Source organism: Ylistrum balloti, unplaced genomic scaffold (genome assembly GCF_031769215.1).
Source record: "Ylistrum balloti isolate Yb309-2 unplaced genomic scaffold, AGI_CSIRO_Ybal_v1 Utg370918, whole genome shotgun sequence".
NCBI lineage: Eukaryota > Metazoa > Mollusca > Bivalvia > Pectinida > Pectinidae > Ylistrum > Ylistrum balloti.
Window position 1 is genome coordinate 37,221 of NW_026782520.1, and position 60,948 is coordinate 98,168.

The 60,948-nt window shown below is 35.3% G+C and overlaps 2 protein-coding genes across 3 annotated transcripts; one reads left to right on the plus strand and one right to left on the minus strand.

Moving 5' to 3' along the window:
* Nucleotides 1–31,458: 31,458 nt before the first annotated feature.
* Nucleotides 31,459–32,337, minus strand: LOC132559467 (homeobox-like protein HDP1). Its single transcript, XM_060224086.1, has one exon. The coding sequence runs from the start codon at nucleotides 32,335–32,337 to the stop codon at nucleotides 31,459–31,461; it is 879 nt and encodes a 292-aa protein (XP_060080069.1).
* Nucleotides 32,338–35,751: 3,414 nt separating this feature from the next.
* LOC132559465 (cystathionine beta-synthase-like) lies at nucleotides 35,752–60,376 on the plus strand. 2 transcript variants are annotated; one of them, XM_060224083.1, is made up of 15 exons: nucleotides 35,752–35,935; nucleotides 36,171–36,277; nucleotides 37,008–37,142; nucleotides 37,313–37,392; nucleotides 38,186–38,320; nucleotides 38,784–38,853; nucleotides 39,774–39,865; nucleotides 43,063–43,188; nucleotides 43,588–43,672; nucleotides 44,032–44,143; nucleotides 44,870–44,950; nucleotides 51,512–51,646; nucleotides 53,238–53,346; nucleotides 55,104–55,209; nucleotides 57,097–60,376. In XM_060224083.1, exons 1-15 carry the CDS (start codon nucleotides 35,811–35,813, stop codon nucleotides 57,204–57,206), a joined length of 1,608 nt encoding a protein of 535 aa, XP_060080066.1. In that variant the 5' UTR covers nucleotides 35,752–35,810; the 3' UTR covers nucleotides 57,207–60,376. The 2 variants fall into 2 exon arrangements, with proteins under 2 accessions (XP_060080066.1, XP_060080067.1); XM_060224084.1 differs by having other exon boundaries at nucleotides 55,104–55,188.
* The last annotated feature ends 572 nt before the right edge of the window (nucleotides 60,377–60,948 follow it).

The window sequence follows — 60,948 nt, forward strand, 5'->3', positions numbered from 1 at the left end:
AAAATATTATCAGCACATCATGATCTGTTCACAAAGTCAAGACCACACACCAAAAATATTATCAGCACATCATGATCTATTCACAAAGCCAAGACCACACACCAAAAAATATCATAAGCACATCATGATCTGTTCACAAAGCCAAGACCACACACCAAAAAATATTATCAGCACATCATGATCTGTTCACAAAGCCAAGACAACACACCAAAAAATATCATAAGCACATCATGATCTGTTCACAAAGCCAAGACAACACACCAAAAAATATCATAAGCACATCATGATCTGTTCACAAAGCCAAGACCACACACCAAAAAATATTATCAGCACATCATGATCTGTTCACAAAGCCAAGACAACACACCAAAAAATATCATAAGCACATCATGATCTGTTCACAAAGCCAAGACAACACACCAAAAAATATTATCAGCACATCATGATCTGTTCACAAAGCCAAGACCACACACCAAAAAATATCATCAGCACATCATGATCTGTTCACAAAGTCAAGACCACACACCAAAAAATATTATCAGCACATCATGATCTGTTCACAAAGCCAAGACCACCCACCAAAAAATATCATCAGCACATCATGATCTGTTCACAAAGTCAAGACCACACACCAAAAATATTATCAGCACATCATGATCTATTCACAAAGACAAGACCACACACCAAAAAATATCATAAGCACATCATGATCTGTTCACAAAGCCAAGACCACACACCAAAAAATATTATCAGCACATCATGATCTGTTCACAAAGCCAAGACAACACACCAAAAAATATCATAAGCACATCATGATCTGTTCACAAAGCCAAGACCACACACCAAAAAATATTATCAGCACATCATGATCTGTTCACAAAGCCAAGACAACACACCAAAAAATATCATAAGCACATCATGATCTGTTCACAAAGCCAAGACAACACACCAAAAAATATTATCAGCACATCATGATCTGTTCACAAAGCCAAGACCACACACCAAAAAATATCATCAGCACATCATGATCTGTTCACAAAGTCAAGACCACACACCAAAAATATTATCAGCACATCATGATCTGTTCACAAAGCCAAGACAACACACCAAAAAATATCATAAGCACATCATGATCTGTTCACAAAGTCAAGACCACACACCAAAAAATATTATCAGCACATCATGATCTGTTCACAAAGCCAAGACAACACACCAAAAAATATTATCAGCACATCATGATCTGTTCACAAAGCCAAGACAACACACCAAAAATATTATCAGCACATCATGATCTGTTCACAAAGTCAAGACCACACACCAAAAAAATTATCAGCACATCATGAACTGTTCACAAAGTCAAGACAACACACCAAAAATATTATCAGCACATCATGAACTGTTCACAAAGCCAAGACCACACACCAAAAAGATTATCAGCACATCATGATCTGTTCACAAAGCCAAGACAACACACCAAAAATATTATCAGCACATCATGATCTGTTCACAAAGCCAAGACAACACACCAAAAAATATCATCAGCACATCATGAACTGTTCACAAAGTCAAGACCACACACCAAAAAAATTATCAGCACATCATGAACTGTTCACAAAGTCAAGACAACACACCAAAAATATTATCAGCACATCATGATCTGTTCACAAAGCCAAGACCACACACCAAAAATATTATCAGCACATCATGAACTGTTCACAAAGTCAAGACAACACACCAAAAATATAATCAGCACATCATGAACTGTTCACAAAGCCAAGACAACACAACAAAAAATTCCATCAGCACATCATGATCTGTTCACAAAGCCAAGACAACACACCCAAAATATGGTAATATTTGTTATTTGTTGGACTAAATACATTGATATTTGTTATTTGCTGTGGTTAAATATGGTAATATTTGTTATTTGCTGTGGTTAAATATGGTAATATTTGTTATTTGCTGTGGTAAAAAATATGGTAATATTTGTTATTTGTTGGACTAAATACATTGATATTTGTTATTTGCTGTGGTTAAATATGGTAATATTTGTTATTTGCTGTGTTAAAAAATATGGTAATATTTGTTATTTACTGAAGTAAATATTGTAATATTTGTTATTTACTGAAGTAAGTATGGTAATATTTGTTATTTACTGAAGTAAGTATGGTAATATTTGTTATTTACTGAAGTAAGTATGGTAATATTTGTTATTTGTTGTTGTAAATATGGTAATATTTGTTATTTACTGAAGTAAGTATGGTAGTATTTGTTATTTACTGAAGTAAGTATGGTAATATTTGTTATTTGTTTCTCTGGTAAATCTATCGCAGTTTGTACAAACATGACTGCATCTACACATTCTAACAATGTAGCTAGCATCCTGATGCCTGATAAAAACAGTTTCTACTTCAAATATAATTAATTTAAGGTACACATGACTGAAGCAAACTCAGAATAGCATCAGTACCGCTGTAATTCCAATCAAATTATCCTGAATTGCTGCGATAAAAAGCAGACGCTAAACTTCTGTATTATTGAATTATCTGAAGAAAAATAGCATTCTGCTGTCTCCTCTGACAGCCAGCTGGTATAGTGTAATATTGTGTTAAGGAATGTTATGTAACCAAATCAACTTGTTGACTTCAATAATAATGATAATACTGTAACAGAGAACCAGACAGCTTAAGAGATCAATGTTTTATTGACTGTGTTATTGATCAGTTACTTACATACATTTTCTGATAATTATATTTCGAGCCAATAAAATTACAAGCAGCCAAAAAGATAAAACGACTTGCCATCCATCAGGGTGAGGTATAATGATAAAGAATATTTTACTACGTGTTCACTGTTACATAATGAAGACAAATGTACATATCAGTAATGTGATTTGTCTCTGAGATGAATTTGTACTCAGCATTTCTTTGCAGGACATGTTCCCCCTGAAAATGTCAAATGTTTATGATAATGATGAGGCACAGTAGCTAGCAGTGAGCCAGGGGTATATGGCTTCCATTAGCCACTGCATCACTCACCATAGGAAAAATCTCAACTCTTGTATAAATAAATTGACATAACAGCAAATGATAAGAACAGAATGATACTTTTCCAGACACTCAAACCCTCATTCTCATTTATAAGCAACCACTCCCTGAGTGACAACATCAAATTATATACTATAAACCTACTTTCCCTCACTGTGAAATTCCTAAAGCTACAAAAATATATGTACATATTTAACACAAATGACTCCATATATACCATCTTTTATATACAAAATTACTTTGTCTCTGTAAAATCCATGTGTCACCTCTGGTCTGCCCCCAGTGAATGACGTATGTTCTACCTAACATCATAGACTGTGTAGCTACCACCACGCCACCTATGAGAAAAATTACAACCTAAGGGAAAGTAATTTCCGTCTAATTCGCACGGCTCAAACCACACAAATTTTATTAGTTAGTAGGTACATATGTATATGTAAGGTAGGCATAACTCTTAAGTTTGACAGGATGTGTAATCTTATCAAAATGCTTTTTGATCGATGAACCAGCATGACCTTATGTATGATGCTGTACTTCACACATATAGGACTAATGCTTCAACTGGCCATCCCATGTTGTAGTGCTTGAGCACCAGATTTGCTGGTGAAATAGTAGATCATATAAATCTAAACCATTTAACCAATCAGGCACAGGTATAGGTGAAATGCATTATTATCATGTTTGAAATGACAACTGCAAAATCAAACTCTGAATACTTCTAAAACTCCAAATTCTAGGGACAGGAACACAGTACATTATGCACTAGGTTCCTTGTGTACTAAAATGTAAATATAGAAATGAAAGGTAAGGTTTTAGTATGTGGTGTATACATATTGTCCATCACGCATTTTCCAGCCTGTATGTTGCTAGACGATAGCTATTCATTATTAATACAGGTAACAAGTTCGCTGGCCACAGATATAGACACATACTGGAATTCAGTTCTCTCAGTCTCACAACTTGATGAAATGAGCCAAAATTGGTATGGACATCAGTGAAAGGGTCAGAATAATTGGATGTACATGTGTGGGTACCTTCGGAACTAATCAATTTTTGTGCGGACTTCATACACAAGAAATCTAATAACTTGATGTTATCAATTCAATTGCAGTACTGTGTATACTATAATTGTTTGAAAAGGACATGCAATGGTTGTACAAACATTTGTATGAATAAGAAAATTTTAAAAGTTATGTTACTTACGTTACATATACTTATTATACTGCACCATGCCTGAAAAACATAATTTTTTTTCTTCATCAGGCTAAGGATCATATTTGAAACATCAAAGTTAGAACTTCTTCCAAGGTATAAATTAAGAGTAATTTCTCCTATTCCTTGATTATAAAAAGTTACTTTTCCTTTTCCTTTGTGCAAAGTTCTATCTTTCCTTATCCTTGGAATGAAGATTTATCTTTCTTTGTCCTTGGGATAAATACTTATCTTTCCTTTTCCTCAACATCAAGAGTTATCTTTCCTTTTTCTTGATATAAAGAGTTATCTATCCAAAGAGTTATCTTTCCTTTTCCATGGTGTAAAGAGTTATCTTTCCTTTTCCATGGTGTAAAGAGTTAGCTTTCCTATTCCTTGGTGTAACTAGACCAATGTCGAGGAAGGGCCCCGCATAATACCTACCCCTTATGATTGAGTTTCTTAATATTAAGAAATATATGGACAGGTGTCAAGTATTGAAAGCAACTTTCATCAAAATCCAATGAAAATGGACAGATGGACAGATATATGGATCGACAGACAGGGAAACGGACAGACAGACAGACAGGGTGAACATTGAACTCGAATGAGGGGCTTATGTACCAAGTATCACAAAGCAAGTTTTAAAGAAATCCCAAATCATTCCTTCAGAAGATATTCTCTGTAAAACATTCAGCCAATCAGATTGCAGCAGCCTCATTAAATATGCGCGGAATTCGGCAAACATCGAACTTGAGCGAGGGATTTATGTACCAAGTATCATAAGCAAGTTTCATCGAAATCCCATCATTCCTTCTCAAGATATCGCGTGGAAAGCGAAACCGACAGACATGTAAAACATTCAGCCAATCAGATTGCAGCAGCCTCATTAAATATGCGCGGAATTCGGCGAACATCTAACTTGAGCAAGGGACTTATGTACCAAGTATCATAAGCATGTTTCATCGAAATCCCATCGTTCCTTCTCAAGATATCACGCGGAAAGCGAAACCGACAGACATGTAAAACATTCAGCCAATCAGATTGCAGCAGCCTCATTAAATATGCGCGGAATTTGGTGAGTGAGGGACTTATGTACCAAGTATCATAAGCAAGTTTCATCGAAATCTCATCATTCCTTCTCAAGATATCGTGCGGAAAGTGAAACGGACAGACAGACGGGCAGACAGACGGACAGACAGACGGACAGACGGACAAGGTGATTACTATAGGGCACCCGCATCGCGATGCGGGGCCCTGACGAGTCATCTTTCCTTTTCCATGGTGTAAAGAGTTATCTTTCCTTTCCCTTGGTATAAAGAGTTATCTTTCCTTTTCCATGGTGTAAAGAGTTAGCTTTCCTATTCCTTGGTGTAAAGAGTTATTTTTCATTTTCCTTGGTGTAAAGAGTTAACTTTCCTTTTCCTTGGCATAAATAGTTATCTTTCCATTTCCTTAACATCAAGAGTTATCTTTCCTTTTTCTTGATATATAGGGTTATCTATCCAAAGAGTTATCTTTCCTTTTCCTTGGTACAAAGAGTTATTTTTCCTTTTCCTTGATATAAAGAATCAAAGCAACATAAAGATTTTGACATAAGGTCAGTGGTGGGCTTAAAGGTGGGTAACAAAATGGTACTGATTTATAATTCTTTTAAAAAACAATGTTTATTGGCTGGGATATTATCAGATATGGGCTTATTGCCAATCCAATATGCTGCTTAAAAGGCACAAATTACATTATCTCAGAGCTCATGAATAGTAACACATATAATTTGTGATTTTTATTAATAAGTACATTGACAGTTTTTGTATAGAAATAGCAAGTTAAAATTTTGCAAAAATTTCAAAAGTTTAAAATTACAAAACCTATACATTTTCATCGAGGATAAAAAAAACACCTTCATTTGGATTTTTGGATTTTTTTTTTTTTTTTTTTTGGAGGGGGGGGGGGGGGGGGGGGGGGGGGGGGGAGGAAGGGGGAAATAAACACTGCTTGTCACAAATACTAAGGACTTTACAAATAATTCCCAATGAATCAAACTAAACAAAGACTGCAATCAGAAACATCTAGATCTGTTTATTGTAGAATAGCTTGTCTAAACCAGAAAGCAAACTGTTCCCCAGTATCTCTCAGATAGTGCTTTGTAACACTATTTTCAAAAAATCAATGCATGGTGAAGATAAAGAAACTTTCCAAAAACAAATATCTCTCTAAGGACGCGGGAATCATGACATTCCGATATATTATTTTTATAGAAATTGTGGTTATGATGTATATTTCTTTTTCACATTTTTGTTATAATCCATATGTTTCCAGTCTACAAGCGCTAAGAGCCCGTATTGGAATCTGTAAGATTCATTGATAGCAAAAATATTCTGACAATGTCTTTTCAAATATAAGATTAAAGAGACAATAAAAGTGTAGCCATTCAGTACAAATTTTCTAACCAATGCAATGAGTGGAAATATAAAAATATATCATTTTGGTTCCAGACTGAACAAATTTTCTTTATAAAAAAAAAAAAAAAAAAGTTTTGTTATATTTCGGTCTTAACATCCAGATACAAAATAAACCAATAGTGATATTATTGTTTGTATGCCCACATCAACAAAAATACAGTCTTATTTCACCAGGTTCAGTTCTCTGGAGAAAAATTCTACAGGCTAAATGTAGTTTGTGATTATCTATCATTTCATTTCTACTTTCCTTTCTATTTTCATTTTTTCTCCTTTAATTCTAATAACTTTCATTGTCAACAAAAAAAAAAAAACATTTTCCTTTAGTTCCACCTGTAGGTAAACTATAAGATTTAGCTGTGAAGTTCATACATTTAACATTTAATCAACTATATCTGAAAAGTAATTTACAGCTGTCAAATTAGAAAAAAAAATGAAATAAAACTATTGAAGTTATAGTTTTCAGAATGCTTCTAAACTAATCCCGGAGTAAACTGAAATGAAGACATTTTATTGTCTTACTTGAGATGTATCAGTATCTCTGTGTTTAAAAAGACAAACAAACCTTTCCATTATCGTTTGTTTGCCATCCACACATTTCACCACTGTCAGGGTCAAAACCAGAGAACCTTATATTTCTTACAACTGTCCAGTATAGAATGATTCCTTACTCGGAGACTTGACCAATTAAATTTTGATTCTCAAGCAAACTTTTGGTAAAAATAGAAAATATAGACACTAGGAAAAAATAAGAAGTTTGAACATAGTACAATTTTTATAATTTTCTTAACAACTGGTGAAGATTGTGGATCCACAAACAGTAATATGTGTCAAGATTGTTTTTTTTCACAAACTTTGTAGGGCTTCATCAAAGGTACCTTCCAGCCATGTATAATGATTCTAGGCCTTTCTGTATTTTGGAAGAAGTCGTTTAAAGGTTTTTAACACATTTGACCTCTGTGACCTTGAATATGGGTCAAGGTCATTTTTTTTGCAAACTTTGTTGGGCTTCATCAAAGGAACCTTCCAGGCAAAAATGATAACTCTATGCCTTTCGGTATTTCAGAAGAAGTTTTTTTAATGAAAAGTTGACGGATGCAGGACGGACGATGGACGACGAATGGACAGACGGATAACAGACAGACAGAGGGACGACAGATGCCGCGCTATGGCATAAACTCACTTGGCCCTTTGTGCCTAATGAGCTAAGAACGGATCATTAGTTAAGAACATTAGTACTGTCAATGTTATGTTGGGCCAAAATGTAGATAGTAAGTGATAGGCCTTCAGCATGCTGTTCAGTGATGTAACCATACCTGGTAGCCTATTATAAGGAAACAACATCAGAAAATGGCTGGCTGTTTCCAGACTGATAACCAAGCAATCAAACAAACAGTTTTAATCATTTGCAGTCAACATATTGATTACCATTGATAACAGTAATGCACGTTCAATGACTGCCTTTGGAGCAAAACATTGAGTTGGTTTCATGATTTGTCTCCACCTTCAGAAATTTGATAGTCTAAGCAACATCCGGTCTTCGGCAAACATGTGTTCAATCAATAAACCTGGCTTATTTTATTACAGTGATATCACATCTCAAACATCTATTCTGCTTATTCTATATATAGCCATCTTGAAATAATTTGTATTGAAAGCATATGTCGAAAAGTTTGTTAACAAGATTTTGACTGGATGAACGACCAAGGTGATAGTCTTGACTGCAACATTATACATGTAGCTGAACCAGTTTTTATTTTTAGCCTTTGGTTATACATGCAGTTTGAGAAGAAACAGAAATTTGATGTGTGATATTATCTTTTCTCTTTATTTTCATTAATGCAGCATATTTACAGCAGAATAATGCATTGACACTTGAAATTCTGTCACTTCTAATGTTGATTTTTGATCTAGTTTAAAAGGCAGATATGGCTGATCATAAAAACAAGATAATGAAAAGAGCAACATTATTCCCCATACCAAACTGTTTAAAAGAAATATTTGTTGATATCAAAGTTTTAGGAAGTTCTTGCCATGCTTTAGGAACCATAAAATTTGTAAAAAATTAACCTACTAGGCTTCATCCTAGGAACATACCTGCCAAATATCAAATCATATGGTCCATTGGTTATTGAGAAGAAGTTGTTTAAAGAAATAGTTGACACCAGACGGAAGGACGGAGGGCCAAAGACAATGAATGCCACACCATGGCATAAGCTCACTTGGCCCTTCAGGCCAGGCGAGCTAAAAATGAGAACCTCTCCATAGCTTAGTAGTTATACGAAGTTTCAGGTAGTTATCTTGAACGATTCCAGAGCTCTGGTCAAAACTAAATTGTAATTTGGCCTGTCTGTTTCCATGGTAAAAGTATTTAAATGGAGAACTTCTCCATAGCAAAAGGCATTAGCTTTATAACTTTTTTGTACAAAGTTTTGGGAATTATCTTGAATGGTTTCAGATCTAGAGCTCTGGTCCAGAAAATGCGAATTCATGCAGCCCAATTAAATATCTACAGCAAAAAAAAAAGTTTACATTGTGTTAACATACAGGACCAGCTGGACTACAGAGGTTTTACAAATCTAAAATATACTTCTATCACTATAACAAACATGTAGATACACATTCTGCATGTTAAGATATTCAACAAAAATTTGAACAAAATAGTTGTTGGGAATTCTGAATTTTGGGAATATATTAAATCCAAACAAAGGAAAACAACATGTAGATGACTCAATATCATTGATCAATATACAATTTATTTTCATGGGTTCTTTTCAACTTTATTGTTAAAAATCATTGGTTCCACATTGCAAAATTTAAATATTTCCAGAAATTCTACCTTCAAAGTACAGGACTCAGGACTTGCATGTACATCTATCACTGCAATATACAAACATACACATTGCAGGGATACATCTGTTATTATGTAAAGTCCCATTGCTGTAAATAATCTTATGATAAACATTCTTGCATTCATTTGATTTTAACAAAATTTTATTACAGAAGATAATGTAATTCATATGAATTTGGTCAGAATCAATCCATTGATAAGCATGTATTTCTATAAAACTTAATGGAATTCAATGTAAGTAATAATTTGATGCATGAGGCAGACATTCATATTGCTCATGTTGTTTTGCTTCAAACTGAAAGAGCTGAGCTGATCTTCCAATATTATTGCATTTGGTGTGCATCATGTTGTAATTTGCTTTAAATGTACATATATGTCCGATAAAATTAAATCTGTTTGTCAGTAAAATAGGTCTGGTATACTACCCCAGTGTTTGATTTCTACCTGTTACTGTGTTTGTCTGTAGAATAGGTCTGGTATACTACCACTGTTTGATTTCTACCTGTTACTGTGTTTGTCTGTAGAATTAGTCAGGTTTACTACCACTGTTTGTCTGTAGAACTGGTCAGGTTTACTACCACTGTTTGATTTCTACCTGTTACTGTGTTTGTCTGTAGAATTAGTCAGGTTTACTACCACTGTGTTTGATTTCTACCTGTTACTGTGTTTGTCTGTAGAACTGGTCAGGTTTACTACCACTGTGTTTGATTTCTACCTGTTACTGTGTTTGTCAGTAGAATAGGTATGGTATACTACCACTGTTTGATTTCTACCTGTGACTGTGTTTGTCTGTAGAACTGGTCAGGTTTACTACCACTGTGTTTGATTTCTACCTGTTACTGTGTTTGTCTGTAGAATAGGTCTGGTATACTACCACTGTTTGATTTTTACCTGTTACTGTGTTTGTCTGTAGAACTGGTCAGGTTTACTACCACTGTGTTTGATTTCTACCTGTTACTGTGTTTGTCTGTAGAATTAGTCAGGTTTACTACCACTGTTTGTCTGTAGAACTGGTCAGGTTTACTACCACTGTTTGATTTCTACCTGTGACTGTGTTTGTCTGTAGAACTGGTCAGGTTTACTACCACTGTGTTTGATTTCTACCTGTTACTGTGTTTGTCAGTAGAATAGGTCTGGTATACTACCACTGTTTGATTTCTACCTGTTACTGTGTTTGTCTGTAAAACTGGTCAGGTTTACTACCACTGTTTGATTTCTACCTGTTACTGTGTTTGTCTGTAGAACTGGTCAGGTTTACTACCATTCTGTTTGATTTCTACCTGTTACTGTGTTTGTCTGTAGAATTAGTCAGGTTTACTACCACTGTTTGTCTGTAGAACTGGTCAGGTTTACTACCACTGTGTTTGATTTCTACCTGTTTCTGTGTTTGTCTGTAGAATTAGTCAGGTTTACTACCACTGTTTGATTTCTACCTGTTTCTGTGTTTGTCTGTAGAACTGGTCAGGTTTACTACCAATCTGTTTGATTTCTACCTGTTACTGTGTTTGTCTGTAAAACTGGTCAGGTTTACTACCAATCTGTTTGATTTCTACCTGTTACTGTGTTTGTCTGTAGAAATGGTCAGGTTTACTACCAATCTGTTTGATTTCTACCTGTTTCTGTGTTTGTCTGTAGAATTAGTCAGGTTTACTACCACTGTTTGATTTCTACCTGTTACTGTGTTTGTCAGTAGAATAGGTCTGGTATACTACCACTGTGTTTGATTTCTACCTGTTACTGTGTTTGTCTGTAGAATAGGTCTGGTATACTACCACTGTTTGATTTTTACCTGTTACTGTGTTTGTCTGTAGAACTGGTCAGGTTTACTACCACTGTGTTTGATTTCTACCTGTTACTGTGTTTGTCTGTAGAATTAGTCAGGTTTACTACCACTGTTTGTCTGTAGAACTGGTCAGGTTTACTACCACTGTTTGATTTCTACCTGTTACTGTGTTTGTCTGTAGAACTGGTCAGGTTTACTACCACTGTGTTTGATTTCTACCTGTTACTGTGTTTGTCTGTAGAACTGGTCAGGTTTACTACCACTGTGTTTGATTTCTACCTGTTACTGTGTTTGTCAGTAGAATAGGTCTGGTATACTACCACTGTTTGATTTCTACCTGTGACTGTGTTTGTCTGTAGAACTGGTCAGGTTTACTACCACTGTGTTTGATTTCTACCTGTTACTGTGTTTGTCAGTAGAATAGGTCTGGTATACTACCACTGTGTTTGATTTCTACCTGTTACTGTGTTTGTCTGTAGAATAGGTCTGGTATACTACCACTGTTTGATTTTTACCTGTTACTGTGTTTGTCTGTAGAACTGGTCAGGTTTACTACCACTGTGTTTGATTTCTACCTGTTACTGTGTTTGTCTGTAGAATTAGTCAGGTTTACTACCACTGTTTGTCTGTAGAACTGGTCAGGTTTACTACCACTGTGTTTGATTTCTACCTGTTTCTGTGTTTGTCTGTAGAATTAGTCAGGTTTACTACCACTGTTTGATTTCTACCTGTTTCTGTGTTTGTCTGTAGAACTGGTCAGGTTTACTACCAATCTGTTTGATTTCTACCTGTTACTGTGTTTGTCTGTAAAACTGGTCAGGTTTACTACCAATCTGTTTGATTTCTACCTGTTACTGTGTTTGTCTGTAGAAATGGTCAGGTTTACTACCAATCTGTTTGATTTCTACCTGTTTCTGTGTTTGTCTGTAGAATTAGTCAGGTTTACTACCACTGTTTGATTTCTACCTGTTTCTGTGTTTGTCTGTAGAACTGGTCAGGTTTACTACCAATCTGTTTGATTTCTACCTGTTACTGTGTTTGTCTGTAAAACGGGTCAGGTTTACTACCAATCTGTTTGATTTCTACCTGTTTCTGTGTTTGTCTGTAGAATTAGTCAGGTTTACTACCACTGTGTTTGATTTCTACCTGTTACTGTGTTTGTCTGTAGAAATGGTCAGGTTTACTACCACTCTGTTTGATTTCTACCTGTTACTGTGTTTGTCTGTAGAATTAGTCAGGTTTATTACCACTGTGTTTGATTTCTACCTGTTTCTCTGTCTGTCACTGTGTTGATTTCTACCTGTTTCTCTGTCTGTCACTGTGTTGATTTCTACCTGTTACTGTGTTTGTCTGTAGAACTGGTCAGGTTTACTACCACTGTTTGATTTCTACCTGTTACTGTGTTTGTCTGTAAAACTGGTCAGGTTTACTACCACTCTGTTTGATTTCTACCTGTTACTGTGTTTGTCTGTAGAATTAGTCAGGTTTATTACCACTGTGTTTGATTTCTACCTGTTTCTCTGTCTGTCACTGTGTTGATTTCTGCCTGTTTCTCTGTCTGTCACTGTGTTGATTTCTACCTGTTACTGTGTTTGTCTGTAGAATTAGTCAGGTTTACTACCACTGTGTTTGATTTCTACCTGTTGCTGTGTTTGTCTGTAAAACTGGTCAGGTTTACTACCACTCTGTTTGATTTCTAGCTGTTACTGTGTTTGTCTGTAGAATTAGTCAGGTTTACTACCACTGTATTTGATTTCTACCTGTTACTGTGTTTGTCTGTAGAAATGGCCAGGTTTACTACCACTCTGTTTGATTTCTACCTGTTACTGTGTTTGTCTGTAGAAATGGCCAGGTTTACTACCACTCTGTTTGATTTCTACCTGTTACTGTGTTTGTCAGTAGAATAGGTCTGGTATACTACCACTGTTTGATTTCTACCTGTTACTGTGTTTGTCTGTAGAATTAGTCAGGTTTACTACCACTGTGTTTGATTTCTACCTGTTACTGTGTTTGTCTGTAGAACTGGTCAGGTTTACTACCACTCTGTTTGATTTCTACCTGTTACTGTGTTTGTCTGTAGAACTGGTCAGGTTTACTACCACTGTGTTTGATTTCTACCTGTTTCTCTGTCTGTCACTGTGTTGATTTCTACTCATTCTATATCGATTATATATGTATAAGTCATATGATGATATTGCTATGATCAATTTAATGTTCCATTATACCACAGCACACTGAATGTCAAGTTGTGACATTTGCTGACTGCGGTACGTGGACCATGTTGTCATAAATCTACTGCTAAAACTGCAACAAAATCGAAATTGTCCTTTTCAGGGTAACAAACTAAAGTGAGGCAAGTAATTATATATATATATGGTTCTTCTGTGTAGGAGGTACAATAATGAGCCTTGGGATACTACCTTAAAGGACTCAGTTTCGTGATCTGCCCTGGATGTTTTGTCCTACTTAACACATCAAATTATGTCACCTCTGCTAAATATTCAGCAGTAAGTTTTGTACAACTTTTTCAGGCGAATCCTAAGCCCCTTTTCAAAACTTCTGATGTGACACACTAGTAAGAAATATAGCGGAATTCAAAAAATTTAGCAAGTCTTGCAGAAAAGCATGAGTCATGGACTCAAAATATATCCGAGTCCAAAAAACCACCGGCACTGTCTTTCACATGCGCTATAAGTTAGCTCGCATTTTTTAATGACAGGTACATATGCACTCTCAAGTATGTACAATGTACATTGGAACTTTGGTCAAGATTAACAAATAGTTTCAACCCATCAAAATCTCGCTAAGTTATCTGCTCAAATTTGACATGACACAGCCATAAGGGAGAAGAGTTGTATAGATTACATCATGTATATGTCAGCCTCGCAGACAATAGCAAAAACCTTTTTGATGTTGATGGTCCTCGCGGTCTGCGAACAACATATCTACATACAGTGCAAATAAGTACAACTGAACCACAAGTAGAACATGTTGGTTTTGCGACATAATCTTGACAATTAAAGTTGGTTCTGGTTGAAGTGTGTGAAGTTGATTGCCCAATAATTGTTCTTCTGAACAGACCTTCTAAAACCAACATCATTTTCTGATCGGTAACAATCATCAAGTTGTTTAACCAAGCTTAATGTACCTACTAGGCAAAATTTACCAATGACAATCTCAAAAAACAAACAATTTGAGACATATTCCTGAAAACAAAACTTGTGAACTATACATACAAGAATACTTTTTCATTTGATAGACTTAAAACATTCTTGAAACTTAAGTAATTATACAAGAGTGTCAAGAACCTAACACCAAAAAGACTAATTAGCAAATTAGGTTAGGACTTCGCCATAGACATCCTCAGGAAATATGAACTCTATACAATGCTTCTTAGAGGAGCTTGTGGTGACTTCAAAGTCCTGGTTTTCTTCACTGCTGAGGCCGACTTTACCACCTTGTAAAGTAGACGTACAGTACAGGTATGGACATTTAGCAGGTCATTTGGAAGTTGGGTATCCTTATATTAAATTAGCTGATCATGATGAGTATTTTATTGAATGTCATGCGGGAAGCGAGCTATCCACAGCAATTAGATTAAAGTCTCTTATCCACCAAAAACGACGGTACACAGGATGCTGAGAATGGTCTCTACAAGTTAAGCTTCCTCAAAAACACAAACCACCACAGGTAGGAAAACATCTTAGATCTTCAATTAAACATGATGTAAAGTCTGCATTCATTGTGCATGCATGCTGGTATGACTGAGATATTGCTGCCCCCAACTATATGTGATGAAGGGTATTGGTCATGCAATAATACATGTCGTTTTTATACCTACGGTTGTATGCCAACTGTTGAACAGCCTATATATATATATATTTTCTTCATAATCGGATATCCAAATAATGATTTAGAGATGAGATTTGGGTTTTTATTGTCCATATTATTGCATAGTCTATTCAAATTTTCAGAATTGACTTACTGGTTAAATTGTAGCAAAAAATTTCAGACAGTATCAATTTTTGCCAATTTGCAGGTCATTGGTAAAATATATCCTTGTCTATTTAAATCATATTGAAGTCAAAAGGCAGCAACCAGAAGTAGGAAATATGATCGATGATATGCTCATAAACTCAGGTTTCCAGAACAACTGCTATAATCCTTATTTATAGATAGTGATCAGAAATGTCAAACATGATATATGATAATGGAGGATTAAGAATACATCTGTATCATTGATTTGAAAATCCATCTGTCTCAAAATGCATTTTATGCAACATTTTTATTTTCGACATTTAGATGTTCATAGAACTCTTTACAGTCCTTGAACTCTCTACTGTTGTGTTTTTGAAAGACTTTCAAAAATTTCCTGTGGAAGTCTGTAGCATAATAAGACTTTTTTTATTTTACAACAATTGCAAAACAAGCTATCAGCTTTTATTAATCATTCTTGTTGGCCCGGATAAAAGTGCCCATGGGTTCTTACTGCGGGAAGAAACCAAAGTATGTGGGGAAAACCCACATGGTCACACATGTGACCCCATATTTTTTCACCTCCTTTCCAGGAATCAAACCCCGGACAGCTAAGCCTATGTATAATTTCAGCATCAACTTATTTAAGGCTTTTTTTGAGTCTGCTTCTTGATCATATCAGTGTTACTGTGATATATCACATAGGAGTATGTATAAATGTTTCCCTGAATCAGTGTTACTGTGATATATCACATAGAAGTATGTCTAAATGTTTCCCTGAATCAGTGTTACTGTGATATAACACACAGAAGTATGTCTAAATGTTTCCCTGAATCAGTGATACTGTGATATATCACATGGAAGTATTCCTTAATGTTTCCTAGAATCTGTTCCACAAATTGTCATAAAAGAATTTACAATGTGCTTAATATATGGTCTTTAGTTTTTACTTTTAGGAGCAAAATGAGGCTACAGCACACTTCCCAATATACTCACTGTGTTTATCCTTTGATACCCAATTGTGAAAAATAAGTATTAAAGTTAGGGAACGGAGAGGAGGGGGGCTAATTTGATGAGGCTTGTTTTCAGATAAATGTAGTATTCAGCAATAAATTTGTGTTTGGTAATACACAAAGATCAATGACATCTTTTGCAGTTTCAGCAGAAATGTCAACAAATGCTCCATCAGTGCCTAGTAATAATTTAAAACAGAAACTACATATTGAACCCAGGGGCCTATTTCAAGAAAGATACAGTATATCATTGGGGTGCCTGATAGTCATGATTCCTGACACAATCAAATGTTATTACCATGAAGCATGCCCTCAGGCCACCATATGATCTTTATGGTTCTCCTAAGAATTCTGGTTCGATACTTAATTAGAGTGACCGCAGAAATGAGGAAACAATTAACATCCAAGAGTCCTAATTATGGCTCTCTTTGGGCTAAATGGTTTTCTCTTCAAATACTTCTTCTTTCATAAAAACATCTCTCCTTTTTAAATTATCATAAATACTTTAGGGTCATTGGGTGACACATTGGTTAAACATGCTTGGCTTTCACCTAGATGTCTTATATTTGATTCCTTGAATGGATGTACTATGTAAAAAATGTATATACAGGGTGACCTGGGAAATCAAGTGTATTTCCCTTTTACTCCGTTTCATTCCAAAGTAAGACCCTGATGTACTTCAACCAGGCCAACAAGAGTGATTATTATTGAAATAACTTGTTTTAGAGCTGTTTAAAATTTTAAACATGTGTACAAATGTTTACAGACATTTGCTGTCAATAACAAATATGATGTCAAAGAATATATCTATTTGACAACAAGCCCATACATTTGGTTATTTTTACTTCATTTTGCAAAAATGCTTAAAATATTATAACAAATTATAAAAGGTTGTTTAAATATATTCTCCTGTACTCAATCTTCTCACATTTTTGTTACGATGATGATGTCATGTACATTGATTCAACTCCAGATCAGTCCCTGGTATTGATTTGATTCAGAAAATTACTGTCAGCTTCTGGGATCTAAGGCTAATTACAATATAATACTGTGTTCTGAGCCACCATTGGTGTTCATACTTTTAAGTCTCTATATTTATATGACATGAATATTTAAGTGATTCTGTTTGTAGCCAAAGGGAAAAGTCTCAATAAAGATTGGCCAGTTAATGTAGGCAGAATTAATGGACATGCTTCACTGATCAGCAATGACACAATGGATAGCCATATGTGGTGACTGGGGCAACTGGTATAATCTGTTTTCCAATCTGTGGTCCAAGGTTCAAATCTCCGTCTGGCAGTCTGGTTTATATTCAAATGGCTATTAACCATATTAAACAAGTTGGAGATAATACCACGAGATAATTAGTCGATCTGGTATCACAGAAAAATCACGTGTGAAACTGAGTTCAAACCGTTACATTTGTATTAACAGTGGACTTTGAGGGTGGAACATAACTAAATGTTTAATAATTCATATAAGACGTCATGAAATGCAATTTTCTACAGTTCAATGAGTGTTCAACTTTTTAGCACTGGGGATGAAATATCATTTCTGATTGAATCATACTCCAGACACAGTCCCAACAGAGAGGAGGATGCCTGCAGCAATAACAGATGGTTTCGCTTCATTAAGCACACTGTCAATTGACAGTGCTGGTGAATGACACAAGACACTAAAATCAGGCTGGAAATTGTAAACAACGCTGAAACAACTATTGTTAGGTATAAGAAATATCAAGATGGCAAAAGCTTACCTGCAGCAAGCGGCAAAACAAGGACGAACATGAAAATCCACATTTTAATTCTCTCTAGCTTTGTTGCATCCTGCGGTGTCTTGTTGGTGAAGCTGCGAGTCGGTCAACACTTTGTTATTGTCCCATGCGCATGCGTCTCGTCTGCTAGAAAGGCTAGCCTAACAAACAAATTGGATGTCGTGCTGGAATAATAAATTTCCGGATTATAATATCTAAATCAATAAAGCTGGTATAGCCGAGTGTGTTGTTGTAAATCAAGCATAATTGAATATCAATCAACAGATTAAGCTTTTATGAAAATTAAGCTGTACTATGAAGCTGTAACGGCGTCATGTGCTACATAAGCAACCTTCTAATCCACTGCACAAGGGTACACGTAAAAGCTCGGTCAAAGACAACAAATGACTAGGTTGACACCCGTACAGAAGACACTGGGGTGTTACTATCTAGTAAACGAAAGTTATAAAGAGAGTTTCATGATATCAACGAGGGATAATCATAAGAGCTAACGTGCAAAGTACTACACTTAATAGGTAATATATATCATGACATTTATTTGGACATACTTGTTAGCATTGAAATATAAATATGTATGAAGTTGGTGAACACGGAATATATAAAGAAGACTTCAACACAACAGTTCAGCAAAAATGAAACATATACATTGTACACCATCCAATAGAAAAATGACGTAACCAGAATGTCACTGAACATGAATGGTAGGAGGAGAGAACATGATTGAATATGGACGGTAGGAGGACAGAACGCGTCATTGAATATGGATGGTAGGACAGAACGTGTCAATGAATATGGACGATAGGAGGACAGAACATGTTATTGAATATGGATGGTAGGAGGAAAGAACGTATCATTGAATATGGATGGTAGGACAGAACGTGTCATTGAATATGGATGGTAGGAGGACAGCCTTGTCATTGAATATGGACGGTAGGAGGACAGAACGTGTCATTGAATATGGATGGTAGGAGGACAGAACGTGTCATTGAATATGGATGGTAAGAGGACAGAACGTGTCATTGAATATGGATGGTAGGAGGACAGAACGTGTCATTGAATATGGATGGTAGGAGGACAGAACGTGTCATTGGATATGGATGGTAGGAGGACAGAAAGTGTCATTGAATATGGACGGTAGGAGGACAGAAAGTGTCATTGAATATGGATGGTAGGATGACAGAACATGATTGAATATGGATGGTAGGAGGACAGAACGTGTCATTGAATATGGAAGGTAGGAAGACAGAACGTGTCATTGAATATGGAAGGTAGGAGGACAGAACGTGTCATTGAATATGGAAGGTAGGAGGACAGAACGTGTCATTGAATATTGATGGTGGGACAGAACGTGTCATTGAATATTGTTGGTAGGACAGAACGTGTCATCGAATATGGACGGTAGGAGGACAGAACGTGTCATTGAATATGGATGGTAGGAGGACAGAACGTGTCATTGAATATGGATGGTAGGAGGACAGTACACGTAGCTGAACATGGGTGGTAGGAGGACAGAAAGTGTCATTGAATATGGATGGTAGGAGGACAGTACACGTAGCTGAATATGGACGGTAGGAGGACAGAATATGAAACTCAACGTGGATGGTAGGAGAGGAGAGCACGTCACTGAACGTGCATAGTAAGAAAACAGAACACGTCACTGGACATGGATGATAGGAAGACAGAAGACGCCACTGAACGTGCATGTTAGAAAGAGATAACACGTCACTGAACGTGCGAGATAGGAAGACAGAACACGTCATTGAACGTGCACGGAAGGAAGACAGAACACTTCAATGAACGTGAGAGAGAGAAATCTCAGTGGACACGTAACAGCATCTAGTGTAACGGACAGTAGACTGTGGCCATAGTCGGATGATCAGCAGACATTATAACGGACATCTGTCGTCATATTTGGGCTGTTAATGGACATTATAACGGACATATTTGGGTGGTCAGTAACGGACATCTCGGTGTCGCGCTGGTCGGATTTCGCAAGTCAACGGAAAATCGCTAATAAACATTGATGTATAAATTGAATCAGGTAGGATACTTCTCTTCTCTCCGCGTCGTCTGGTATTTGTAATCATATTTCGCTTCATAACAGTAGACAGCGGATCATTTTAATATCCCCCTCTCTAAATCAAAATTATTTGGTTGTCGATATCTAGTTGATGTCCACGATAATTACATGAAATTTCCCGGATCCAGCAATAACTACTGATAAAAATTCTAGTACTTAAACCAATAAACTTAAAAATCAATAAATGAACTAGCTGATTTAAGGTTACTGACAATTTATTTAAAAGCTGCAACATGTTAGAAAAGTTAGATCACCCATTTCTCACCGGACACAAGTCTGAACGAAGGGAAGTAACTCTGGGAGATCAAAATGACTTACTGGTTTTTAGCCCTGTTAGGTACGTATATGCATAGAGTTACATGTGTCACACTTTATGTGATGTCTATCTATTCCGAATGATTCTGACTATCTATCCATTATTTCTTTTTTATAAGATTGCGGTCAATATTCGACATTCCTCTCTGTAAAATGAAAATAAATAAGGCATATGTAGTTGTTTCTACGGGTACCATGGGTTACGCTCCAGGTATTAGGACTGATAATCTTACTGTTCAGTTCCATCAGCCCTGTCATGGACGAGTGATTCTTAAAACCATTAAGGAGGACTGTTGACATTCTACACCTAAAGGTTTTACTGGTAGCATAAATAAACACACAAAAACATAAAAAAATTATTTATTTATTATCACAATATTGAAATACATGTAGTTATTATATATCATAAAAACATCTATCTTTATGAATTTTGCTGTCATATCAATCCAAATTAGAAAAATGCATATTACGTTTTATTACTGTTTATAGAAAAAGTTACAAAGCACACGTGTTACTCAGATTAATTAAAACTATTTTTATATTCATATTGGTTTCATACATGCAACAGTTGCGTGTAAAAATACGGGATCTGACTACCATAATGCTTGTATTTCTGCCGATGCATGAAGGTAAAAAAACCGTTTCATGTATATCATACATAGGTTTACACGTGAATATATACATCTATTGAATTCGATACGTAAAGATTTAATAGATGTTTTACATGTATACCAGTCCATATGTACCACTGCTGTCTATATTACAACACATATCAATTTCAGACTCAATTACTCTTATCGATTAAAAAAAAGAAAACATATAGATAAGAGTAATTGTATGTGCATTGTAGGTGATAGTGTACTTGTACAATCGTAAAACCAGAAATCAATTTGAACCACTGCTGATTTCCTGTTAATGCCAAAAGTTTGTCTGTGTTGATTTGATGCCAAATGTTACAAGCTTATCTTTGATCTTGATGAGTTAGAGAACCGAGGTCAGAATCATAGTAAATTTATTTCAGAAAATCATTTGCCTTTTTTTTCGTCCAATATTCGGTACTGTTTTTGAAGTCTTTGAATAAAAATAGGACTCTCTCAGTAAGCATCTTTAACTTTTTGATTGTACAAGTTCTTGATTCTGAACACTATCCGATTCCTAGCACCTCATGTTTAAACTGAACTTTCCGTGATAGTTTTTTTTTTTTTTTACATTTTGTTATTTTAATTTTCAACTGACTGACCAGTGTAACAATTCAAAGAACTAAAATTTCGCTACGAAGTACATGATACACTAAAATTGTGCAACGGGTTACATCTTGCTTCTGAAAACAACCCTTCCTGTGATGTCCAATAACCACAAATGTCCAACCAAGAGTTTACACTGAAGAAAAAAATGTTTCTGGGGCTCTGGCTCATACTAATGGAGAGAATAGGAATGTGTGAAGCTGTTTGAATTTTTTTTCTAGAGCTCAACAACAGAATTGAGAATTGTAAAGAAAAGAAAAAATATTTGTCAGGTAAAATATCTGACAGTTTTTTCCATACCTGGAAAGCTACTCCGCACCATCGGATTTTTTTTGTACCAGTGTGTCTTCACGATCGTAAATTTGCGTGCTACCTGTGTATATGTCTGAGGTGAGGAAATTTAGGGTGGGACAGAGATCGCTTTACCCGGATGACCACGGTAAAATGAAGCATTTTTTTCACATTTTTTTTCTTCCTAAATAATTTTTTCTCGTCACTTTTTGTTCTAATTACCCTCATTCATTCATTTAAACACATAAACAACAAGAAATATGTGTGGGGAAATTTAGGGTGGGCGGGGTCATTTCACCGTAATGGTGACTTATCCTTTATATCGAGAGTTAATGATTTGTCAGGATTAAATAAGAAGATAATTCTAGAGAGATTCCGTATATTGACGACCATTGTAAATGTTAGTCCTTTGTCAAGCGTCGAAGTGAATTTGCCTCAGTGTACTACAATTTCCGATTATCGCACAATAAAACATGGACAAAATCAAAATGGTGAATTAAAAGACTATATACATACATTTACTTTCATGAAAAATCCTTGTAGACTCTCTGGATTGCCTAGTCAATGTATCTACATGTTTTCATAGCGCTCTAGAAGCGAGAACATATATATATAGTTGCCGCTTTGTCCGTCCGTCCATTGTCATACTTTTTTTATTTTCTTTTTGTCTCAGGTGACCGAGTGCGATGTCCTTCATCTGTGGTCGTGCGTCCGTAAACAATTCAATATTTTGCAGAAAACTTCCCTTGCCTAAGATGAACCAGAATTGTGAATTATACAGTCTTCACCCCACATGGGCCTGAGGGGCGGCACATAAGGGGCCAAATTGTCTTAAACTCAAAAATCTTTTTCTCAAAACCCAGATCTGGTAGAATCAAATGCTCTTCATGGATGGAAGAATCTTAAGGTGGTCTACCAAAATTGTGAATTTCATGACCCCAGGATCTCGCATTTCCCCATGGGTTTACTATAGTTTTTATAGGAACAAAGGTTTTTGAGCATAATTTGTTAATTTCCGTTGGAAATATTTCAAACTTAATCAGAATTATGCGTGAAGGACGACGGCTGGATGGTATGCCCATACTGATTCTGACTGACCCCCAGAAGCTGATGGGCAGGGATAAAAGGAGTCAAATTGACTTTAAATTTCAAATATCTTCTTCTCAACACCCAGGTATGGGTCTCAAATTTCTTCCTGGCTTTCTAAATTTAACGTTTTTGAGCATAACTTTGTTAATTTCTCAACAGAAATTATTAGTAGTAGATTACAGTTTTGATGGTCGGTATGTAGTCATGGAAACGTCACACTCTAATCTTCTACTGGCTGTGTTTTAAGATGAAGGTGACCGTGTAGTCATCAAAACGTCACACTCTAATCTTCTACTGGTTATGTTATAAGATGAAGGTGACCATGTAGTCATCAAAACGTCACACTCTAATCTTCTACTGGTTGTGTTGTAAGATGAAGGTGACCGTGTAGTCATCAAAACGTCACATTAAAATCTTCTACTGGTTGTGTTATAAGATGAAGGTGACCGTGTAGTCATCAAAACGTCACACTCTAACCTTCTACTGGTTGTGTTGTAATATGAAGGTGACCGTGTAGTCATTAAAACGTCACACTCTAATCTTCTACTGGTTGTGTTATAAGATGAAGGTGACCGTGTAGTCATCAAAACGTCACACTCTAATCTTCTACTGGTTGTGTTATAAGATGAAGGTGACCGTGTAGTCACAGAAACGTCACACCCTAATCTTCTACTGGTTGTGTTATTAGATGAAGGTGACCGTGTAGTCATCAAAACGTCACACTCTAATCTTCTACTGGTTGTGCTATAAGATGAAGGTGACCATGTAGTCATCAAAACGTCACACTCTAATCTTCTACTGGTTGTGTTATAAGATGAAGGTGACCGTGTAGTCATCAAAACGTCACACACTACTCAGAACGTCACATCTGGTTGTGTTGAAACATGAAGTCGACCGTGTAGTCATCAAAACGTCACACTCTAATCTTCTACTGGTTGTGTTTTTAAAATGAATGTGACCGGTTAGTTATTGGAACGTCACACTCTAATCTTCTACTGGTTGTGTTTTTAAAATGAATGTGACCGGTTAGTTATTGGAACGTCACACTTAATCTTCGACTGGTTGTGTTTTTAAAATGAAGGTGACCGTGTAGTCATCAAAACGTCACACTCTAATCTTCTACTGGTTGTGTTATAAGATGAAGGTGACCGTGTGTGTTATTCTACTGGTTGTGTTATAAGATGAATGTGACCGGTGTAGTTATCGAAACGTCACACTTAATCTTCTACTGGTTGTGTTTTTAAAATGAATGTGACCGGTTAGTTATCGGAACGTCACACTCTAATCTCCTACTGGTTGTGTTATATGATGAAGGTAGCCGTGTAGTCATCAAAACGTCACACTCTAATCTTCTACTGGTTGTGTTATAAGATGAAGGTGACCGTGTAGTCATCAAAACGTCACACTCTAATCTTCTACTGGTTGTGTTATAAGATGAAGGTGACCGTGTAGTCACAGAAACGTCACACCCTAATCTTCTACTGGTTGTGTTGAAACATGAAGTCGACCGTGTAGTCATCAAAACGTCACACTCTAATCTTCTACTGGTTGTGTTTTTAAAATGAATGTGACCGGTTAGTTATCGTAACGTCACACTTAATCTTCTACTGGTTGTGTTTTTAAAATGAATGTGACCGGTTAGTTATCGGAACGTCACACTTAATCTTCTACTGGTTGTGTTATAAGATGAAGGTGACCGTGTAGTCATCGAAACGTCACACTCTAATATTCTACTGGTTGTGTTATAAGATGAAGGTGACCGTGTAGTCATCGAAACGTCACACTCTAATCTTCTACTGGTTGTGTTATAAGATGAATGTGACCGATTAGTTATCGAAACGTCACACTTAATCTTCTACTGGTTGTGTTTTTAAAATGAATGTGACCGGTTAGTTATCGGAACGTCACACTTAATCTTCTACTGGTTGTGTAATTAGATGAAGGTGACCGTGTAGTCATCAAAACGTCACACTCTAATCTCCTACTGGTTGTGTTATATGATGAAGGTAGCCGTGTAGTCATCAAAACGTCACACTCTAATCTCCTACTGGTTGTGTTATATGATGAAGGTAGCCGTGTAGTCATCAAAACGTCACACTCTAATCTCCTACTGGTTGCGTTATATGATGAAGGTGACCGTGTAGTCATCAAAACGTCACACTCTAATCTCCTACTGGTTGTGTTATATGATGAAGGTAGCCGTGTAGTCATCAAAACGTCACACTCTAATCTCCTACTGGTTGTGTTATATGATGAAGGTAGCCGTGTAGTCATCAAAACGTCACACTCTAATCTCCTACTGGTTGTGTTATATGATGAAGGTAGCCGTGTAGTCATCAGAACGTCACACTCTAATCTCCTACTGGTTGTGTTATAAGATGAAGGTGACCGTGTAGTCACAGAAACGTCACACCCTAATCTTCTACTGGTTGTGTTGAAACATGAAGTCGACCGTGTAGTCATCAAAACGTCACACTCTAATCTTCTACTGGTTGTGTTTTTAAAATGAATGTGACCGGTTAGTTATCGTAACGTCACACTTAATCTTCTACTGGTTGTGTTTTTAAAATGAATGTGACCGGTTAGTTATCGGAACGTCACACTTAATCTTCTACTGGTTGTGTTATAAGATGAAGGTGACCGTGTAGTCATCGAAACGTCACACTCTAATATTCTACTGGTTGTGTTATAAGATGAAGGTGACCGTGTAGTCATCGAAACGTCACACTCTAATATTCTACTGGTTGTGTTATAAGATGAATGTGACCGGTTAGTTATCGAAACGTCACACTTAATCTTCTACTGGTTGTGTTTTTAAAATGAATGTGACCGGTTAGTTATCGGAACGTCACACTCTAATCTCCTACTGGTTGTGTTATATGATGAAGGTAGCCGTGTAGTCATCAAAACGTCACACTCTAATCTTCTACTGGTTGTGTTATAAGATGAAGGTGACCGTGTAGTCATCAAAACGTCACACTCTAATCTTCTACTGGTTGTGTTATAAGATGAAGGTGACCGTGTAGTCACAGAAACGTCACACCCTAATCTTCTACTGGTTGTGTTGAAACATGAAGTCGACCGTGTAGTCATCAAAACGTCACACTCTAATCTTCTACTGGTTGTGTTTTTAAAATGAATGTGACCGGTTAGTTATCGTAACGTCACACTTAATCTTCTACTGGTTGTGTTTTTAAAATGAATGTGACCGGTTAGTTATCGGAACGTCACACTTAATCTTCTACTGGTTGTGTTATAAGATGAAGGTGACCGTGTAGTCATCGAAACGTCACACTCTAATATTCTACTGGTTGTGTTATAAGATGAAGTTGACCGTGTAGTCATCAAAACGTCACACTCTAATCTTCTACTGGTTGTGTTATAAGATGAATGTGACCGATTAGTCGAAACGTCACACTTAATCTTCTATAAAATGAAACGTCACACTCTAATCTTCTACTGGTTGTGTTATAAGATGAAGGTGACTGTGTAGTCATCAAAACGTCACACTCTAATCTTCTACTGGTTGTGTTATAAGATGTAGGTGACTGTGTAGTCATCAAAACGTCACACTCTAATCTTCTACTGGTTGTGTTATAAGATGAAGGTGCCCGTGTAGTCATCGAAACGTCACACTCTAATCTTCTACTGGTTGTGTTATAAGATGAAGGTGACCGTGTAGTCATCAAAACGTCACACTCTAATCTTCTACTGGTTGTGTTATAAGATGAAGGCGACCGTGTAGTCATCAAAACGTCACACTCTAATCTTCTACTGGTTGTGTTATAAGATGAAGGTGACCGTGTCAAAACGTCATCAAAACGTGAACGGTTCTCTAATCTTCTACTGGTTGTGTTTTTAAAAGTTATCGGAACGTCACACTCTAATCTCCTACTGGTTATATGATGAAGGTGACCGTGTAGTCATCAAAACGTCACACTCTAATCTTCTACTGGTTGTGTTATAAGAACATGTATTCTAATACATTGCTAACTTGAAGAAAAATGTCCTAAATAACGGAGAATTTATAGCTGAAAAAAATTACGGTGGTAACGACTAAAAAAAGATACCAAAATTTGAAAATAATCTTAGTCCAAACTCAAAATTAACAAGCAAATTCATGGAATTTATATCCCCCTGCTTTGCAAACACATTGTAAGTAAATATTTTAGAGGTTAGGAGTAAACATGTCATAATGCTATGCAGAATGATATATTCTCTTGAGCTATGATGTATTGCTTTAAAGCCAAAGAAAGATGTAAAGGATTATAGAAAGTAGATATTTTATTGGACATATCAAATATTAACCAAAAAAGTGAACTAATTGAAGAAAACTTGCATACTAGTGACTATAATGGTGCTAAGCAGATCCATGGTCATCAGCAGGTATAGTAGTCCACACAATATGATGATCAGTACAGGGGACTGGATAACATTTGTGGGACTTCAAGTTACATCTAAACCAGATTATATTTAGGAAAGCTGACCGACCAATGAAATGAAAGGATACCTAATTAGTATGCATAGATATTAACAGATGATGCTGATTGCTGAACTCAATCTTTTGTGCCCTAATATGCATCTGCTGACCAAGTTTCAGCTAAATCGGATTATATTTAGGGAAGTTCGAGCATGGAAATGAACCGACCAATGAAATCAAATGATACCTCATTAGTATGCATAATTATTAACAGATGACACTGAAAGTCAATCTCAGTCTTAATGACCCCAAGATACATCTGCTGACCAAGTTTCACCCAAATTGGGTGATATTTGCGGAAGTTAGAACACGGAAACGAAAGTGTGACAGACAAACAGAGAGACGGACGGACGGACGAACTTAAATTAATATCCCCCGTTACGGTGAAAGCAGGGGATAATAAAAGTAGGACAACATTTGAATGAAAGAAAGATTTTCACAGGGTCTCTAAAAAAGTGCAAGAAGAATGTGTTCCGAAACGACACCCGCCATGTAAATCTTGATCAATCCAAGTAAATAATGTCACGTTCTCAAAAAGAACAATGTATACAACAAGAAATTAAAAGAGACAATGGACATCAAAAACATCCAGCTACATACGTAAAAAAAAAGAATATTTTTCAATGAGATAATTATGGCGGAAGTACAACCCATAATGTTCACCACGCTGGATCCATAGATATCTAACCTAGATGCCGCACGGCCTATCCTTGACTGTTGACGCCGTGACTGTTGACGCAGCGTGTCTGCAGCGTCGCCATCTTGGGAAGGTGTTGCCGCTAGCACCAAACCATAGCGACAAAGTGGGCCTCATGCTAGAAGTCCCACTCAAAAATGTGTAGCTCGGTCACTAGCCCACGTATCAACACAAATAATACTTCATTTTAAAGCTGAGAAAAAGTTCTATGCTGTGGTCATCTCAATCAAAGTGGAGTTATCGGAAAACAAGGAACAATATACCCCGGGATCCCACTGGCTACTTTCTTGAATTTTGGTGCATTAGGAATGAGGAGATCACAGCAAAACAATGTAAGGTAATATACAATCGGATCTCGCTTACAGGCGATTCTAATGAAATGCAGCATGTTGTTTGCCTTTACATTGAACATTCACATACATGTGCAGAGAAGGTAAACCTATAATCAAATAACTGTTTGAAATTGATGCAACAACAATCACATCATTCATGACAATAATGAAAACAAGTACAGTGTGACCTTGCTTGAAGTGCAAAATGCTTTATCTTAAGTCCCGTGTTGCACCAGTCAAATACAAAGTATACACTCTCTTTATATGCAGCACTGATACCATAAACCAGTCAACCAATCATGTCTTCTGTCTACATGTTCCGTATTCATCACTAATAAGCCCAAGATAACTATGTATTGTACAAGTTATAGGCGAGTTGCTTATTTTGTGACCAAAATAAAACTACTGTCAAACACAAAAGGTAACTGTATTCAATCACACTACTTTGCACACATATCAGTGCACAACAGCATGTTACAGCAAAATAAAAAAAAACTACTCCTTACATCAGGTGAATGACCATCTCTTAGTATAGCTGCTCAAATACTTAATGATGATACTTCAAGAACCCTTTCATCATTACTTGAAACACTGCCTGTTACAATGACATCTACTACTCAGAATTATATACATGTTTACGAGTCAAAATGAATAGGCCCTATCATACAAAGGTAAATCGGATAAGGCACACATTCTGTAGAACATCAATTTGTATATGGTAGTAACTTGGCAGCTTGTACAATACCTTCCCAAGATGGCGGACCGCTAGACACGTCACAGGCGCCGTCGCGCGGCGTCTAGGATTAGATATCTATTTCTGGATCTCTTGACAGCCTATGTTATGAGTTTATCTGTCAGTTGACGACATCTTGCCCGAAATCGTTTTATTGGGAACAGGCTCTTGAATATTGAATCAACCGTGACATATAAACACCATAGGTTGGGGATGCAGGAATGTTGCTATCCAGAAATGGTTGATTCACAATAGGGACATTGAAACCATCACGCTTATGATACAGTTTGGTGGAAAGCTGTCTCGTTGCAGGAAAAGATCGAGGTAAGTGGATGATGTAGAAGAACCTGTTGTGTTCTTGATTTCAAATTCTGATGGGTATAAAGGGACTGTCAGGAAACCGGAAACATAGATATTTTAACTGGCCTTATATTATTTACTTAACTCCAAGAAAATCCGATCCATAATCACCTTGATTTACAACTGACATCTGTGGTAATATTGAATTATGTTCAGAAATATATATATATATAGATATATATAATTATATTATGTATTGACTGTTGTAAAGTATATCACTATTAATTCTATTAGATCTTATAGCCACGTGTCCTTACTGAAGTTTAAACGTATCTCAAATTTATTAGTTTACATATCATTAATGCTGAGTACTCTTATCATTTATGATATGAATATTGTGATACAATTTCCAGGGTCGATACTTTTTGATATGTTAATGAAATTATATATCGACTTTATGAAAAAGGCTTGTACTGGTATCATTTTTACTGATGCATGATCACAAATGTACGGAAGCGTATTCTGGCCAAATTGTGTTTTATTTTAACTCGAAATTTGGAGATAGCAACTCGAAATTTGGAGTTAGTAATCCGAAATTTTGAGATATTAACTCGAAATTTTGAGTTAGTAACCCGAAATTGTTATCTCGAAATTTCGGGTTCGACTTACTTACTCAAAATTTCGGATTAATAACTCAAAATTTCGCGTTGCTTTCTCGAAATTTCGGGTTATATCTCAAAATATCGGATTACTAACTCGATAACAACTCGAAATTTCGGGTTCGACTTACTAACTCAAAATTTCGAGTTGCTATCTCGAAATTTCGAGATAAAATAAAACACAACGTGGCCAGAATACGCTTCCGTACAAATGGTTAGTAAATGTGTGATTAATATATGTATACTTATATTACATTTCGCCTCGTCAAACATGCTTAATGAAGCCCGAGGATAGCCTCGTCATACATACATCGTGAAGCGTGAAGCGCGAAGCCGCGCGAGGATAGTAAGGATGCACGGTGGTGTTGTATTTGATTTCTGCCTCCCACAACAAGGTCATATTTAGGCAAGTCTTCCTATATCAAACTGGTGTTTGATGACTCATTGAACAACATATGGGATGCCCGTCGCATCCCGTTCAGAGCAATAGGAGGTAATATACTGTACACCTGATACTAAAGGTAGAGTGCCTGTCTTATACAAGAACACAGTGTCAACAACAACACCACCGTTTAGTTTCTAAATTTCTCGAAAAACATCAATCGTTGCCATGGAAATGCTAGTATAAGATCAAACAGGGGCAAAAGTATCAGATGAATCAGTAAATTTATGTAACGATGTTTATTGTTTGTATTTTTGGGTCCATATCTATCAACCGCTGGACTAAATGTAGAACACTGATATAGGTTGTGCGCGCTATCTGAATCTGTTTTCTTGTTTTTAACGAATAGAATTTGTTGACATGAAATAAACTATACAATTGGGTCACTCTGATTAAAATCATATATTTAAGTTCCACTTCAATGGTCTCCGTTCCAGTTAAATGATATTTGACTCGGGGTATCTGAGTGGCATTACGTATATAGGCTTAATCATATTGTAACTAGGTCATAGTGACATAAATATACTATCTTGATAAGATGAAAAATACTAACTTTTATATACTACACTGTCGAGGAATTGGGTAAACCATTCATGTCAGTCAGTCGTAGTTCACTAGATATATGGATAGGGTGATTACATCGATAAAAATTCAATTTTAGGGGCGGTGTTTATAGACTTTATAATGTTTTTGACCTGGTTGATCAAACTGTACTTCTTATCACCTGGTTGATCATGTACTTCTTATTGACCCTGTTGATCAAACTGTACTTCTTATTGACACTGTTGATCAACCTGTACTTCTTATTGACCCTGTTGATCATACTGTACTTCTTATTGACCCTGTTGATCATGTACTTCTTATTGGCCCTGTTGATCAAGCTGTACTTCCTATTGACCCTGTTGATCAAACTGTACTTCTTATTGACCCTGTTGATCATACTGTACTTCTTATTGACCCGGTTGATCAGATACTTCTTATTGACCCTGTTGATCAAACTGTACTTCTTATTGGCCCTGTTGATCAAGCTGTACTTCTTATTGACCCTGTTGATCAAGCTGTACTTCTTATTGACCCTGTTGATCATACTGTACTTCTTATTGACCCGGTTGATCAGGTACTTCTTATTGACCCTGTTGATCAAACTGTACTTCTTATTGACCCTGTTGATCATACTGTACTTCTTATTGACCCGGTTGATCAGGTACTTCTTATTGACCCGGTTGATCATACTGTACTTCTTATTGACCCTGTTGATCATACTGTACTTCTTATTGACCCTGTTGATCAAACTGTACTTCTTATTGACCCTGTTGATCATACTGTACTTCTTATTGACACTGTTGATCATACTGTACTTCTTATTGTTGATCATGTACTTCTTATTGACCCTGTTGATCAAACTGTACTTCTTATTGGCCCTGTTGATCAAACTGTACTTCTTATTGACCCTGTTGATGAAGCGGTACTTCTTATTGACTCTGTTGATCATACTGTACTTCTTATTGGCCCTGTTGATCAAGCTGTACTTCTTATTGACACTGTTGATCATACTGTACTTCTTATTTACCCTGTTGATCATACTTTTACTTCTTATTGACACTGTTGATCATACTTTACTTCTTATTGACCCTGTTGATCATACTGTACTTCTTATTGACCCTGTTGATCAAACTGTACTTCTTATTGACTCTGTTGATTAAACTGTACTTCTTATTGACCCTGTTGATCAAACTGTACTTCTTATTGACTCTGTTGATTAAACTGTACTTCTTATTGACCCTGTTGATCATGGACTTCTTATTGACCCTGTTGATCATACTGTACTTCTTATTGACCCTGTTGATCAAACTGTACTTCTTATTGACCCTGTTAATCAAACTGTACTTCTTATTGACTCTGTTGATTAAACTGTACTTCTTATTGACCCTGTTGATCATACTTTACTTCTTATTGGCCCTGTTGATCATACTTTACTTCTTATTGACCCTGTTGATCAAACTGTACTTCTTATTGGCCCTGTTGATCAAGCTGTACTTCTTATTAACCCTGTTGATCAAGCTGTACTTCTTATTAACCCTGTTGATCATACTGTACTTCTTATTGACCCTGTTGATCATACTTTACTTCTTACTGACCCGGTTGATCATACTGTACTTCTTATTGACCCTGTTGATCATACTGTACTTCTTATTGACCCTGTTGATCAAACTGTACTTCTTATTGACACTGTTGAGCATACTGTACTTCTTATTTACACTGTTGAGCATACTGTACTTCTTATTGACCTCTTATTGAGCTCTGGCTCCAGAATACTTAAAACTAACTTCGTATCTTGTAATGATGTGTATCATTAAAAGTTGAGACCAACAACACAAGTATCCGACTAACTATATTTGTGTATACACATTTTGTCTCTGTACTGTTATGTAGATGTGAGTAACTCTGTGGTAAGTATATATACTTACCATATATAGTACTTTCAAATCTATGTTAATCAAAATAAGCACTGTTTTCGTGTTAGATACTTGGTAAGATTAAGTGTTAAATAAGTACTTTACTAAACATTTAACTCTCGTTAAGTTTTGTTATTATTGTATTAATGTGTTGAGGGATAAATCATGAGTGCTTCGGTTGGATATTTCACTAGGGATATATTGATTATTTAAACAACTGCGGTAATTCGTGTCGTTTTATCCTTGGGGAAACCCAGATAAAATATTATCTGAAAGAGAGGACGAAATAATTTACAAATACTTATCGCGATTTAACCGACATGTCATTTTATTTCATCAAAATATTCAAAGGAGTGGATTTTTAACACGTGATCTCTGATAATGATAATGACGTAACACAGTCGTATATAAGGGATTTTGCGTCGTACCAGGGCTCATAATACATACGGCCAAAGGATTACAAGCAACGGTATGTATATATTAATATTATTCTGACTGAAAATAGTTGTTTCCGGATATAGCATTACCTTGCGAAAAACACTTCACTATTTTCCCCGTAATGGACCGTTCTATCTTTAAGGTGATTTTTTACGATACTTTTTTTTTATTTTTGCAAATTTGTGATATCATTAGGTTATCATGCTTTCTAAAGATTCTTTTTAACAGATATATAGAGTGTCTGAAGTTAAAAAATATTGATGTCATGTTCCAAACACCAAAGTCCCCCCTTGTTTCACTTACGTCCCCCCTTCCCTTAAAACATAGACGCACCCACACCGTTTGGCCAATGAAAATGCTCAGAACCGGAGGTGTGTCTAATGCAGTCAGCTTGCAAAGAAAACACAAGTTCTTTGACGTTACGTTTCTGCCACGGGTGTACGCATACGTGTATGAACAGAGAGATCCTGAGATCTACAAAGGAAAACGGCAAGTTTGGGTTTCACAATACTCATATTTCAGACAATTAACACACACAGTGTCATACACTCTCTTTGTACACTACGGATGGCAACAACATTCATCGATTTGTCATGTTACATCGTCTTTCTCTATAGGGGTACAGGTCGTCTGTGACTTATTTTCATCTTTGAGACACTTAATTTAGAAGTCGTAGATCTAATAGATAGGGAAGTATGTATTAGAATTAAAACTGTATTTGAAAAGGACACTATTACAGCCAGTAGATGATAAAGCCTTGTTCACTCGACCGTGAAGTATTTTCGGCCTCGTGTATTAAGTCTTTGGCTTCTTGAGCATATTTTATTTAAAATGTATGTAGGTCGGATCGATTTTTGTCCAGATATCACGCATGACTGATTATGACACTGTCAACCTGTTACCTATCTGTGAGATCATTGTTGCCTCGACTTACCTAACGTTTGAATATACCAAGAAGAATCGCTGCTTACATATAATTATCTGGTCACCATCTGAACAAAACATGGGATTTGTCACTCCAAAACAGATATGTCGTGTGCCTCAGTTAATATACATATTTTTTATTTTAACAGGTGATTCCATAGCACCATTTCTAGAAATTTTTGATGAGTTCAATTATTTAGAAGTATAGTGGATTTTCAGAATTTCAGTGATTCCATTTGGAAAAATAAGTCCTTGACTCAAATATCTTTGTCCCAAAATAACCTATCTTTCTATGTTTGTTATGACAGATATCTTTCCTTGGTTTTGTTATTTGGTCAATCAAAAGCTGTCCGATCAGAATACTATAAAAATAAAATGCATATATTATAATTGTTTCTGAGTTGACTATGTCAGATAATTTAATTGATCTTAATCTAATTAGTATCATCAGGCTAATCAACCAGATTATCTGGGTTTGATTCTGATAAAGGTGTTGGAATCTGGTACAGATCCAGAATTGCTGGTTAGAAGGGACGCACATTTTTACCAGCTGCCTCCATTTTTACACTTTTTTGGTACATTTTATATCGTTCAAGCTTCAAGTTGGACAAGTGATTATGGTTGCATCATAAATAAGACCAATCATTAGAAAATGAAACTAGAATATAAACTACAATAATATTACAGTAATTTACCAATAAAAAGCACATTTACTTGCCAACAGTTACAAAGGTCAACTTTTCAAGGTCTGATTTACGGCATAGTCCGGATTTTTTGCGAATACAAATAATTAAGGCCCACAATTGAGTTATTCAATGTGATTTGAAGTGTTGTAAGACTTAAGAGCTCTACAAAGAAGTGTGATGATGGAATTTCAGTTCATAAATCTTGAAAATAATGCCCCCCCCCACCCCTTCTGCATCCGCCTATGGCAGTCATTACTGACATCTTAGCATCTACGTGTAGAGGGTTAATTTTTTCTGGATGTAATCATAGAACAATACTAACCGCTTCTTCCTGACCTGACTGGAGAAAATTTCAACTCATCCGGAAAGAATAAGATTGTTAAATAAAATTTCCGAGATTTGAGAAGCTAAAAATGATGACTTACACTTTGAAATGATTGTACCTTTTATGAAATGGTGATTTATTGATTTTGTTTTCTGTTTTTAGAACTGCTAAGTCCGACAAGTAATTACAAGCTGAAGGGAGACTTTGTAGCCACATCCTAACAAATATGTCCAGTAGCACTCCTAATGCTGAGAGTCCGTTCAGACAATGGAAGCGTCCAGACCACCCAAGTACTTGTACTTACCATGATGCTAAGTCAATGAAGGAGTCGCCACATAGACACGTACCTCTGTAGGTAGAATGTGACAAGATCATCATGTAACAGTAAACAGTCAATTAGATCAAATTTTGTATTTCGTAAAAATAATACGTTACAAGTAGGGCTTGTCCCTGCTGCGCCATTACATAAAAGGAAACAAAATTTGAAATGTCTTGACAATATGCTTTTCTTGGTCAAGATATCACACTGCATATGTTTTTAGTTGTTACCATCAAATTGAAAATTTTCCTCAATGTGTGTTGACAGTGCCCCGCGTCCCAAGCTTATGTCTACAGTGCTGGAAAACATTGGCAATACTCCACTAATCCAGATCAACAGAATTGCACAGAAGGAGGGCCTCAAATGTCGTCTTTGTAAGCTAATATGTACAACAAAATACATGATAGATTTTGAGCTGTTTATATAAAATTATAAGATCGAATGGCATTGCCTGCTTGACCAGATGAGTTTTGCATGGGTCTGCTGGTATCTGCCCACAGTAAGACCCATTACACATTTCTTCAACGATAATTGATATAAGCTGTGAGCTTGTTTCTCAGTTATTAAAAGGGGAAATAGCAAGATTGATTTGAAGGAAAATTGGTGACTTGGTTCTAATGTGGAATTTTGTACTTGGTTACTGTTATTGTTAAATGTTACGAAATACATCATATCAATGTACAAGAAAAATTACAAATGATGGTAATTTTCTGTCAATTCGGTTTTCTTAATGAGCAATTATACAAACCAATTAAAATTGTGTACAAATTTTAAGGAGATAACTAAAACACTTCCTGAAAATTTTGTTTTTTTTCAAAAATTGAATTTTGATATATGATTATTTCTGGACCATGAAATAGCGATTAATAATTTTAGCAACGATTAACATCAAGAGCTTAGAGTAAACTCATAAAAAATTAATTCTGAGTGTATGTTTACATTTGCATTTTACATCAATGATTAATTAGTACATAATGTTTTCCCCCAAAACATCCAAAAGTTTTAATTTCAATACTGTTACATGTAATTTCAGTATTTTTGGTAAACTTCATTTAGACCAGCATGGAGTGTAATTCAATATGTTAATGTCTTGTTATCATACAGTTGGAAAATGTGAGTTTTTTAACGCGGGAGGTAGTGTAAAGGATCGCATAGGACTGAGAATGGTGGAGGACGCTGAAGCCAAGGGGATCCTGAAACAGGGAGATGTCCTGATAGAGCCGACATCTGGAAATACAGGTAATTATTTACAGGAAGTGAAGTTGTCTATCTCAAATAACTTTTAGTAAAGGCCTGGCTGAATGATAACAGGATTTTGATAACTTGTAGGTGTCAGTCTGGCTGTAAACATGATTTTGATAACTTGTAGGTATCGGTCTGGCTGTAAACATGATTTTGATCATTTGTAGGTATTGGCCTTGCCCTGGCTGCAGCTGTCAAGGGGTACCGCTGTATAATTGTTATGCCAGAAAAGATGAGTATGGAGAAGGTAAGACAAAACCAACCAAAACGGTTAAATAGGTTGTCTTTTATCTGTATAGAAATCCTTCTTTTTAATAACTATCGCATAACTACCCTGCTATCTGCGTTATATAACACCCAATACATACACGTCTGATATTACACATGTAATATGACCTAGCAGAGATTTGATTGGCAGATTGCTCCCGTTGTCTCTATCGTAACATTATAGCTGGACGGTGTCATATGTAACTGGATATTAAGTAAAAATATGGCTGGTTTAAAGGTCATTTTAGTCTAATGAAATACTGTTTCCACAAATAGTATAAAAGTTTTGGGATAAATAGAATCTTATATTTTTTCCATTTCATATAAGATTTATGAAACTCATTAGAAGTTTTTCATCTAACCTCAACAGACAACAGGTAAAGTGAAAAATTTAAAGACATATAAATATCATATGATTGGAACGTCATGTTAGATCATGTGTTTATCAGCGAAACTTTCGCCTCGGTTTCAAACTGATTAATGACACAATTAAAAGGGAAAAATAACTTTTAGTTCAAATATAAAATTCAAGACAGTTTTAAATGTATACAAATCTCCAGTACAGAACAGTGGAGCACAAACCCAGGTTTACATTAGTGGTAGTGAGATAACACAGAAAAGGACAATAAAAACCTCTGTACCTAGTATCACTACATCAACTACATCATTCTAATCTGCTTCACAATTCTAACGGTTGCTATGGTTATCTGAGCGATGTTTTGTGTAATTTGAATTTTGCTGTTTTCACATGAACTGTTCTCTTTATATTGTAGGTAGATGTACTGAGGGCTCTAGGAGCCGAGATTGTGAGAACACCCACATCAGCAGCCTTCGATTCTCCCGAATCTCACATCGGGGTTGCTAAGCGACTGATGGAAGAGATTCCTAACTCACACATCCTGGATCAGGTAAGAAACACGGTCAGACAAGGGAACATACCTGATATATCACTATATCAAAGGTCATTTGATTCGACCTGAAACAGACATTGAGTTGGATTGAAGTTGACAGACGCATCACTCAGTTTGGGTCTCCTTACCATTTTGGCATTTGATGGGTTGTTAAAAATATAATGAATTATTTTGATTTTGCTGATTTCGGGGAAGAAGTGGGGATGTGAAAGGGATGCATGTTACACAGAATAAGACTTATCAGCCATCCTGTACTGGTAACAAACTAAAGCTGTTTTTATTTATGAATAATTTAAACTTGTTTGATTGTGAATGAAAATGAAATCAGATACATTTTCCATTTCAAAACCAATACAGACATTGATAGTCAAGAATGACAAGACTAGAAAAAACAGAGTGAAAATATGTCTTCTCTAAACCCAGCTGATATTTATTAAACCTTTTTATTTTATTTCTACAGTACAGCAACCCCAGCAATCCACTGGCCCACTTTGATGGTACAGGAGAGGAGATTTTGAATTCCCTTGATGGTATGTCCTAGTCTAGATGTTATTTTAGTAACTGACGCAGTCTGTACAGCTGTTTTTTTATTGTAAATCCCTGGTGAACTACCTCTGTGGCTTGCTTGAACTAAACCAGGATCTGGCCTAACTTTACTTTAGCAAAGGTAGTTGTATGTTAATACTTAAATAGTCACCAACAGCTGACAAAAGAAAGATCAGTGCACTTTTGTGTTTGTAAAGGAAAATGTCATGAAATTTAGTGTTTAAAAAGGAAACGTCATGAATTTTTAGCTCTTTAAAAGGAAATGTCATGAACTTTTAGCACTTTAAAAGGAAAATGTCATGAACCTTCAGTGTTTTAAAAGGAAAATGTCATGAACCTTAGTGTTTTAAAAGGAAAATGTTATGAACCTTTAGTGTTTTAAAAGGAAAATGTTATGAACCTTTAGTGTTTTAAAAATAAATGTCATGAACCTTAGTGTTTCAAAACGAAATGTCATGATTGACATACCAAGTGATTCAGAAAGTAAGTCAATGTTGTCTCACAAAGTTATGACATAGGTTTCTGATGTGTCAAAACAGGCCAGCTGTGTGATGATTCATTGCAAGTTCGTTTAAAGTTGAAGATACATAATAGGGTAAATAGTCCGTTTTACACTGATGGTTCTCATACATATGACATGAAGTGAAATCTACTCAGGAATATCTTCTTTAAATCTGAGTGGTACCTTTACACGACATTTGATGTAGAGTGACGTCATAATCAAATTGACATCATATCCACTTTTTTATGACATGCAATCAAAAAGGGAGGGAAATTAAAAATGGAAATAGATAAAGTATCTACATGAATGAGGTACTTGAATATCATCCCTCGACTGAAATAACTTTACCTCCAGCATATACAGGTAACAGATTCTAACATTCTGGTTTGTTTTGTGACTCAGACAAAGTAGACATGGTTGTGATGGGCACAGGAACAGGTGGGACCCTCACAGGTATCGCAAGGAAAATCAAGTCTCGCTGTCCTAACTGTAAGGTAGGTGCTTTTCTGGTGTGTCGCTGTAATATACAGTCTTTTATCATCAATTTCATGAACATTCTTGACATTTGTTTTTATTTCTGTCCTGTCATTGACATTGAACTTTATCTCGGTCAGGTTTTCAGATTTCTGACCTTCCTGTTTTCGTTTTGTGTTGCCTGCAGAGCTGGCAGACACTTAGGGATCACTTTGTCCGTCATCACGCATTGGCGTCCGTTCGAAAGTTTTCCGGCCTTTTTAGGTCATCTGACCCGAAGGGTCCGATGACCTATAGTCATCATGCTTCGTCCGTCGTCGTCCGCCGTGCGCCCTGTGCGCCGTGCGCCGTGCGCCGTCCGTAAACTTTTCATTCAAACGACTTCTTCTCAAATACTAGAAGGTCTAGGGGGCTAATACTTGGCACAGAGGATACTGGCATGGAGCTCTACCAAGTTTGTTCAAATGAATGACATTGACCCACTTTAAAGGTCACAGGGGTCAAATATGTTAAAATCTTTAAACAACTTCTTCTCATTAACCAAAAGGCTCAGAGTGTAGATATTGGGCCTGTGACATGCTGGGATAAAGGATTACCAAGTTTGTTCAAATGAATGACCTTGACCCACTTTAAAGGTCACAGGGGTCAAATATGTTAAAATCTTTAAACAACTTCTTCTCAATAACCAAAAGGCTCAGATTGCTGATATTGTGCCTGTGGCATGCTGGGATGAAGGGCTATCAAGTTTGTTTAAATGAATGACCTTGAACAACTTTCAAGGTCACAGGGGTCAAATATGTCAAAATCTTTAAATAACTTCTTCTCAAATACTAGAAGGCCTAGGGGGCTAATACTTGGCCCATAGCATGCTGGCATGGAGCCCTACAAAGTTTGTTCAAATGAATGACCTTGGCCCACTTTCAAGGTCACAGGGGTCAAATATGTTAAAATATACAAAGGACTTCATCTCAATAAGCAAAAGTCTATGAGTGCCGATATTGGGTCTGTAGCATGCTGGGAGGAAAGGCTACCAAGTTTATTTAAATGAATGACCTTGAACAACTTTCAAGGTCGCAGGGGTCAAATATGTCAAAATCTTTAAATAACTTCTTCTCAAATACTAGAAGGCCTAGGGGGCTAATACTTGGCCCATAGCATGCTGGCATGGAGCCCTACAAAGTTTGTTCAAATGAATGACCTTGGCCCACTTTCAAGGTCACAGGGGTCAAATATGTTAAAATATACAAAGGACTTCATCTCAATAAGCAAAAGTCTATGAGTGCCGATATTGGGTCTGTAGCATGCTGGGAGGAAAGGCTACCAAGTTTATTTAAATGAATGACCTTGAACAACTTTCAAGGTCGCAGGGGTCAAATATGTCAAAATCTTTAAATAACTTCTTCTCAAATACTAGAAGGCCTAGGGGGCTAATACTTGGCCCATAGCATGCTGGCATGGAGCCCTACAAAGTTTGTTCAAATGAATGACCTTGGCCCACTTTCAAGGTCACAGGGGTCAAATATGTTAAAATATACAAAGGACTTCATCTCAATAAGCAAAAGTCTATGAGTGCCGATATTGGGTCTGTAGCATGCTGGGAGGAAAGGCTACCAAGTTTATTCAAATGAATGACCTTGAACAACTTTCAAGGTCACAGGGGTCAAATATGTTAAAATATACAAACGACTTCTTCTCAACAAGCAAAAGTCCATGAGTGCTGATATTGGGCCTGTAAGATGCTTGGAGAGGCAACCAAGTTTGTTCAAATGAATGACCTCAACCCACTTTCTAGGTTTGGCTTGCTTTTTGTCAGATGACCGTTAAGGCCCATGGGCCTCTTGTTTCAGTAATGCTTTGGGTTATCGAAATGAAATTGGCATATGGCTTCTTGATGCAAGGGTACAGATTAAATTGGATTCCCGGCTGTCTGTAACCCTTCTTGGCAGAGTAATTCCCCTTTGAACTTGTTTTCCAGACTTTTTGGCTTATGCTTTGAGTTATCGAAATAAAATTTGGTATATGGCTTCTTGATGCAAGGGTACAGATTAAGTTTGATTCCTGGCTGTCTGTGACCCTTTTTGGCAGAGTTATGCCCCTTTCAACTTAGAAAATTCTCTGGGAATATTGTTTTCCAGACTTTTTTAGGTTATCCTTTAAGTTATAGAAATAAAATTTGGTATTACAACTTTATGGTTGATCGTTGCACATCCAGTTCAATTTCTGGGTGACCGTGACACTTTATGAAGGCAACACATACAGTTCCGAGGAACTCTTGTTATCTATATCTGGCTCAAGTCATTTAATTCCTGACCTTGACTGATATTTTTATCTCAGTCAGGTTGTTTGTATTTCTGACCTTGACTGATATCTTTATCTCAGTCAGGTTGTTATATTTTTGACCTTGACTGATATCTTTATCTCAGTCAGGTTGTTATATATCTGACCTTGAATGTAATTTTTATCTCAGTCAGGTTGTTATATTTCTGACCTTGAATGTTATTTTTATCTGAGTTAGGTCATTATCACCTGTCTAACAAAGATTGGCATACTATATACAAACAGGTTCCATACTATGGAGCACTTTCAGCTTCAATGTTTTCAAGGTCACGATGAAAACAAATAGTCTGTCACTGATTTCAGCTGTTCTGGTGTATATTTCCAAAACTGACAAAGATAATGCCATGAAACTTTCTACATACATCTAGCAATCTAGTAGTGTCTTTTCAATATGGGTCAGTATTCAGTTTCAATATTTTCATAGTTACCATGGAAACAAAAATCACAGCATTTCTGGTGTATATCTCAAAACTGTTCTCCCTGTGAAACTTTCTACATGTAACAATCCAGCAGTCTATGTTTGTGTCTTCTACTATGGAAGAGTTTCAAGGTTAGCTATTTCTTTGGTTACCATGGCAACAAATAGTCATGATAACTGATTTCAGAATTTCACTGTTTTCAGTTTTGGTATTCCTTTCATTCCTATGGAAACATATAGTCTTATTCACTGACTCCATATCCTTGAAAGAACTTAATTAATACGGCTGTTATCACCTCTTCTGTTGATTCCTTCATCTTGACCATTGCCTCTTAAACATTCTACGATATAATGTCGGTGAGGTATCTCACCGTGACTAGGCGCTCTTGGTCAGGGATCTGAACGACTTCGTCCCTGTCGGTGCTGATCTTCATGTTTCCACCTTGTATATATATATATCAGATAATCGGAGTTGACCCAGAAGGATCTATACTGGCTGAGCCCGAGGAACTCAACAAGACGGACGTGACGTCGTATGAGGTAGAGGGCACTGGGTACGACTTCATACCAACTGTCTGTGACCGTTTGGTAAGTATTATCAGTCCACATCCATCAGGTTGTGGACTTTTCAATTATCTTCAGAAATAATGGATGGATCGTTCTCAAACTTCATACGTTTGTTCTCATTGGTCTCTAGATGTGCACAATTCATTTTTGGTCTATGAACAGGTCATTACTGACCTGTATCCCTTAAACATTCTATAGTGTTCTCACCTGAAGAGGTGGCCAAATGTGTCGTTGGATGTATGGCTCCTAGTGGGGTTAAACATGTTTTTTAAATCTTGACAATAGTGGCTCAGAATTTGCGAAAGTAAGTCCGCACAAACTTGTTATATAACTGAAAGTCTGACAGTTAGTAGCGGAAAAAGAATGTTAGTTTACACTATAATGTATCAGGTTTGAAAGTAATTGTCTTTTTTTTTCCAGTTGGTAGACAAATGGTACAAAACCCGAGACAAAGAAACTTTTACAATGTCGAGACGTCTCATCAGGGAGGAAGGACTTCTCTGTGGTAAGTATATATCAGGGAGGAGGGACTTCTCTGTGGTAAGTATATACAATGTCGAGACGTCTTATCAGGGAGGAGGGACTTCTCTGTGGTAAGTATATATATACAATGTCAGGACGTCTCATCAGAGAGGAGGGACTTCTCTGTGGTAAGTATATACAATGTCAGGACGTCTCATCAGAGAGGAGGGACCTCTCCACTTCTTTGCATTGAATTGAAATGAAAGTGGTCAGGTATATTAATAGGCACATCTTTAAGTAAACAAGGTTATGTATAATAATATCTAGAATCAAAATATTGTTTTAGGACAGACTTGCGGAGAACATCACTGATTGTAGTACTGTTGTTTAAATATTGTACAGGTGGTAGTTCTGGGGCCGCAATGTACACAGCCATCAAGGCCATCAAAGACTTTGGACTGAAAGAAGGACAGACCTGTGTGGCAGTCCTCCCTGACTCCATCCGTAACTACATGTAATACATTTTTCTTCAGTTCATTAGATTAATTTGAGTTACAGTTTTGTATTGATAAACAGATTTCTCTCCCTTATAATACAAGTATACTTCTAAGCATGAAAGAAAATATATTCAAAAGAAAATTAGTTTTTTTAAATTTCATTTATCACTCTGGTTTAATACCATAAAAACAAAAATGATTCACATCTATTGTAGCTTAACCCCACCTCATGCTACACTTTTCATCCCCTGCCTCATGCCACACGTTTCATCCCCTGTCTCATGCTACACTTTTCATCCCCTGCCTCATGCCACACGTTTCATTCCCCGCCTCATGCTGCACTTTTCATCCCCCGCCTCATGCTACACTTTTCATCCTCCGCCTCATGCTACACTTTTCATCCCCCGCCTCATGCTACACTTTCATCCCCTGTCTCATGCTACACTTTTCATTCCCCGTCTCATACTACACTTTTCATCCCCCGCCTCATGCTACACTTTTCATCCCCCGCCTCATGCTATACTTTTCATCCCCCACCTCATGCTTCACTTTTCATCCCCCCCTCATCATACACTTTTCATCCCCCACCTCATGCTACACTTTTCATCCCCCCCTCATCATGCACTTTTCATCCCCCACCTCCCAAGGGATGTGAAAGCCTTCCACTCAAATTTTGTCTTTAAAAGTTTATTTTCTGAGGGTAAAACTGACGATAAATAAAGGTGTTTTTTGATTGGTTGTAGGACCAAGTTCCTCAGTGATGATTGGATGAGCCAAAGAGATTTCTTGGAGAATGAGAAAAAAGTCACACCCTCAGATGGCAAGTAAGTGTTACATGACAAAGGATGTCACTGATACATAAAGCTTGTATTTGTTACATATTTGTCTTTTAACTTTGCATACCAATATTGTCCATATTAATCGTGAGTTATTGATAAACGTTGCTTAAGTTCTGAATACTAAATGTTTTTCCATTTGCAAGGAATTTTGGCTTCTATTAAGGAAGGTTTGCACAGGATACATTTATGAAGTTTTTCATTAACTGAAAATCACTTTTAATGCTATATAAATAAAGTCGAGTTAAAACATTTGGAATAATTTTCATCCTTTTTACTTAAAATTTAACATTCGGTTTTAAATGTACAGTGTCTTTATATCTTTAAGATTTTTAAATGCTCTGATCGTGGTATTAGGAGTTGAGTATTAAAACATGCGTATAATTTTTAGAATTTTTTTTTTGAAATGTGATGCACATTGTAAACAAGAACAAGGTATTTTCATGGAAGGTGATGCTTACACTCGGGCACAAAAACAGGCAGATGCTTTTAAAAAGATAAAAATGCAAAAAAAAAAAAAAAAAAAAAAAAATCTCACTATATTTGGTGTGTTGAGTTTCATCTCAATGAATTTTGGAACGCTGTATGCTAGAACTGCAAGTATCCCAAACACTGCAAATATTGAAGTTTTGAAATTTTGCATAATGTTATAGTTTTATTGTCTAGTGGATATGAAATAAGGTATACAGGACAAATTATAGGTGTTTTCTGATGTGGGACAGTCTTAACCCACAAATGATTGGTACAAATTAGCGTTGAAATTTGTATCTTTTCTCTCTTAATATAGTTGTATGTAAGATACATCAGGGACGAGCCACTAAGAGAACTTTTGATCAGATCTTAAATTCTGACATTATTTCTTGTAAGATGCTAGATATTTTTCCAATATAAATTGTGACTTGATTGTTCACTTTTTGAAGTGTTTTTCTCATATTATACAAAGATTACTACCTGAATACATCCTGGGCGTTAGTTGTTAACAAGGGAGATAACTTTAATATTTAAAACATGAAAAATCAGTAAAATTGGAAATAAAAAGCAAAGAAAATGGTGACTTTACATATAAAATCTTAAGGGTTTGATCAGTTAAGAAGTCAAAGACACTAGGGTTACCTGGCCTGATACTGGCTTGTTATGTATATACTCTATATCTACACGTGATTGTACTCCGTTTCTGTCTGTGCTAGCCATTGCTTCATTGTCTGTCTGGGCAATTAGTTGTTTGGGTGTTTGTTTTTTAACATTTTTTGCAATTGATACTGTACAAAGAAAAGGATGTAAATATTATTTCAAGAAAAGAAGGTGAATTTTGTACTTTTAAAAAGAAAAGAAGGTAAATTTTGTACAATTACAAAGAAAAGAAGGTAAATTTTGTACAATTACAAAGAAAAGAAGGTAAATTTTGTACAATTACAAAGAAAAGAAGGTAAATTTTGTACTTTTACAAAGAAAAGAAGTTAAATTTTGTACAATTGCAAAGAAAAGAAGTTAAATTTGGCACAATTACAAAGAAAATAAGGTAAATTTTGTACAATTACAAAGAAAAGAAGTTAAATTTGGCACAATTACAAAGAAAATAAGGTAAATTTGGCACAATTACAAAGAAAATAAGGTAAATTTGGCACAATTACAAAGAAAAGAAGGTAAATTTTGTACAATTACAAAGAAATGAAGGTAAATTTTGTACAATTACAAAGAAAAGAAGGTAAATTTGGCACAATTACAAAGAAAAGAAGTTAAATTTTGTACAATTACAAAGAAAAGAAGGTAAATTTTGTACAATTACAAAGAAAAGAAGTTAAATTTTGTACAATTACAAAGAAAAGAAGGTAAATTTTGTACAATTACAAAGAAAAGAAGTTAAATTTTGTACAATTACAAAGAAAAGAAGTTAAATTTTGTACAATTACAAAGAAAAGAAGTTAAATTTTGTACAATTACAAAGAAAAGAAGGTAAATTTTGTACAATTACAAAGAAAAGAAGGTAAATTTTGTACAATTACAAAGAAAAGAAGTTAAATTTTGTAAAATTACAAAGAATAGAAGATAAATTTTGTACAATTACAAAGAATAGAAGATAAATTTTGTAAAATTACAAAGAATAGAAGATAAATTTTGTACAATTACAAAGAATAGAAGATAAATTTTGTACAATTACAAAGAAAAGAAGTTAAATTTTGTACAATTACAAAGAAAAGAAGTTAAATTTTTACAATTACAAAGAAAAGAAGTTAAATTTTGTACAATTACAAAGAAAAGAAGCAATTACAAAGAAAAGAAGTTAAATTTTGTACAATTACAAAGAAAAGAAGTTAAATACAATTCAAAGAAAAGAAGTTAAATTTTGTACAATTACAAAAAAAAGAAGGTAAATTTTGTACAATTACAAAGAAAAGAAGGTAAATTTTGTACAATTACAAAGAAAAGAAGTTAAATTTTTACAATTACAAAGAAAAGAAGTTAAATTTTGTACAATTACAAAGAAAAGAAGTTAAATTTTGTACAATTACAAAGAAAAGAAGTTAAATTTTGTACAATTACAAAGAAAAGAAGTTAAATTTTGTACAATTACAAAGAAAAGAAGTTAAATTTTGTACAATTGTAAATTTTGTACAATTACAAAGAAAAGAAGGTAAATTTTGTACAATTACAAAGAAAAGAAGTTAAATTTTGTACAATTACAAAGAAAAGAAAAATTTTGTACAATTACAAAGAAAAGAAGTTAAATTTTGTAAAATTACAAAGAATAGAAGATAAATTTTGTACAATTACAAAGAAAAGAAGTTAAATTTTGTACAATTACAAAGAAAAGAAGTTAAATTTTGTACAATTACAAAGAAAAGAAGTTAAATTTTGTACAATTACAAAGAATAGAAGTTAAATTTTGTACAATTACAAAGAAAAGAAGATAAATTTTGTACAATTACAAAGAATAGAAGATAAATTTTGTACAATTACAAAGAAAAGAAGTTAAATTTGTACAATTACAAAGAAAAGAAGTTAAATTTTGTACAATTACAAAAAAAAGAAGGTAAATTTTGTACAATTACAAAGAAAAGAAGATAGCTGTTGTATTGAAACGGAATTGTTCACAATTAATGTAATCATTTTTTTATTTATTTTTTTTTGCATACAGTGGCAGGTAAATACCCGTTTTCTCCATTACTTAACAATTTAGCACGACAGTATATTCTGTTGAAGCTCCTCACCTGTTTTGAATGTTCTGTTCTGTCTCTTCCTGTTCATCACCTTATTTATAAATTATCATAGGCCTTTTCTGGCATTTCAAATCCGATCGAGCAAATTTTAAACAACAAACATGACCACAATCCTGGGATGAACCTACAAGGGTTTTTGCTATAAACTGTTTTGATGATCTCAGTTGTGTTAGAACTTTTTGAAATTTCAAACAAAAATGTACAGGGTTCAGAGTTACGTTCAAATTCTTGTATTGTAAAGGTTTGAATTTTCACGATTTGCGAAAAAGTTTCATGGAAAATGGATTTGATTAGTACAGGAGTCATAAAACAGATAATGGTTTTTTCTAGATTTTATTGTCAAGGAGTCTGATTATAGTGACTGTGTTACATCTTTAAAAACAGCGTGAAAAATTAATATTCTTGATGGAAGTTTATGTTGCAAACCATTAACACAAATACTTATGTGTATAATAAAATTTGAATTTCCACATTTCAATTCTGCAGCTGAAGAGTTAAAAATTTGATTGTCAGTATTTCATTTTTAAATTTTGCATTTTTGTTCGTTGCTCAAAACATACATGTCCACCTTCAACCAAACTTGATAATTGTTACATAGTTACACAATCTATGTAAATCACTTAGTGAACATTTTACCCGTTTGTGACGGTATCAGAATCTGCTGACGACATGACAACTATTTTTTTTGTCTTTAAGTTGTCCGTGGTATGTATAAGTATTGGCATTATGTGAAATATGATGCTTTACGCTTAATGGTTTTTCTGTTCATCGACTTTTTTTATTTCTCTTATATAACTCAGTTTAAACATCATATCATTGTATTTCTTTCGAATTTGAATCTGATTTTAGCTCACCTGGCGTAAAGGGCCAAGTGGCCTATAGAAATACCGCAGCGTCTGTCCGTTGTCCGTCGCCTGTCAACTTTTACTATATTATTCAATTATTCATGAACGACTGAGCAGATTTTAATCAAATTTGGTTCGAAGCGTTTTTAGGAAAAGAGGAACCATTTTTGTGTATTTGGTGAATGTTGGCCACCTGGGGCCTGAGGGACGGGGCCCAGAAGGGGAAACCAGTCAATTTCTTTAAAATCTATCTTGATCTTTGGGAATTGCAGGATATTGTCCAAAATTGGTCTGAAGCATGCTTGGGTGAAGAGAAATCAGTTTTGTATAAACCTTGGGTTTAGGCCACCTGGGGTTAAAGGGGCAATGCCCAATAGGGAAAATCTATCTTGTTCTTCAGGAATTGCAGGATATTGTCTAAACTTTGGCTGAAGCATGCTTGGGTGAAGGGAAATCAGTTTTGTATAAAGCGTGGGTTTTGGCCCCTTGGGGCCAAACAGGCAGGGCCCAACAGGGAAAATCTAATACCATGTAGATTTAGTTTATTTTCATATCATTGCTTTGCATCATTAATAATTCATTTGGATCTTTGGTTTTTTTCAATAGTTGTGATCCCCACTGAATAAATATAGCATTGCTGACCATCAGGAGATAAAACACAACCATAATTTATAATTTGGTCCCACCTTAGGACAGATTATATCTTTTAAGCCATTGATATTACCATTCCTTAACTTAATAGCATTACTTGATATTAAGAGATTAACAACTGATCTCTGTCCCCACCCCTAGGGAATTTGAAGCTGTATCTGTGGGGTGAGGCTCATCAGGGGAAATGTTTTCCTTCTAAAGAAATGTAAAGTTTTAAAATTATTGACCTAATTATCCAGGTGAGGGATACAAGCCAATTGGGCCTCTTTTTAGGAATTAACCACAAAATCAAAACTTTATAGCATTGCTCAATCTAATGTCAGTTCACAGTTCAATAATTTTATGTTTTAACCTCAAGCTTATTGTAAAAGAACTTGTTTTTCATGTTTTTGAATAATGGGTGTTTCAAACGAGAAAAACCTTTAAAGAAACCACTCACTGTGAAGAATGTGCTGACTTTTTATGTCAGATTTTTTGCAGTGAAAAGTTTTCTATCAAAATAATTGTGGAAACACATTTTGAAATTTTTCTAACTTTTAATTATATTACTTGCAAGTCTTTATTTTAATGACTAAGTATGTTTTGGATAACATCTCATTAACATCGTCTTAGAAAGAGTGAATGAATTATTGATAACACATATTAATAGAATGAAAATAGAGTAACCTGTTCCAAATCTTATCTTATAGAAACTGATATCACAGATACTAGCTCTTCTCAAAATAAATTGATCAATTATGCCATGAAAATGTTTTTAGATATGTGTTATAACTTAAAATATATATAGATTTAATTATTTTGTGTCACAAATTTTGATCCTAATATATCAGTACATGGTTGTACCACATAATTTATAATTGTTGTCTCAGTCAACCAGGTGCTTGATTACATTGCATTTGCCTGTACAGACAACAAGAGTCTTTCTGAGTGAGACTACTGATATTTTAGTGTCTATAACATTTGAAGTATTCTAAAATGAGCTGTTATAAAAATAAAAAGGCAGGTTATTTGAAAGCCTGATGTGTTAAAAAGGTTAGTTACTTGTTAAAATAACTGGTTGATGTAGGAATAGCAGACAAGTTGACAACACAATTTTTTCTTATGTTTGGTACTCAAAAATTCCATATATGGAATAGAATTTTCTCTGGTTTTGATATCCTTGAAATTGCATATTTCAATGAAATATTTTTAATGCTTATGGTAGAATACCCCTATCCCCCTCCTTTTATTTGGCGGTGTGGTAGAGTTCAAACTTTTCACTTATAAACTTCATCCCAAATCCTTAAAAAATCCTTATTTTGCTTTTCGAAGACCTTGATAAAAGTCAATATCTTATTGATGTAGCTGAAGACATCAAACACGGCCTTGGTTTCACTAGTTTGTCACACCTGAGTTCATCCTTCTAAAAATGCTGAGGCACCATCACCCATCATTCATAGTGCAAATTTTAACATTTCATCAGGAAAAATGTGTTTTGTGTATTCACATCCTCAACAAGCTTAAATGACTAACCACACCACATTACAATACAAATGTCCTGCAAGCTTTTCAATAATCATAGAAATAGAAACGGCTGATGTTTATTTATAGAAATAAATTTGTGAAAATAGCAAATTCTGAATGGTAATGTTTTGTATTAAATTTTGTTACATTTTCATTACAATTTCAGTTAAAACTGAAAAAAAATAGCATTCTTTTAAATGTTTACACTTTGTTCAAATTTTAAGATAAACTTTTGACATTATGTAGGATATCAATTGAACTTACAAAATTTGAAACATGTTTAGAATATGGACAAAGAGAATTTAAATAAAATGGTTGTTTTGATTTGACAGGTGGTGGGACATCAATGTAAGTGCCTTAGATCTAAGAGCTCCTCTGACCGTGACTCCCACAGTCACTATCCAGGACACGCTTGACTTACTCAACAAGGAAGGATTTGACCAGGTACCAGTGGTCAGTGAGACAGGGTAAGCTATCAACACCAACAGACTGTAACATTGATGATATATTACAGGTAACATAGAGGTAGATTACAGGTAATGTAGAGGTAGATTACAGTTAACATAGAGGTAGATTACAGTTAACATAGAGATAGATTACAGGTAATGTAGAGGTAGATTACAGGTAATGTAGAGGTAGATTACAGTTAACATAGAGGTAGATTACAGTTAACATAGAGGTAGATTACAGGTAATGTAGAGGTAGATTACAGGTAATGTAGAGGTAGATTACAGGTAATGTAGAGGTAGATTACAGGTAATGTAGAGGTAGATTACAGGTAATGTAGAGGTAGATTACAGTTAACATAGAGGTAGATTACAGTTAACATAGAGATAGATTACAGGTAATGTAGAGGTAGATTACAGGTAATGTAGAGGTAGATTACAGGTAATGTAGAGGTAGATTACAGGTGATGTAGAGGTAGATTACAGGTGATGTAGAGGTAGATTACAGGTGATGTAGAGGTAGATTACAGGTAGATTACAGGTAATGTAGAGGTAGATTACAGGTGGTGTAGAGGTAGATTACAGGTAATGTAGAGGTAGATTACAGTTAACATATGTAGGTAGATTACAGGTAACGTAGAGGTAGATTACAGGTAACGTAGAGGTAGATTACAGGTAATGTAGAGGTAGATTACAGGTAATGTAGAGGTAGATTACAGTTAACATAGAGGTAGATTACAGTTAACATAGAGATAGATTACAGGTAATGTAGAGGTAGATTACAGGTAATGTAGAGGTAGATTACAGTTAACATAGAGGTAGATTACAGTTAACATAGAGGTAGATTACAGGTAATGTAGAGGTAGATTACAGGTAATGTAGAGGTAGATTACAGTTAACATAGAGGTAGATTACAGTTAACATAGAGATAGATTACAGGTAATGTAGAGGTAGATTACAGGTAATGTAGAGGTAGATTACAGGTAATGTAGAGGTAGATTACAGGTAATGTAGAGGTAGATTACAGGTAATGTAGAGGTAGATTACAGTTAACATAGAGGTAGATTACAGTTAACATAGAGGTAGATTACAGGTAATGTAGAGGTAGATTACAGGTAATGTAGAGGTAGATTACAGTTAACATAGAGATAGATTACAGGTAATGTAGAGGTAGATTACAGGTAACGTAGAGGTAGATTACAGGTAATGTAGAGGTAGATTACAGGTAATATTGAGATAGATTACAGGTAATGTAGAGGTAGATTACAGGTAATGTAGAGATAGATTACAGGTATGTAGAGGTAGATTACAGGTAATGTACATACAGATTACAGGTAATGTAGAGGTAGATTACAGGTGATGTAGAGGTAGATTACAGGTAATGTAGAGGTAGATTACAGGTAATGTACATACAGATTACAGGTAATGTAGAGGTAGATTACAGGTGATGTAGAGGTAGATTACAGGTAATGTAGAGGTAGATTACAGGTAATGTACATGCAGGTACATTAAAGGAATTAATCAGCTTTATTATACATAGTGTAAAAGTAGATTATTCCACCTACCTGTATTGGTAAACCACATCAGTCTCTATACTGTTGTCTACTTTCAGTGAAATCATGGGGATGGTTACTGTTGGCAACATGATGGCACAAGTTGTCAAGTCAAAGGTCAAACCTGCTGAGCCAATCTCTCGTGTGATGTACAAGCAATTCAAAAAGGTAAGTCTGATTGGATGATCAACAATTATATCCCTTTCATCAGAGTGGTATATAGTAATCACTTAGTCTCTGTGTCTTTGTGTGTGAGTGTGTTTATCCATCTATTCTAGTTTCCATGGTTACCATGTATATGAGATACCTGGTGAATTCGTAAACAAATTTGGTTCGTATTCTTCCTTGAGATTTTGGTCAAGGTTAAAGGTCACCTTTGGCCATTTTGGAAGTAAAAGGTAATATCCTGAACGTCAGAACAGATTTTGTTAAGATTCACACCAATGTATCACACCACTAAACTCTACACCTATGTGAACCCCTACTCACTTTGTTGTCCCCTGCCCAACATAGTTGGTGGGGGATATTCAAATGGGTTCCATCTGTCTGTCCTTACATCAATCCAGATGCTGCTTTCCGTATGATATCTTTTGAAGGACTGGTCGGATTTTGATGAAACTTGGTTGGTAACCTTGATATCTTAACTCTTTGCCCAAGCTTGATTAACAGTGAATTCAACACATATTTAATGAGGCTGCTGTGACCTGATTGACTGATTTCATTAGTCACTCTATGGGAAATCTTTCTGCACATTATTTTATGATGGAATAATAAGATTGTTTTGGTACACTTGCTTTATAGATTTATTATCTTAATTCCTGGTTCAAGTTTGGTTATCGGCAAATTCTGTGCAAGTTTAATGAGGCTGCTGTGATCTGATTGGCTGAAATCTTTCAGCACCTTTACTGAATGTTTTCTGCGTATTATCTTTTTAAAGAACAAATGAATTTTTGATGTGATTTGCTTGGTAAACTCATTACATAATCTCCTCACTCAAATTTGATCAACCAGAGAAATGGTGCTCTTACCTGATTGGCTGTTTTCTTGAAACGGTCTTGAGGATCGCATTCCACAACTCTTTCAAAGGAATGATCATATTTTTTAAAAGACTTGCGTAGCAGACTTTGTATCTTAACCACTCTCTTAAGTTTGATTATCAGCTAATTCCACAAATATCTTATGAGGCAGCTGGGACCTGAATGGCTGATTGCTTTGCACAGAATATCTTCTGAAGTAATATATAAGAGACCATTAAAAGACTATAAACATATCTCTTACCAATTCGGAAATTTAGACACCACACAATCGTGGAAGGAGAATAAGTATAATAATGATAAGAAATGGAACAATAACAATAGATCTTTTCACCAGTTGGTCAAAAGCCCTAATAAGCCCATGATAGTGAATCTCCAAAATGTTTTTAGAAGTCTAATGTTCAAAGAGATATTGTGCTACCACCAGTTATGATTTGTTTTAGTGACAGTATCTTTCTTACAATTTTATCTATCTGATTATTAGATGCTGTATTGTATTTTATTGTGTATAAACCATTTCACTGTCATACTTGAGAGGTAATAGAATCATTGATTGATCCAGCATCACTGAAATTAAGTGACAATCTATCATTACATTGGGTAAAAGAAGGGAATATAAAGGTATAAGCTGATTTTAATATTTACAGTATTATGTTACAAAATTGTTATTACATTGATTACTTTTAACAGAATTTTAAACTTAACATAAAAAATAAATGGTTTCAGTACTTTAGTTTTCCATACATATTGCTCACGTTAAATGTATATATTTTACAAATGAACATGGGTGGGGATCACAATGACGTTTGAATATTATCAGGTCAAGAGTTGTGATGATGGATTGATATGTATAATTTCAACAAAACTGATTATTGACATATTTGTGTGCAGGTGAAGATGGACATCTCTCTTGGTCAGCTGTCTCGCATGTTGGACACCGATCACTTCGTCTTGGTAGTTCATGATCAGCGTCAGTGTACGTACAAATCTATGGACGGTGAGTCCTGTCTTCTCGTCCAAAATCATAACCTGGCTTCTTAGATTTCTATAGTCTATGGTTCTCTACTGTGGGTATGGAAGTAGATTCTGACACAGCCTCAGGTATCTTGTGAGAAATAGATTCTGACACTGCCACAGGTACCTTGTGAGAAATAGATTCTGACACACCCACTTGTACCTTGTGAGAAATAGATTCTGACACAGCCACAGATACCTTGTGAGAAATAGATTCTGACAAAGCCACAGATACCTTGTGGGAAATAGATTCTGACATAGCCACAGATTCCTTGTGAGAAATAGATTCTGACACAGCCACAGGCACCTTGTGAGAAATAGATTCTGACACAGTCATAGGTACCTTGTGAGAAATAGATTCTGACACAGCCACAGGTACCTTGTGGGAAATAGATTCTGACACAGTCTCAGATACCTTATGAGAAATAGATTCTGACACAGCCATAGGTACCTTGTGAGAAATAGATTCTGACACAGTCACAGGTACCTTGTGAGAAATAGATTCTGACACAGTCTCAGATACCTTATAAGAAATAGATTCTGACACAGCCATAGGTTCCTTGTTAGAAATAGATTCTGACACAGTCACAGGTACCTTATGAGAAATAGATTCTCTCACAGCCACAGGTCTCTTGTGAGAAATAGATTCTGACAGTCACAGATACCTTGTGAGAAATAGATTCTGACACAGCCACAGGTACCTTGTGAGAAATAGATTCTGACACAAGCACATGTACCTTGTGAGAAATAGATTCTGACACAATCACACGTACCTTGTGAGAAATAGATTCTGACACAGTCACAGATTCCTGATGAAAACCTATCTTTCCCTTTCTTCTCTGCTAATTAATCACTTTCAACATTTTGCAGAAAAAAGTAGGGGTTGTTTATTATGATTTTGCATCATTTTATGTAAACTGATATTAGTAGATGTACCACATCAGTCATATACTACCATTAATGTTAAAGAGATGTGAGCAGCACAGTATTTCTAAGAAGTCAGGCATGTTTTGGATGTGAAAGACAGGATGATGTTTATATGTTCTTAATGTTATTGTCAAAGTTCAGTAAAGTGACCTCGGATACCTTGTCTTACATGGTATAACAGGTTTACTTTGTTAAATAAATTTTATCATTGCTTGTTTGTTTGTTTGTTTGCAAAATCTACCCAAATTCAGTCCAATGACTTGCAATTGATAACCCTACTTCCTGCATTTTGTGAATTTTTTTTTTTTTTTTTTTTTACAAAAAATCAAAATTCTTTATTACCTTCCTGTAAATATATTTGAGTGTAACAAAATAAACATCATAAGACACTTTGGTTGTAGATGCCTGAAGCAAACTCCCCCCAGGTTAGTTAAGACACTTTGGTTGTATACACCTGAAGCAAACTCCCCCCAAGTTAGTTAGACACTTTGGTTGTACACACCTGAAGCAAACTCCCCCCAGGATAGTTAAGACACTTTGGTTGTAGACACCTGAAGCAAACTCCCCCCAGGTTAGTTAAGACACTTTGGATGTACATGCCTGAAGCAAACTCCCCCCAGGTTAGTTAAGACACTTTGGTTGTACACACCTGAAGCAAACTCCCCCCAGGATAGTTAAGACACTTTGGTTGTAGACACCTGAAGCAAACTCCCCCCAGGTTAGTTAAGACACTTTGGTTGTAGACACCTGAAGCAAACTCCCCCCAGGTTAGTTAAGACACTTTGGTTGTAGACACCTGAAACAAACTCCCCCCAGGTTAGTTAAGACACTTTGGTTGTATACACCTGAAGCAAACTCCCCCCAGGTTAGTTAAGACAGTTATTATAAAATCCATATTATTTTGATAAATATGGTGAGATTTTATATTTCGTTTCGTCCACAGATGAAGGACCAAATAAAATGTCAAAGAAACAGATGATTTTCGGCATAGCAACCCGGATCGATCTTCTGAACTTCATCACTAAGCAACACACCCAGGACATGGAAACCTAAAGAGATTACACCAACTTTAGAATGTTTGTAGAGTTTGTGAGGAATTATGAGGATTTCACTTTACAAAATTCATGAATTAAATTTACCATGTTTGAAAAAAAAAATGGTTACAGAATTTGATAGGATAGTAACAGAATGTGATAGGGTACCAGTGCAAAATCTAGCTGTTTAAGGCTCAATTTCACATGAACACTTGGTCAAATACAGCAAGTCTTTTTATTTTCTCTTTCTTTTGAAGGAAATCTATTTTTTGCTTATTTTCATTGATGAATAAGATTGCAAAAAAAAAAAAAAAATTATTACATAAGATAAAACTACAATCTGTGTTGTGATTTCCATTCATCCATTTTGCTTCAAGCTTTTCCTACACCTGCAAAAATTTGAACCTTAAAAAATAGCAATATTTACAATATATGAATAAGGTATTTTGTGAATTAAACATGCAATATTTTATGTCTATAGGTTAAAGTATAGAACAGATTGTATTTTTAACATCTGCTGCTTTATCAGTTCATTCATTACAAAATATGTGTGTATGTTGCTTAAACTGTGATTACGATGTATGGATAAACAGTTTATTGCAGTTTTGAGTAAATATTACAGCTGAGGGTTTAAATTTTTGGAGTGGATATGCTGCATGATTAACCAAAAGATTTTGATGTGGACATAATGAACGGTTTCCATGGTTACATGACTGATTACAATAAGTAATCACCTGTATTTATCGTTGAGTTTATTTGTGATTTTTGATTTTTGATTTTAGAATGTTACATGACATTTAGAAAAATATTCAATATGATCTGTGATTGATACATTGTAAGCCAATTAAAAAATTCTGTATTGGCTTCAAATTTTTGGGGATTTTTGCATCAAAACCAATTCACTGCATTCTATTTCCACAAAACAGACTATAACATGCTATAATCATGGTATTTCTATTCCTGTGTTAATTTGCAGTGAATAGGTTGATTTGTTTTGATAGTAAAATTCATGAAGGTAAATTATGTATGAAAAAAATTGGTTTCCGTATATTAATTTTAAGGGCTGATTTTGTGACAGAGGAAAATTTCCGTGTGAAGAATCTCGATGTTTTCTAATCACAATGACAGTAATATCACCAGCCTATATATCATTTATACTTCCTCAAATGACACTTTGTAGTTTTAATACGCAGCCAAAGGCGGTCGTATATTGGCGTCATCTTCTCCGTCTGTCCGTCCCTATGTCCTGCCATCCATTTCTTGTGAATGCAACTTCTCCTAAACTAATCATCAGATTTTCATGTAACTTGCTCAATGTCACTACTACAATGGGTAGATGTGCATGAAGGGGCGATTTTACGGTTCACTGATTTTTGAAAGATTTATGCCATTTTATCTTTATCTTCATATTTTGTGGTGGCGTATATTGTGTCCACGGCACTCTTGTTAAATAATTAATCTTCTAGATCCCAAAACATTTCATGTATTTAATTTTTGTTACTCGTGATAATAACATCCCGTTTTGTAGACCTATAATCACTGTTTGTACCAGGGACAGTAAGTTTATCTATCCTGGTAGGGATTTAACCCTGTTAATAGAGCATATCTATATAAGTACATCATATTCCAGCCTGACATTCTAGTAATCATTATGTAACCTTAGTATTAGCCACAATATACCACTCGGCTAGATGGAACTTCTCATAGTTTGATTGGTTAAGCATCGGACTAGTAAACCAGGGGTCCCAGGTTCGAATCCTATTAGAGGCATTGAAATAGATAATGAGATCTGATACATTGGCACCCTTGTGTTGTATCGCTGTAACCCCTGGCAACACAAGGACAAGTAAATTCCTGAAAGGATAGTATGTGACCCTGGTAAACTATAGCCACAATATACCACTTGGCTAGAGAGAACTAATTTAAAGGTTCATTAGTTGATCATGCGACCAGTAAGCAAGACGTGCAATGTTTGAAACCTAACAGAGGCATTGCTGTTGATAATGACCTCTGTTGCAATAGTAAATAATTATGTACAACACAAGTGTTTGTATATGAATGCTATTGTTCTATGGGAAATAAGACATTGGCATTGAATTTAACAATGCAAGAGTTCCACTAAAGGGAGATAATTAAAAAATAAAATGTAAATAATAGATTTATCAGTTTACATGTGTTGGCTTATACAGTGTCACTGAAATATTACTCCATCTTAAGCTATATATTATTGATATGTTTTTCTTTCCTCATTATACCAAGCTCTTCAGTCATTTGAAATGGTTAGTCAAATAACTGTTCATGAATTGACAATTATTTCACAAATGTACAGATTGTGATTCAGAGTCTGTATGTGGGATGATCACTGCTCCAAAAATCATCAGTTTCTTCTAATGTGGTTAAGTTGTAAACAATCATATTACTTAGAGGTTTATTTTTTTATATTTAATGTTATCATCAAATTGTTTGTAGTGTAATTGATTGTCAATCCTGGTTCACTACTTTAAGTTTCATTTTGGTCCCTGGTTATGTATATAATTTGGATTTCTTTTCTAATCAAAATAACTTCTGGACGTTCAGAACCATCTTTGGTATTTGAAAATCATATTTAAGACAATTTGTATGAAGAAAAACCAATGCCTTTAGAAAGGTTTATGCTGGATTACAATTTTTTTTTTTTTTTTTCAAATCGGAAATAATCTGTACACTTGTTTTTATCACATTTAATATTTTAAAGTTTATGGCACTTATGATTTATTTTCTTATTATTTACTTTATTTGACATAATTAGAAAACAAATAAATTATTGAGCTGTTTAGGGTCCTAGGCCTTTTTTCCTTACTCATGTATATGTTTGAATCTCATGTATCTGATACTGTTTAAGTATGGATATATACGCATAAATTTTTTATAATTTTTGTCGTGATTTCATTTTGAACAATAAATAAAATTTTCTGTTTTTGATGAAATTATATCTTTTAGAATCTCGTTATTTTGATTTATTTTGAAGTGTCAACTTTGTACTTTTCAACATGTTTTTTGGGTGACAAAGTGTTTAGAATGCTGTTTATACTGTCTGTTGCATATTATGTTATAATCTAAACATATTTTTGTTCATCTTTTGGGGTCTAGAGAAATACAAGGATAAAATTATCAGAATTCATTGGAAATAAAATATATCATATTACTTACTGTGAGTGTGATGTGTCGTTTATTTCATATTTTCCTGGTATAATATAAAAGTTCTTTTTTGACAAAGTTCTCCAAATTTCAGTTTCCCTTGGTCTCCAGTTTTGCCCCGTAGATTTTGAGACTTGACAAAAAAAATGAATATCTGACTTTGTCTGCCAATGGAAGATTGCTATTTTCTTAGTACAAATGGACTTTGTTTTTTAAAATCACACACAGGTTGCTCTTTCCCACCTTATGTTGTCCATTCAGACTAGAAACACAAATGGATGACAGGAGTCCGCCTCGCATTCTGACATAAGAGTTTGGTAAGTAAGTTGGTACTGAGAGGGAGTAAACGGTCTATTTCCCCCTGTCCGAGTTGGATTTTTTAAAAATTGTACACGTATGTTTCCTTTGTTCATTGAACCGTTGAATAATAATTTCACTAGTATATTCCCCTGATATACTGATTACTTCAAATCCCTCGCTGGACTTCCACATTTGGGCATTGTGTTTTGTGATTTGAAGGTCACCTCCGTATCACACCTGTATCACGATTAAGGGCTAATTTTTATACAGCGGCGTAGCTTCCA

Bases quoted from the DNA above. Each gene is read 5' to 3' on its own strand.
- LOC132559467 (XM_060224086.1), bottom strand. From the start codon at position 32,337: ATGATCAACAGGGTAAATAAGAAGTACAGTATGATCAACAGTGTCAAT.
- LOC132559465 (XM_060224083.1), top strand. From the start codon at position 35,811: ATGTCCAGTAGCACTCCTAATGCTGAGAGTCCGTTCAGACAATGGAAG. The intron at 38,321-38,783 runs GTAAGAAACACG...TTATTTCTACAG, and splicing joins ACTCACACATCCTGGATCAG to TACAGCAACCCCAGCAATCC. The intron at 53,347-55,103 runs GTAAGTCTGATT...ATTTGTGTGCAG, and splicing joins TGTACAAGCAATTCAAAAAG to GTGAAGATGGACATCTCTCT.